This window comes from Typopeltis vanoorti, chromosome 2 (assembly GCF_054136105.1).
Source record: "Typopeltis vanoorti isolate ZY-2024b chromosome 2, IOZ_Tvanoo_1.0, whole genome shotgun sequence".
NCBI classification, from domain to species: Eukaryota; Metazoa; Arthropoda; class Arachnida; order Uropygi; family Thelyphonidae; genus Typopeltis; species Typopeltis vanoorti.
This window is the reverse complement of record NC_143550.1, coordinates 106,891,096-106,963,184: the sequence shown is the minus strand read 5'-3', so window position 1 is coordinate 106,963,184 and position 72,089 is coordinate 106,891,096. Positions and strand designations below refer to the sequence as shown.

Below are 72,089 nucleotides of genomic sequence, written 5' to 3'. Positions count from 1 at the left end.
ACAAGAGATAGAAATGGTTGAAGAGATTAAGCTGGGCTAAAACCCACGTTAACTAGACAGCGGAACAATGGGACAGTGTTATTTGGAGTGATGAGACCAAAATCTCCCTTTTTGGTAGTGATGGCATAAAATACGTAAGGAGAAGAATCGGAGAAGTTTTGCATTACACCTACCGTGAAACACCCACTCAGTGTTATGATCTGGGGGTTGTATGACATCAAAAGCTGTGGGCGGAATTTGCGTGGTTAATGTGAATATAAATGCCCAAAAATACAAATACATAAATGAAATACTTCAGCCCAAACTGAAGCCTTCCGCACGTGATCTTTTCCAAGATAATGAAGCATTTATATTTCAACAGGATTCAGCTCCATGTCATGTTGCTGTTGTGTGCAAAAAGTGGTTTCAAGATAAACACATTTCACTGCTGGAATGACCTTGGAATAGCCCAGACCTTAACTCAATCGAAAATCTGTGGAGCCGACTAAAGAAACTAGTTAGTCAGAAGCAACCCAGCAATAAAACCCAATTAATAGAAACAATAATTGAATCTTGGTTTCACATTATAACAGCTGCAGAACTAAAAAAAATTGGTTCACTCCATGGGAAGGCGTTGTAAAGCCATAGTTAACGCTAAAGGTTACCCAGCTAAGTATTAACTCACATTGGGAGAATTTTTGTATATCTCATTTTTTCTATGTGTTTCACTTTTCTTCTTTATAACTGCTGTTCTAATAAACAAAATCCTTCACAAAAGTTGTTGCATTACATTCTTGATTACATTATCTTTCCATTGATATATAATTTTATGGTATTACTTCAAAAAAAAACTTTTATTATCAGCCAACAAACCTCAGAAATACACTTTTTCCAAAAGGTTTCCACAATTTTGGCCACTAGTGTAGTTTTAAATGGTCAGTAATTCATTATTCCGCTAATCAGACTTCAATCGCACCTCTTACTTCCTGAATGATAACAAGAGCAAGCGTGAATTTCAAGACCAGCATTCTCCCCCTGTAGAGAAGTATCGCCGATTCCATTTTAAAAGTTTTTTGTTTTTAAGTATTAGTGAATTTATTTTGTATGTGATGAAGAACACGAAAAATTTAATAATTATGACATGCTGAAGATATTTCTCTATTTATCAGAATTTTTCATATAAAATTTGTCATGCAAGAATTCAATAATTATTGTTCATTATATTTTTCTTCATTACAGAAAGAAAGAGAGGGAAACTATTTGCATCTATTTTCATTATTAAAAAATTAAAACTTTTCTGTTATCCTAATACTGCGAGAAATTTTGCATTCATCATGGGAACCCACCACACGTTTTACAACTGGCATCGACCCCCACCCAAATAAATGTTAAATTTTTGCAATCGTGTCTTCTAAGAATCATAATATTTGTATGAATTAAAATATTTAGAACTAAGTTTCTTACTAAGATTAATATTCCTAATTAATAATAAAATGAAATTAATATAACTATAATATATTTTATAATTGAAACTTCTCATTAAATTAAAAAATCAATCTCCCTGAGAGATTTAATCCACTTTGGTAATTCAGAATGACGAATTTAATTGTGTATGTGAAGATACGATTCTGATTTGGCATTTGTTTGCGAAGTTTGTTTGCAATATAAAGTTTAGGCATGATTAAGTTCTGCTTTTGGATGATGTTTGTTTTTGACAGTTTCTTCAATTACAAGAGCTGAAGACGATTCAAAGATATTTGGAGAAGCTATTTGAGGAAATAAAAATGTTATCATAGGAAATATAGAAGCTTGCTGATTTCTCGAGATGATGATATAGTGTGCTGCAGTCCTGTCTTAGTAGGTCTTTTGCAGCAGCAGCAGCAGCAGCAGTTGGCCCAAAATTTATTCTTTGTTGAAAGGATTGAGTTATAATCCAGTCTAGGATTCCAGGAAAACCTGTTTAAGATCTTTTCAACAAATAAAACTTCTCATATGGAGATGGCAGAATTTTTCCTCCTGGAAACCTGAATTTTCCATAGTAGACATAAGTCAAATGGCCTTAGTTGCTTCAGATGTAATTCCAATCAAACGGAACAAAACTTGGCCTTATCATACTCCTTCATTTAAAATCAACTGAGCATCTATAATAGAGCAGGAAAATAAACCCTACATCAGTATAATAATATTCCAAATCATAGGGTATATAGAGTCACAAATCAGTTTCTGAAGAGTAAACATAAACTTGCTTATTTTCTATTGTTCAACATTTAAGCGAATAATGCAAAAGTTCAACATTTGTGTGAAAGATTGGAAAAGTATTTAAGAAGATAGTTATGACTCCTTCCATAAAACATAAAACTACAGGTGGTAATGGTCAGTTTTTCTGACTTTTTTTGATCATCCCCAGAATTCATCGTGTTCACTACATCGAAACTATAACTATTACATTGGTGTGGTCCCAGTTTTATTGAGGATCATTAAGTTAATTAACTCTCCTAGATTGGTTTAGGAAAGTTTTGGCCTTAGCATAAGAGTCCATGTCATAAAAGATATGACTCTGCCCAGAAGCCCGTATAATCGAAGTACCAAAAAAAAAAGAAAAAAAAGCGAATATATGGGCAGAGTACTTATCTTTGAAGTAGTTCAAACAAGACAATTCCGATGCCGAAAGTTATATTCTCATACGCTATTAGGGAAATTTCGAACTATTAAGTTTATTTCTATATTTGGCTATAAATTATAGATAGGTTTACACCTTTCATTTCAATGTCTTACTTGTGACAAATTGGAATTTATGACAAATTCGGCTTTATACTCTAGTGTATAATATTTATTAATAAAATTTAATTTAATATTAAAATTTAATATTATTAAATAAAATATTAAATAATAATAATATTCATCAATAATATTTTTAATTTTAGAAAATTTCTTATGCCTGCATATTAAAATGCATGTATTTAATACTGTATATTAAAAACATGGAGTCCAAGTATTAAAATGCTTCGACTGTAGGAGAATAGCAACAAAAACAAAAACAACAATAAATATTCGCATAACACTTAATTCTAATTGTTCGACTTTTTTTATCTCATTACAGATGTGACTGTCCAGAAGATAGAGCTTGCAAATTTCATAGCGAGAAGGCGTCTTCATCTTCACACAAATATACTTGTCGATTGCACGAATATGAAGCGGCAACATTTGGTGATACCGTTTAATGAAGTAACTGACATCTCTGCAGATTGATGTCAGTTATATCATTTTGTGTTTCATGGTAATTTGTTTTAAAGGGGAAAAAAACGACAGTACTGTAATCGTCACTCGATGTTTCACTTCAAGAATAAAGAATAATATAACTGATAACTTTGTAGTATTTATTTAATGTCATTACACTTCCTCATGGGATTAAAAGACCATATAGAAATTTTAAAGTTACATAAATTGATTTTTTTAAGTTGGACCCATATACGAGAGGTTGGCTAGTCAAGCTATAGTACTTTAGTACAGTATATGGGCAGTGAATTGGGAAAGAAGAAACTCGTTCACATTTGATTTCTAAGCCTATATGTTCTATTCCTTGTGAAACACATTAGGGGAAGACTGTTTCACAGTGCTGCAGTAGCAGGGATGAAGGAGGATAAAAAAAACTTGTTCTGTGGGTTTCAATGTGTACTGTGAAAGAATGTTGGGCAGCAGCTGTGCGTGTTCCAATGGGCTTAGTGGGGGAATTATTGATACTGTTTCAGATGAACATTTCCCATGGAAATATTTATAGAATATACAAATTGCAGAGACCAGACGTTTATGTGAAAGGTAGGGGAGTGAGTTGGTAAGAGATCGGTCATTTATCAATCTAATTGTTCTCCTCTGTATTCAGGCTAGCATTTCGAGGGAGATCCACCCCAAATGTGAGAGCGGTATTCGATAGCTAGGCGGACTTGTGATTTGTATAAGGTGAACAGCTGTTTAGAGGTGAAGTAAGGTCTTGAGCGAAAGGGAAATCCTAGTTTTTCCGAAGCTAAGGATGCAATGATTGTGATGTGTTTATGTCAAGAGAGGCCTGATGTCAGGTTAATTACTAGAAGAAAAATCTCATCTTGTCTGGGAATTTGAGTGTTATCAAAATAATACTGGAGGAAATGGTTCTTTTTTGTGAGAAAAAAGGCCAGAACTGGGGTTTATCAGCGTTGAATTTGACGAGGTTATCAGGGTCCCATTGGAAGATGTCTTGGAGGTCGTAATTAAGGGCAGTGGTGGTTGATATTCTGTGGATTGAAGTGAGTTGTGTAGAGGAGAGTTTATCAAATGAAAGGGAAGAGTGCAATGCTGTAATCTGCAAAACTGTGTATTGGGTCGAAGAGAACCAACAGGTTCGAAACAGCTGTCAAGCGGTGAAACCTTTATCAGATTCGCCAACAGAAGGCGAATATATGGACTCATAGGCTGCGTTCACGTCTCTTATGCAGTGCAAGCCAAGGCATCTCCGATAATGAGGACTGTATTCTCAAAAGTTCTCTGGTCCAATTTTCGAAACTTTCAAAGATTCTACATACATACATTAGGCTTTGAAATAATGTTGGATAGTTAACATCCACTATTTCTATACAATATGCATGAATGCTTCAAAATAAATATTAAAAAAAAACTGAAAAAAACTTCGTTAACCGTACCAGGATGACAACCACAAGGATAATTATCCTTGTGGTTGTCATCCTGGTTTATTCACACTGTCACTTTTTGCGGCTTCACATGGCACAAAGTGCCCATGTGACGGTGCTGAAGGAACATATTAAAGAGTAAGTTACAAAGGAAAGCTTATACAATACAGGACTATTGAAAACCACACATTGTCACCGAAAACCATGTTCAACTTCTTTTCTAGCTATATTTTTGGTAATTTTTTTAAATTTAATTTAATTTATTTATTTATTCATTTATTGTTGTATCCAACGAAGACATTTAAGAGGGCAAGCTGTTTAAAGAAAGATTGCAAAATCAGAGAAAACTGACACACATAAGATTTTCACAACTGCATCCCACTTAAGCGGAAATGTTGCTGACTGCCACTATTCTACTGGACCATCAATGATTATTTCACCATGATTGAATAATTATATTTACCGTGTTTAAGATATTGACTATTAAAATTAAATTGACTTACTATAGAATGATTATTAAAATTAACAACGAGATCATATCCTTTTGAAAAATAAATTACATTTAAGGCGCGAGAACCAGGAGAACTATTTTTGGTACCAAGCTAAGTAAAACTAGTTGGGAGGTGGGGGGGGTCTTTGCGAAATATAATCAAATGAAATAACATTGCCGAATAGCCTAAAAGAAGTATTTTTTTAATGTTTTATTCTACTTTTACAATAATGTTGGTGCCATGTAAAAATTATCGACTTGTAATTTGCTTATTTCATATTGCTAGAAGGAAGCACTTAAAAATTGTCTTTATAAGCGGATGTATTAAATAAGCTGAAAGATGAAACAGACAAATTAGAGATTTCTTCAAAAGGCTGTGAAGCCTGAACGGATAATATTAATAGAAGGCGACCTATTTTTCTCTATAGCCACCTAGCAAGAGTATACTAAAAATGTTAAACTTTTTTTTTAAATATATATATATATATAACAAATATATATATATACATTTGTTCCCGACATACCGGTTTAGGCTTCAAAGTTAGCAGTTTTTAATTTTTTGTAAATATTGAAGCAATTGTTTTCAAATGAGAAAGGATATTCCACCACACCTTTAAATGACTCATGCAAAACTGAATGAATTCAATCTAGGGTTTGCACGGCAAAGTACAAATGCAGAAAAGTCCTTCCACATGTTCATCCACAACCGGTAGGTTGTCATTGTGTGTACAGGGCCGCGCCGTGCGGTTGTGCAGATTGTGCACCACACAAGGGTGCTTGAAGATAGGGGCGCCATTTCACACGGGAAATAATAAAAAATATATATAAATTTTCTTATTCTTGAATTATATCGTACTATATAAATTACACAATTACAAATTATAGTTAATGCAATAAAAATGAAATGTTAAATCAGTCAAATTATTATGAATTCTTAATAATCTAACAATATTTTTAACTTGATACATCACCAGTTTTTTATAATGTGTTTGAAGTGAAACGTTATCAGTATTACCACAGAATTTATTTCACAGAGTAAGCATCGACTCAGCGAAAATTTTATAAATATTCTCGATTGTTTATTATATTTTTAGTGTAAATTGTTAGTTTAACACAGACCGTGAATTCATTCTTACGCTGTGCTTTGCCCAGTATCGTCGACAGGATGTAGCATAGAGGCAGCGTGCCTCACGGCATATATTATAGTATTATAGTAATTTGTATTTTGTATTTGTACCTGAATCTGTATTTGTATTTCATGTTTCTGGTGGTGTGGAAGAGAAGGCTTGATGGCTTTAACTCCACCAGAATAAATAAATAAATAAAATTTAAAAAAAAAAGTGTTTCGACAAACTAACAATAGCTTCATATTTATGATCCTTTAAGGGCCCCGGAGGCTTATTCGCTTAGCATTTAACCACTGTACGGTGTGCAGAAGGATTAAACAAGAGTTTTTGAAAATGTCTGTTTACTTACCATTCTTCTGAAAAATTGATAAAAGCACCTTCAGTTCTTTGGTGATCGCTTCTTCATCGCTCATGAGAGTACGGGAGGTGGATAATAATGGGACTGTGCGTGAAGTTATCTATTGGTATGCGAAGGCTTTCTGTAGATGGAGATTTTTAGTTTTCCAGATGAATGTGTAAATTTTATGTGTAAGTTTTCTTTTACTTGATGTAAACTTACATCAAGAAAAAGAAGCGAACTTAACTTCTAGTTAAAGTTCGCTTCTTCAAAGTTCTAGTTCTGCTGTAAATTTTATCCTAGGATGATTAATAGCACGGACGATATATACAGGGTGTTCGGGATAAATTTGACAGTTTCGTAAGGAAAAAGAAAATCTTCTTTGTATCTATTAAATTTAATGAATTGACAAAAAAACATTACAGGCAGAGTTAATTACAATACTATCAACAAGATTTACTCAAAATAACCACCATTAGCATCGATCACAGCTTCAATTCTGCTTCGGAACCTCGAACAAGCTGATGCTACAGTCTCCCTGGGAAGGGCCGCAAAAACTGTTTTAATTTTATCCATTAACTGGGCTTTTGTATTACTGGAAGTGCGATTGGTGTCTTTTTCAACTGCGCCCCATACAAAATAATCCATGGGGTTAAGGTCTGGGGAGTTTGGAGGCCAAACATTTGGACTGGTGAAGTCGTAGAAATTTTCAGACAACCATTTTTGACTTTTCCCAGAGGTGTGGCAAGGGGCCGAATCCTGCTGCCATACATACGGCCTACCATTGGCTACCCTTGTTATCCAGGGCTTGACTACAGTTAGCAACTCCACGAACAAAGCCCGAATTCCAATGCCAGGGTTCTTCAACACCTGTTCCTGCAGATTTGCGAGGAATTCTGCTGTACGAACGCAATCAGATCATCTGCTAGGGATCTTTCTTCTTGCTACATCCTCGTAGTCACCATTGCAAGTCTCTAGTTCATGCCTGATTGTTTTTACTGTATTCAGGGAGCATTGGGCAGCAGTCGTAATATCCTTATTTTGATGGCGGGCACGAATCATCATGATACAAGTTATTCTCTTCCATGATTCAGGTGGGTTCCAGCTATCCATCCTTTCTGACATCTTGTATATGAATGAAGAAGGGTCCAAACTTTTAAATGAAGAGAAGTGTGTGTTAATACATGTAACTTACGGAAAAATATAATTAATTATAAATATGTCAAATTTATCCCGAACACCCTGTATATATATATATATATATATATATTGTCCCTGCTATTAATCATCCTAGGATATAAGTTTAAAAAATGAACAGAAAAATCGGTTCTAATATACTAAAGGTTTACAACTTTTCGTGTACAGAAGACACATGAAACAAACAAACAAACAAAAACAATCGTATCACGTGATAATAATGAAAAGTAAAATATTTATAATTCTGTGCCAAATTTTTTCTCTCCTGAAATAACGTCAAGGAAATATTTACGCATTAAAAGAGTAATCATAGAATTATATTTTGATTTCACTCAACAAAGCCTGAGTAAACTGAAAACTCTCAAAATTTTCAATCCATGTGAGATTTGTTGAGCTCTTTCCAGATAAAATTCATTGATGAAAAGCCTGCATTTTTAGTACGGACAAATTGATCTTCATATCACAAATGGTTTGATACAGCTATAAGACGCAATGCTAAGAACAATTTGGTCTGGTTTCCTCGAGATCCGCAATATTAGTCAATAACTGATGATAAATAAACACAAGTCGAGGGATATATATATAATTATTAAAACATTTTTAAACTATTTTATATAATTGAGAATGATAATATTCAAATTTATTTGATCCTGTTTCCAGAAGATGGCAGCACTTTCAGTCGCACATTATCTGGAGAGATTATAAACAAGGATTATAAACTTAATCAGCTTGCTTTACCATACAAATGTGTGTGAGATAAGACTAATAATAGTAAGGTCAGCAAAGCTTTCTGAAATGCACTATGTACATATTGTGGATATTTTGCTTACATCATTTATTGCATCAGGACATTTAGTACAGTGAAAAGAATGGAGAAGCAACTATTGGCATGTGCTATCTAGAAATTCACGAAATAAAAGCAGTATAAATTTAGAAACGTGTGAAATTAATATTAGAATAAATAAATGCAGAAGAAGTTTACATTATGTTTTCTGAAATTTTTAAATATAATGCAACAAAACACTTTTAATTCTTCTTCTTCTTCTTCCTGTCTGTCAGTTTCTACTTCTGTAAAACATCGTATAATTTGGGAAATGTCATCCCAAACTGCGACATTTTCTCAACAAATTCGAATCTCGTCTAGAATGCAATAAAAATTATAATGACTTTCCGATTGAAAGTAGTTTATCAAGGAAAGATTAGAATTTTCTTGCCTCCACAGCGCAGTTGCGAATCCGGCGCGATATTTGCCATTAGATTAGGAAGACCTGAGCTTGAATCCCATTCTAGGACGTGAAGAATTTTTACAAGAGGGTTTTCAATTAAAGTTGAATTATTCGGTCAAATGAAGATTTGAGATGTTTTTCTTTACTACGAATTTGAGTTCCTCATCCCATAAAACTAGCCAAAAAGAACAAACGCTATTAACAAACATAACACCTCATAGTTGCTTATATAATAACAACCAGACCAAATCCAAATAAAATAAATTTGGACGAATAAGTTTAGTGTATGAAAACGATACTGTTTAGTCAGAAGCAAATGATGTTGTTCTTAATAATGAGCAGTGTAGGTAAGATGATGCACATCGCTACCAATATATTGGATGGATGGATAGAGGAGCATGAGAATGAAGTCCAAGAACTGTTGATAACCTAGATATCGATTCAGAAATAGCGCCAGATGGAATATCAGCACGTATGCTAAAGGAATGTTTAGCTGTCATGTCAATGTCGGCTGAATATTAATGACATATCAGACGACAGCCTTGACATGTTTGGATAGCTTGAGTCTCAGCTCAGGTAAGATCCCACACGAATTGAAAGAATGTATGATATTCCGTTACAAAAGGGTATGCAAAAACCGATATCTCTTACTACTGACCTATCAACATCTCTAGAGTGATGGGAAAGGTTTTAGAGAAGTTGGTAAGAACTCTTATACAGAAATGGGTTTGCAAACAAGATATACTTTGCAATGGAAAGCATGCGATTAGTAAAGGGAAGGCATGTTTTATAATAATGTTACGGCCGAGTTGAATAAAGAGATTGAATACACTATGACACTGCTGGATTTTGCTAAGACATTTGGTAGAATACAACATGAAAAGCTGTTGCATAAACTGGAGAATGTAGGATTGGAATGTAGACTATTGTCTTGGTTAAATGGTTAGATGACAGAACAAGTATCAGAAAGTGGTATACTTGGGATGTAAATCTTCCAGATTTAAGGAGACCAATAGTGTATCACAGGAGTCAGTCCTTGGACCATTGTTGTTCCGTCTGTACATTAGTGATACTGGGAATGGCCTGAGAGGAGATCTCCAACTGTTTGCTGATGATGCACGGATAGAGATGCACAGAGATGCTACTGACATACATATTTACAGGCTGATTTGAATAGACTGGAAGAGAGGGCAAACCATAATGGCTATCAATTCAGTTCTGGTAAGCGCAAACGTTTGCACTTTGACGTGATGAGATTTTCAGGGCATATTATGTAGGTGGGATTATGCTACATGGGCTAGGGATCTTGGAGTTATAGTGGATAGGAAACTGAAGTTTAAAGGTCGCATTGCAAACATCGTAAATACAACTGACAGAATAATTGCGATGTTGAAAGGAACACTAACATGTCAGGATAAAGCATGTTAATTTCCCTTTCATTTTTGTCCCTTTAGGCATTATGGCTGCACCTAACTATTTCGAGCAGATTACGTCTTCTGGGTTCATAGGGAATAAAGACTGTGAAAAGGGTACAAAGAAGATATCGTGATTATGGAATGTACGAGGTCCGACTGAGAGTTTGTGGACTAAAAACACTAGTAAACAGGAGAAAGGAGGAGTTTTTAAACTTCTGAAAAGGTATTATAAGTTATTGACTGATGAAAATTTTCTTTATAACGAAGATGAGAAGGAAAAGGCATTCGCAGAAGTTAAGTTTTTGTGGTTAAGAAATTGGTTACATTTTTCTCTAGCAGAGCAGTGAGTGAATGGAAAGGTTTCCCTGATAAAGAGTGTTGAATGCATCTAGTGTGAGTAAATTTAAGAGATAGTGTGATATCTGGTGTTAGTGATCTCGGATAATAATCAGTGGTTCTAAGGGCCCATGACTTAATCAATCAACCAACCAAATATCCTTGGATTTCGTAACTATAAATCGAGGATGAGGTGGTTAGTCCTATACTTATAAGGTATTCTTTTATCTGTAAATTGCGTGTGTTCTGCTAACCGAATTGTCTGACTGAGGGACGAAAAATCTGAATTCCCGGGAGGTAAACATCTGCTACCTCCTAAGAGATCTACTAATTTATCTCCAGCTGGAAAGCTCTGATAAAGGATCTTCGAATCGTATACGGGATTGAATTCGAACCCGGGACTATTCTACAAAAGGGCTTTGTCTATACCTACTGAGGTATAGAGGCTCTCAATAATAAACACACCTTCTTTTATCCCCTTATAGGAAGTACGCGGTGCCATTTTAGCCGTGTCTAACTTTCTAAGGCTGAGCAGGCAGTTGAATTTCCACCGGTAGGCGATTAGAGAGATAACTGGCCCAGGACCATCACCAAGCGGATTTTGTCTCCCTGAAAAAACCCGCTTGCCTGTGCCAGAGATAGTCTAATTCGGCAACCGGTCGAAGAAAGGCTTAGAAAAAGTTTCTTTAGTTGAATTGAACTTCAGTTTTTTTCGAGAGGCCTAATAATAGTAATAATGATAATAATAATTCCCAAGGGAACAAAATATTTTCGGGGACGGGAAGGTTGCGTGCGGCAGTGATGTTAGGAGCTATTCTGGCGATAGCTTAACTACCAGCAGGGCCAGCTCTAGTCAGACAGGTCTCAGGTCTGAACTGAGAAATCAGACCAACAGTGTTTCGTCACCCATCTTAATGGTGAAAAGCAAGAAGAAATCCACACCGGATCAGTCGACGCCCGGGACATCAAAGACTACATTAGATGTCGGGGCTTCTGAGCATCAGGTGATAAGTGGATTACAGCTTCCTGCCCTGGACCAAAATAATTTTATTTTCTGCAGCAAAATATTTACTGAACTCGAGTTGCAAGTGTTACGTAATAAATCAACAGCTACAATAACAAAAAAAAAAAAAAATCAACAGGCAGTAGTTGCATCTAACTTCGAAATTGAACTTAGTGATAATCACGCTAACGACGCAACTTAGAATATTTGACCGAAATGGAGTTTAACGAAGTTAGCCATAATGTAACATGAACTCCATATGTGATCGTATACAGTATACCAACTTAAAAGCCATTCATACGTCTAGGCTAAAACGTTTGTTCACATTATTTGCATCTAAAACTTCTTAGATGCAAATAATGTGAACAAACAATCAGAACTAAAAGTTTAAAGGAAAGAAATCAGCTTTTATACAGTACAGTACAGCTTATATCATCACAACGAAGCTTGTTTTCAAACCACAGGAGCAAAAGCCAGCGATGAAGCAGTGTGCGCCGTGGAAAATCCTGTTGGAACAAAATGCCAACAAACTTGGATCTGATATGAGCAACTCAAAGTGTCTTAATCAAGGATGGCTGAAAAATAATAGCTTCAAAAACAAACTCATAAACAAACTCATTTGTCCAACAAAACAATTGCTGAAGTTACTGAAGAGCCAAAACAAAGAATTATTGCGACTACAGAAAATTAAAAATATGAACCAAGAATCAACCAGTATGTACAAAATATTCAATTTCGAGTGAGCCAAAGTCACGTCTTTCAATCTCCATGGGGAAATACCAATGCAATCAACCATTTGCCAAATAAAATAAAATAAGAAAAAATAAATAAGAAACACTTGAATTTTGGAAGTCAGTCTGCGACAATCCTATCGAACATAATAAAAATGCCTCATGGATTAAGGAAATAGAATAGAAATGAAACAAAAACAAAATGTCTTTATTACTGGAGCGCATTTGACAAAAATCAATTATATTCGTTCTGGTTAAAGCAACTAACCAGTCCACATAGTCGAATGGCAGAGCAACTTAACTCTATGTTGCAGTCAGGCTCAGTCAAAGACTGGATGAAATCCGGTCAGCATAAGAATGCCGACCCACATGACTATCTTCCTGCAACATGCCTGTTCACTGTGATCATAGTAAACGCCGTATAACCATTATTATCAAATATAATCATTATTATCAAATATAATCATTATTATCAAATTATCAAATTTATCCGATTGAACAAAAGGGCAGTTTTCAAAAATCTAGAGAAACAAAAGACCAGATACGTATCAATAACATTATCCTTCGAAATTCGAAAAGATGAAAAACTAATTGACGGATTTTTCTTTTCTTTTTTTTTACTTTTTTATAATCAACGTGCACATTTTTTTAAACTGCATATATTTTTTATAATCAAAGTACTACAAATTCAAAGAGGTATCGTGCTCGTCTAGAGCAGGGGTCGGCAAACGTTTGAGACGGAATAGCCAAACCTGTCCCTCAGAACAATTTAAAAATTATTCGAGAGCCATGAATAATTTTTTACAAATAAGGAAAATTTAAAATAATATTATCGTAAATTTATAGTAATATATAACAAGTTATAATATTAATTATATATTTATTAAATGAAGAAAAAATCACGCAAAAAATTGCTCTCATTGGTTTTAATCAGTGTGAACAATGAGCTTGCATTTCCTTAGAGAGTTTCTGTATTATCCGGTGTGAAACTAGTCGTTTTTAATTTAAGGCACGATTCCAAGTTGGGCATCAGTAATTTGGCTCCTCAGTTTACATTTAATAAAATTCATGTTAGAAAACGATTGCTCACATAAATATGTAGACCCGAAGATACTGAGAACACCAAATGCAAATTTTTTCAACACTCATGATATGAGTCCGGAAGACTATTCCAAGTATTGAAAATCATTGAATCTGCCTACACGTTCGCTTTCCTCTCTCTGACATCACTTCACGCATCTTAGTGCCACGAAGTTTTGCGAGACCTATAAAACAAATGAAATCATCATTATGTGAACAAAATCATTTAAAAAGTTTATAAATGAAACTATGATAGTTTTAATTTCATTTTTCATTTTACTTCAGAGCCACATCTACGTACCCAAAGAGCCGCCACATGCGGCTCTTTGGGTACTAAATATCGAGATTAGGAAATCGAAGTTGGCTGGCTGTTGCTTAAACAGACCAAAATCATCCCAATTGTTATCGATGCACTTGGTGCAATTTCAAAGAAGCTATCCAACTATTTACAGCAATTAAAAATCAACGAGTTAACCACGTATGATCTACCAAAAACATTTCTTCGAATAGCTCATGTTTTACGACGCTACCTGACAGACTGTTCTTAGATTAAAGATACCAAGAAATTATATACTTGGTTTAATCCTTTATCCAAGTGTAAGCAAACAAAGTTTGTGCCTGAAGTATTTTCATTACTGGGGAAACTCGTATAAGGAAACTAAGACTTCACATGACTTGCCTTAGTAAAAAAACTTCCACAGACTATTCTTAGATTCTTGGGGGTAGAATCTGAATTTCTCTGTATTACCAATCGAATTGTTGTTTAAATGATATCTTGTTTTGACTGTGTATCAATTATGTAAAAAAAAAACAATAATAAATCAACAGTTCATGGTGAAAGTAAGCTAAAGTAGTTCATTTGTGATTAATAGATTCAGGCTCGGTCATAAGACTGAACTCTTAACGGAAATTTAAACATTTGCAATGTTTTGACAAAACTGTGCAACAATTTTGTCAAATTACTCAATTATTGTACGTAGGCCTGGACAGAGATTTTTTTAAGCAATCAAGGGTTCCTGGATGATAACATGTTCTTATCGATATCATGAAAGAAAATTTTGCTAACCCTACAATCCACGAATTTTTTTGTTGAAGTTTTCGTAAGGAATTTTGCGCTGTACACATAAATTTACATTCGCATTTCAAATGAGATAACGTTTTTAAAACTCGATAATTTGATAAATCAATACTCAGGTTTGATAAACTGCTTACTTACTCGTAGAGATAGCGATTTTGTAGAAATTCATTGTCCGTTCATCGTACTCTTGTACAAGCATTACATCTCTGGCGTCATAAAATTGTGGCTAACCCTGCCCTCCTGCAGAGATATCTTTCTGCTCTCCAATTTTTATCTCTGCCTTACACCAATGTCTTAGCTACATAAATGAAAGTCATTCATGGAAATTAAATAAATAAACTCTTTCTCCTTGGTTATGATTTTGTAGCAATTCTAAAGGGAGTTTGACTGTGTTTTGGGAAGCAGTCTTTTACTTTATTTATAATCATTAGACTTCTATGGAGTCGAAAACTCATTGTGAGAAATCCTCATTCTTAAACAAGTGCTCATCAATCTCGTTCACTTCTTCGCACTCAATGTCCTTTGGTTAGACAGGTTTACATTAGAATCCTGTCCAGAATGCGAACCTTTGTAATGGTGTAAGGGTTTTTTCCCTTAATAGATGGTGAGAGAAACCGTTGTAAGTTTTTGAAATGATAATGAGTTACCCTAGGGATGTGGCAGGTTTTTTTTATCCTTTCTGAAACCAGGATTTTGTATCTTCAATACAGGAAAACTGGCTAGGGACATACTACACTGACCTCATATTCTAAGCGACAATACTTTCAAACACCCCGATCCGTCCTCCACACTAATCATACACTGGTGTCCAAAACCAAAGGGTGAACAGTATTTCTGAAGATTACAACCAAAAATTCAGACGAATATTATATCCACAATATGTTTGATGATGTTTATTTTCAATTTCTGCAGATCTTTTTAAAGAAATCGGTAATTCAAACATAGCCATTCATGTTACCGCCACTTAACTGAATATTTAAATATACACTGGTGTCCAAACCCTAAGGACGAATACTATTTCCGAAGAATATTATTATTATTATTATTATTATTCCTGATACCTCCAAGGAGTCCGAAGACTCATCGCGGGAGGACATCTTCAACTGTCTCTACACCTTACCTCTACTACGAATCAACGCCATCTACCGCCCACCTCCAACACCACCACAACTAGTAATTTTTGTCTGTAAATTGCGTGTGTTCTGAAGGGCCGATTTGTATGTATGCGGGATGAAAAACCCGAGTTTCCGGGAGAAAAAACCCTGCTACCTCCGTATGAGATCGGCTAACTCACCATCGATTGAAATCGACCAGATAAAGATTCCTCCCGTCGCGACGAGAATCGAACTTAGGCCTATTCCAATCGAAGGGCGCAATGTACCGTCGTTCTTCCAATTGCGCTACGGAGGCGCTTACAATCACATATTCAGACAAATCAGCTTGTGAAATTTTGTATAACTGGCAATTTCGAATAGAAAGTGAGTACGCATTCAAATTTTTGAATTGTGCACAAAGGAGTCACGTGGTAGCACTCAGCAGAATTAAAGGCAAAAGTCTGCTCTAAGCAGCCTTTTGCCTTTTATCCTACTTGTGTTTGAAGGGTGCTCTTTTTGTGAAAGAATAAAGTTGCAAACTTAGATGTTTTATAAGGTCTCAAAGACACCATCTAGATGATTTCACGCTAGGAAGAAATATTGGAAAGGGTGAAGAAGGCCGCACAATTACAGCGCAATCTCACATAGCGTGGTATCTAGCCTCTGGGCAGCGCTTCAAATGAATGGAATGTGTTCCAGACGTTTGCTAAGAGGTCGCTCTCTCTCTCTCTCTCTACCACGTAGTATGAAGACCGATGTTTGGTTATAACAGGAAACGTAATCGACGAACCACAGGCGGGTCAGCTTTCAAGCAGGCCCCAGTGAAGCACAGGTGCGCAGATATCTCGAGAACCTGTGGCAAGAATCTGCAACAAGTAAGCCTATACACCCGAAAGCCTGTAGTCTGCGTCCTTTTATTCACAGCTCATCGTAGATCACGTTTTTAGTTGTGTTTTACCCATAAAAATTGACATGACACCAATGGGTTGCCTTTAGCTTGTATAACCAATTTCTTTTCATACTCCGATTTAGTTTTCCGTGCATTACTGTTAACTTTTGTGGCCTGCGCTTTACATATTTCATACCCCCTCCATCGCTCTTATTGTCATATTATTCCTTCTTCATCATAGTTTTCTTATGGATCTTTTTCCTAACAAGACTGAACATCTATTTCACTCCATCCTATTTATTCGTCGAACTCTAGGGACACATTCAGATACTGCCTCATAAAAAGCATCTTTTTAAAGCCTCAAGTGGATTGCTCATATTCAACTCATTCAATATCTGATAACATTCGACTGAAGATAGTATTCTCCTGAGTTTGTCGTAATTTTTAGTTTTGTAGTTCAACATGTAACCTGTCCTCACTGGTACATCCATATAGTTAGATACTTCCCAGGATAGCATGACATGATTACTATCATGAGCTGGTAGCAAAGCATTCACATTCTTAATTCAGTCACCTTCTTATGCTATCATGCAATCTATCAGTACTATAGTTTTATTATGAGTTCCTGATTTCACATGCTGCTTGAGAAAGTTGTCTAGCAATGTAACTGAGTGAAAGTGGTGTTTACACTCCTCAGCACTAAACCACCCGAAGATAGACTTAAGTTCAAGTCTAGTAGCCGACCAGAGGAACTTTTTCTAAACTTTTTTTTTCCCCACTGGTTCCTGAGTTAGTTTATCTCTGGCACGGGCAAGAAGTTTTTCGTCCTATAAACTCAAGAAAATCGACCATAGAAACAAACCTATTTCAGACATTAAATATAAATATAATAGGGATCACAAGTAGGGGCACTTGTTGAGCCATCTCTTCACTGTGGGCTGCTTAAATTAGTGATAGCCTTGGGACAGCTATCTCTGATTGGATACCAGTGGAGACTGAACTGCCCACTCAGTCTCCAAAATGCGATATACAGTTGCTTACAGATGATGCAATGTTGGGCAGAACTAGGAGTAGAGAAGATGATGTGGCTTTGGAAAGAGGACTTAAATACTCTTGGCAAATAAGTGGGATTACAAGTTCATTACTGCAAAGCATAAGATTTTAAAATTCATGGGATGTAGCATATAAAATTGGTTGGGATATCTTAGATCAGGTAGAGATATAGCACCTGGTGGTGATGGTAGATACGACATGAAATTGCAGACATATTGCAAAAATTTTGAGGACAGCACAACAGATTGTGTCAATGATGCAGGGACACATGCAGAATATAAGGAGATTATGGTTCCATTGCATAAGGTATGATCAAGCAGTATATGGATTACTACACACATATTTGGTCACTGATTTTCATTTGGACGGAAAAGATATTGGAAATGATACCAAAGACAATTGACTAAGATGGTTTGTGAGTTGTTGAGTATGCAGAAAGATTGAGAAATGATTTGCTGAGTCTGGTGGGATAGATAAGAAGAGAAACGAGGCTATGATTGAGACATAAATTTGTAAATTGTTATTACCAGATTAACATGAGGTTTTCACAGAACAAAAAGAAACAGGGGAAAAAGAGACATCCCAAGAAGCTGTATAATGGAGAGGATGAGCAAGGAGAGAAGGAATAGGTTTTTGCACAGAAAGCAGTAGATAAGTGGAATGCATTGCCTGATGAGACTACCAACAATGAGCCTTTTGATTCCATAGAGGTCAGATGACAAGGATGATAATCTTTCTTTAAATGTTCATAATTATTTTCATTATTTTTTATTTTTACTTTTATGTATAGTACTTTGTTCTTTAATTTCTTTATTCAGCTAATTTAGAATTTTATATGCTGGTAAAACCCAGTTGTGGGTCAGACCACACCTGGATTACTGTGCACAGATTTGGTCTCCCAGATTCCAAGGGGATAAAGAAGCTGTGAAAAGGGTACAAAGAAGAGTTACAAAAATTATATCTGGATTATGGAATTTAAATTATGAGGACAGATTGCGAGTATATGCGTTACAGACTCTGGTTAACAGGAAAAAGAGGGATGATATAAGAGGTGTAATAAACTTTTGAATGGATATTATAGGATAGCGTCTGATGAAATTTTTCATTATATCGAAGGTGGGAAGAGAACTTGGGGCATGCATGGAAGTTAAGTTTGCTCACAGTCAAGAAAGGGGTAAGAGCTAGTTTTTTCTCTCACAGAGCAGTGAGTGAGTGGAAGTGGAAGAGGTAGTCAGTGCATCTAGTGTGAATGAATTGAAGGGAAGGTATGACAGCTGAATTGGGTGATTTATAGCCTCCCTCGAAGAGTCCTTGACTCTCTGGAGGTCTTAGATAATAATATTATTATTATAATATGATGAGGACAGATTGAGAGAATGCAAGTTGCAGAGCTAGGTAGATAGGAAGAGGAGAGGATATGATCGAGATATCAGTTGCTAAGGAGTAATTACCAGATTAATGTGGATGAGATTTTTCATAAAGAGTGGCGAGTGATTGGAATGAACTGCCTGAAAGTGAGGTGAGTGCAGATACAGTGAATGCATGATGAGCTCAATTAGCTTATAATAATAATGGTTATCTTCTCAAGTGCATTCATGAGGATGCCAAGTTGTAAACTCTTACACTATTAGGATTTTTTAAAAATTATATTTAAATAAAATAAATAAATAAAAATTAAGAAATATAGTTGCTAAACACAATTTCTCAAATTGTGGGCATGGGTAGTCCATTTTGGTGCAGGTTGGGACAGTGAAAGAGAATTTCAGCACTTTATTTTAAAATGTATCTGAATGTTCTGAATTTTTAGGTGTTTCCATATAGTAATATAGAAGCTGGAATTATGTTTAATCAGTTAAATATATATATATATATATATATATATATATATATATATAAGATCAGTGTTCAGAAATAGATATTAAAACAAAACAGCCTAGAATTTGAGATTCAGGTAGCAACAAGCAGAATTTTATCTTAAGGTAAAAATTGTCTGATTGGTTTATATGTGGCTGTAAAGTGGAATTTCTTAGTAGACATGAGACATACACTAGGAGTGCTTTTAATCCTATGGAAAGAAGTCATCACTTATCATAGAATTTAGAGAAAAAATATTTTTGGGTTGCAGTCATTGAAAACAGAGGCTTGCTTCATAGAATTTCTTGAAGGAAATTGATGCAAACTCTTGAAAGCAGTGATTTGAAAATACTGTATTTTCTGTGAAGGATGAGGAGCTGATATATATATATATATATATATAAAGATCAGAAAAAATATATTTACAGTAAAGAGATGTGGAAAGAGAGCTTTCTGCTTATCACTAGACACAAAACGGCAACCATTGTTCATAGCACGTAGTTTTAATTTTGTTGTAACTGGTTATTCAATTTGTTTTATTCATCTACACTGAGAATGATGTGTGACAAACAAGCTGAAATATCTGTAATTTAACTATTTTTAGTAAACTATCTTTAGGTTACCCATTGGTTTCTTTATTTCAAGGCATTTTCGACAATTATCTCTCTATCAAAAGATCCTAAACAACCTAGTGAACTCTGAACATTTCTTATTACGTTTATTATTATTATTCTTATTTTTAATTCCTTTTATGTAATCAATAATAGATTTAAGGCTTCTTGCTTATATGCATTTATATGCATCTTCATATGTATAAAACTAACTTGCTATTCTCAAATTATTAAATAGGACTAAGTCAATTTATGTCAGTCCATTTTTATTTTGATATGGTTCACCATTAACTGCAATATAATCATTAACTGGTAATAAACCAATTATAGATTATATAAGGAGGTTCCTCAGATTTTTCTATTTGTTTTCAACACTACCAAGTGTTGCATGTGATGGAGAACAAACTTTCTAATTTTGATCTTCATCATAATTATCTCATCATCATCATCAATTTCCTGATATGTACTCTTAAGGGGAGTGTAGAGGCTACCATGACAGTGTTACATGATTCAATTTATTATTCTTAATTTTCTAACACATCTTTTTTCCAAATTAATCTCTTGCTTATTAGCACTCCAATATTGTTGTATTAATATTAATATTGTTGCCGAGTGGTTAGCATATCCATTCTTCAGCCAAAAGATAGCGGGTTCGAATCCTGCCATGGGCATGGATGTTTCTCTGTGAAAGTACTGGCGGTGGTCGGCAGAAGATGGTATTGGCGCAGATGATGAAGTAGTTGCAATTGGTGGAGACGGAGATTTGTAGAGTAGGTACTCTCCCTGGAGGTGTTATGTAATAATAATAATATTTCAGTCTTCTAAAACATTTCTGATGAATCAATCTACGTAAATCTTGGTCTTTCTCTGAGTCAAATTGGCATAAAACACTTGTTCTGCTAACCTTTCCTCTGCCATTTAGTTTAAGTGGCCAAGCCATCATATATTAGCCCTGTTCACGCATATTCTTGAATACTAACAATGGCAAGTTCTTTGATGAACAACAAATATTTCTGTGGTTTAAGAAATCATCATTTAATTTCCAGTATCGAGACGTTATATTTCTAAACATAAAACACCTTTATTAAAATATATAATCCAACGAGTGTCATAAATCATCAGACACATCATCCGGGTACAATACTTGTATAAAAAGACAAGTTCCTTCCTAATATCTATGTTTTTGTAATATGATTTTGCCATCTGTTCACTGTCCTAATCTTTATCAGAACTCTCATAACTGTGCTCTCTAGTCATTGATCAAGAGCTTTATTTCTACTCAACTCTCAGATTCATAATTTAAACTAGTTTGAACACCTTATATACTGCTAGTTAGTGTCTTGTCAAATTTCTCTCTTATTCCACAAATTTATTCAACTGCCTTCCAACCTAAATTTATAGCCAAGGGCCGTTGCAAGATTAGATCGTGCCCTGAAGTAAACAATTAAATATCGTCCCTGATAAAAATATAAGGAAATCTCCAATTGCTATTTTGTTTTTATTACAAGAGAAACATTAATGCAACATGATTACATAATATTAATTAAATGATGGGATATCGCACAATAAAACTGTACATTTATAAACTCTTCTAAATTTAAATTATAAGCTATGTCCGCCTCTATCGATATAGTTGGTAGACCAACCAATCTTTCTTGGATCATTGCTGTTTGCAAATAACTTTTAATCAGTTTAAGTTTGAAAAACTTCTCTCCGCACTTGCTAACATGAATCGTTAGCGTAGCGACACGCCTACCGCAATATTGCTGAACGAGCGCCCTCATTAAACCGCGCCGTGAGACAGGCTGCCTCTATGCTACACCCTGGTGACGGTACTATAGCTGAAATATTTTACTTGTTCTAAGGTTTTCTGCTGAGAATGCAGCTGAAATTTTATATGTTCCTGCCAATTTTCATGGTTTTGGTCTTTTTATTGCTGATTTTCATGACAAATTTGTTAATCTTTTATTCAATTTAGTTAGAGAATCCTGGATACTTGTATTGGATGTGTTCAGGAGTACGACATCATCTGCATAAAGCAACAGTATTAAGTGCGATGTATATCCATAATATCAGGTATAATGCTAATTTCTTTCATAATGTGATCCATAATGATGATGAATAAGCAGCCTTTTCTTACACCTGATTTTATACCAAACTATTTTTCCTTCAATTCTAATGCTGGCTTACAACAGAAATGTAGCTATGTATTGCTCTGCATAATGTTTCATCTATACCACATAATTGTAGTGTTTTCTTCTCTGGGCATATTGTCATATGCTTTTTCCAAATCTACAAAAAATTAAGCACAGATCCTTCTTATATTCTCATAATTTCTCAACTATTTGTTGTAAAGTGAAAATCTAATTTTGACAACACCTATTTGGGATGAACCCAATTTATTCATCTGCAAGTTTCGCTTCCACGATTTTTCTTCACCTTTTCTCAAGTATGCTTGCATATACCTGAAGCACAGAGAAATTTCTCTGTAATTCTGAAATAGTTTTACTCCCCTTTTTATAGATGGGAACTATGAGAACTTCACTCCATTTATCTGGAATTCAAACTTCTGAATTATTGTATGTAGCAACTGCAAAACTTTATCTCCATGTTTGAGTATTTCTGGGCGAATATCATCTACTTCAGCTGCCTTTCCATATTTCAGGCTTTTGATAGCTTTTTTTTAAAGTATAGATATGTACTCCTGTTTGCATCCTTTTTGAATATTTTCAACTACTGCTCTGTCATTTGTTTTGTTTAATAGTCTTTTAAAGTAATTACTCCAGACATCTAGAATACTTTTTTTCAGTTTTCAAGTTACCTTCATTGTTAATTCCGATTACAGTATTACCTTAATTTCTAAGCATTTTCAATAGCCTCTAGAACATTTAGCCTCCTGATATTTATCTTCAATATATTTAGCTACTTTTACACATAGATTAGCTCTCTTACATTTTTCTCCATATTCTTTTAGGTCACCTGCTGCAGTGGCATTGCTAGAGCTTTTCGGTCCGTGAATTTTCCGCCCCTCTTAATACACACCAAAAATACTGTAAAAAGTCAAAACGACGTATAGGATCAAGTTAAAAGTGCGCCCTAGACGGACCCTCTGTTTTCCCCCCCACACACACACACACCCGCTACACCACTGATCTGCCAACTTATTTGATAGGTACGTTTGGCATGCTTTCCTCTTTTACAGAACTGCTTCTTTAACTTATTGTGCCCACCATGAGGTTCTTATTTTTACAGACAACTTCACCACTTATCTCCCTAGCTGAATCAATCAATATCTTCTTCAGAGTTTGCCACTGAGGCTTCAAGGTTTGGTTCTTGTTTTCAAACTGCTTCAAATTTTCTTCAATAACGTTTGTATAGTTTACTTGTAAAAGCTGCCTAAATTTTAATTCTTTTGAAAACTTTCTTACATATCTTTTCAAAGTGATATTAATTTTTATACTATTTAAAACTAAGTGATGCTCACTTCCAATTTCAAATCTTCTGTATCCTAAATCAGCATTAAGATATCACTATCAACAATAACATAGTCAATAAGCCCTTTCTTATTTCTTCTCTGCACATGAACTTGTGTATATCTTTATGTTGGAACATTGTGTCAGTAATGACTAGTCAGCACCCTGCGTAGAAATCCAGCAAGTACTTATTATTAGGTACTTGCTGGGTATTATTAGTATTATTAATGACATGTCTGCACTAAGCTAATTCTGTTAATCTAATTTTTAGGTAGTTATATATGTGTGTGTGTGTGTGTGTGTGTGTGTGTGTGTGTGTGTGAGAGAGAGAGAGAGAGATTTACTACAACTGGATATTACTGTATTTTATGAAATCTTTCATTGTAAACTATTTAATATGTATTTCTTAAAATAGCATACTGAAAAGTTTACTTAAATAGTAATGCTTGCCTTTCAAACTAAAGATAAATGGAAGTTTCAGTCCAAAACCCAATTTTCTCTTAAAACTCAACCACATCAAAAAGTATCCTTTGCAGTTATTATACTATGATTATTAGCTACATACTTCTGAGAAATAAATACCTGTCTGTCAGCTATTCTGATGATAGGTAATTAACTCCTAGTAAATGCAAACTAAGGGCTTCAGTTCTATCCATGTATTGACTTCATTAAATATAATTTTTATTATCTTAAACCACTTAAAGCACTGTAAACTAGATATTGAAAGTTTATTTTTCACTTGGTTAGACTATTTAGTTTAATCCTTTATCCAAGTTTGAGCAAACAAAGTTTGTGCCTGAGAATATTATTATCACTGTAAGCTAGCATCAATACACTGGTTACATGAGCTGTGCAGAAAATATCCTGACAGTACACATAGGAATTCAAAAGGCAGTATCTGACCCAAGGAATGCGCATGCCATGCAAATAAATAGAGTTATGAGATAAATGGATAAACAGCGAAATCAAGCTAGTTATGTTGGAAAAGAAAATATTATGGAGTTAAAATACAGTGGTGATCAGATCCATGAAGAGTATAAAGTACAGGCTAAGAAGTTCACCAGCGCAGTAAAGAAAGAACAGGTCCAGTATGAGAGGAGAGTGGCTAGTCAGAATGACTTAATTTCTCCACTAATTTCAAGCAAGAGGAAGAATAATTATGGAAGGTCACTTATGGAATAATTATGGAAGGTCACTTTGCTGTGGTCACTGGTGGTAACACAGTGACCACAGCAAAGGATATAGTCAAATTATGAATGAGCACTACAATAGTGTATATATCATACTGGTGTAAATGACCCTGTGCAATATGTTGAAGGTAAAGAATCAGAGGTGCATCAGATGTTGATTGTTAGATGTTAATAAGGCTGTCTGAATGGATGACATATCGCAGCATATTTTTACGGAATGCGCAAAACAGTTTAGCTCTGTCCTATATTTAATGAAATTCGTGCAGCAAATAAGGCTCCTGAGGAGTGGAAAAAAGGTAAAATAGTACAACACTACAAGCACAGTTTTAGAACAGAAGTTTCTAATTTAAAGACCAGTCTGCATAATTGCAATTGTAGTCAAAGTGGCAGGCAGATTGATTAGGTGTTGAATCCAGAATTGGGTTGATGTCCATAGAAATCTTTATGATGATCAGCATGAATTGGTAAAGGATAAGTCCTGCTTTAACAACTTGCTTGCATTTTATGATAAGATTAACGAGTGTGTTGGATAAAGGAGATTCATGGACTTTGAAAAACTTTTGATAGATCACCTCATGATTATTTAAAGTTACCTCATGATTAGCTGGTGTACAATTTGAATCCAATAAGAACCATCCAATCCAAACCATCAAACCGCATATTGGTTAGATTTAGAGATTTGTAACCAGTGATATGTCCTAGCATTCTGTTCTTCAGCCCCTACTGTTTAACTACATGTTTGTAAATGATATTTCTTATGGACTGACTGGGGAACTTCAGTTGTTTACTGATGATACAAAGTTGGAGAGAATTAGAAGGAACATTGCTGATGTTAATTCCTTTCATGAAGATTTTAAGACTTTTTTGTTTGGACAAATGACTGGGAGTTTAGTTTTAATAGAAGGAGAAGAGGTAATATGATACAGGCATTTAAATTAGTGAAGCGATTTTATCAGATTTATACACAGGAGAAGTGTAGGTGAATGGAACACATTATTGGAATATATTGTTAATGCAGGGATGTTAAGGATTTTAAGATTCAGTATGATAAATGTTGTTAGTTGAATAAACCTCCCACAGTGAGTCTGCTGACTCCATGCAGGGTGTGATAATGATAATTTTATTATTATATGGGCACTTCCATGGAATCTGAAGACTCATTGTGGGAGACCCAATCTATCATAACTTTCCTTGAACCCATTAATAGACAAATCACTCACAACTGACTCTGGCAATCCATTCCACTCATTCACAACTCTCCAAGCAAAAATTCTAGTGCTCACACCTCTACTAACTGCACCTTTATTCAACTTCTAGGGATGACCATTTTTTTCTGGTCCCTCTAGCCAATGTTGAAATATTTACCCTGCATCAATCCTATAAAACCCTTTAAGCAACTTAAATGTTTCTATCACATCCCCTGGTTTTCTCCTATCAACCAAATTCTACAATTCACACACCTTCAATCTATCTTCACAAGGAATATTCCACAGGTCAGTCACCATCTTGGTCACTTGTCTCTGAATCCTCTCCAATGCTTCCTCATCCCCAAGAAACCCAGGGGGCCCAGAATTAAGCACAGCAATCCAGATGTGGGCGTATCAAGGCCTTATAAAGAGGAATAACAACTTCCTTATCTCTACATGTTAATGTGTTCTTCAATAGCCAAGTAATATTATGGACTACCTTAGCAACTTTACCAATATGTCCTCTAAATTTTAACTGTCTACAACCACCCCTAAATCTCTAACTTCATCTATTTCCTGGAGTACAGTGCCAATGATATGATACACGGGTTATAATCTGTTTGTCCCAAAATGCATAACTTTACATTTATCCACATTAAACTGACATCCGTTATCTTTTGCCCATACTGACAGCAGCTTATTTAAATCATCCTGCAAGTTCTCTACATCACCTTGAATAACTATTTCTCTACCTAATTTTTATCATCAACAAACAACTGAATATTTCCTTTCAGGTTATGTCCCATATAATTTATGTACAAATTAACCAGCAATAGTCCCAGCACTGAACCTTGTGGAGCACCACTAGCCACCTGTTTTTGCATCGATTCTGCCCCTCCATATACCGCTTTTTGATATTTGTCCAGCAGCACCCTCTTATTCACTTAACCAGTGTCCATCCCCATTTGTTCTAATTTGTGTAACAGAGTTCCATGCGGTATTCTGTCAAATGCCTTTGCAAAATCATCGTGTAGCCATTTTCTTGAATCCAATTCAGCTGTTACTCTATTATAAAAAGTTAGTAAATTACTGAGGCATGACCAACCTTCACAAAACCATGTTGACCCTCATACAGTATCATATTTTTATCTACCCATTCTTGAATTCTCTTTTTGACCAATTTTTCTAGTACTTTTACCACTATACATGAGATACTGCTTGGTCTATAATTTGCTACTGCAGTCTTAGAACCTCCCTATTTATGCAAGGGAATTATTTTGCCCTCTTTCCATGCCCTTGCATGTTCTTGCAAAACCCTAGCTGATATCCCATCTAATCCCACAGCTGTATTTACATTGAGATTCTGCAATATCCTAAGAACCTCCAATTCATCCACTTCTGTTCCCACATCAGTGTCTATCACATATGTTAAAGCAGTATCCTCACTAGGATGATATAGTGGTCACTTAGTAACTCAATTATTTTATCCGTTTCTGTCTCCTCATGACCATCATGACTCATTAAGGTTAATCTTGCATTGACATTTTTCCTCTTATTTGCCACATAAAAGAACTCTTTGGAATTTCCTTTGGCCTGCTTGGTTAGATTCTTCTTATAATCTGATTTGCCGTTCTTGTCGTGCCTCTCTAGCACGAGTCTTGCATTGTTCATGAGTTTACTGGTCACTTTTTTCTTTATATACCCTCCATAGTATTTTCTTCTGCAGATTTTCAGAAGAAAATCTGCAGCTCATGCTTAATGATATTACTCATCCATCTAACTCCTATCTGATTAACCCTCCTTACCTTCGGTATACAATTTAATATTGCTTCCTCTAGATGACCCTAACTATATCCCATGCACTACTAACATCCTTATCCCGGTATTTTATGCCTTGGCACAGACTTAGCTGCTTTCTTAGCTTTTCATAATCACCTGCCTTGTAGTTCCACATATACCCCTTCTTGACAGAATATTACTCATGTTTTAATAATAAACAAGTAACGGCTACAGAAATGTTATATGCGCTGATTGCCATATATGCAAAAATAAAATAAAACAATGAAAACATCAAACAGTAGCAATACTTTATTAATCTATAAAGTGTAAAGTATTCATATACACAATATATATCTGTATATGTACATATAATTTGATAAATCATTAAAATGACTATTTTCATCTTAAAAATAAAATAGCAAAATATAATTCATGGTTTAAAACAAAAGGTTTCTTTTATAATGAGATTTCAATATCTCAAATATGTATAAAGTTTACTCAAAGATTGATAAAACATCTTTGAAAAAACACTTGAGGAATTATTTTTAAAAAAATGCATAATCAATTCCTCACAACAAACTTCCATAAAACAATATTACATGTATAAAAATAATTGGACCATGTCTAGATTAAGGCAAAATGCAATCCACTTCTATCTCAATACTTATAATAAAACTCAAAACTTCACAGTGGGAAAAACTCTGAATAAGTATTGTATATCTAATAATGCATAAAAACTACTATTAGAGCATTTGATCACCACTGAAAAAAAAAAAAAAACTATAAAATGAATGTAGACTTTCATATTGATCTGAAACCTGCACAGATCATCTAAATTGTACAGCTGATAGACTAATCATAATTTCATGATAATCAATTTGAACATAGTGTATATTAAAGTTTACATATTTTAAAACCAGAATTTCTAATATAAAATATTTAAACTTGAAGTCATTTAAATATAAAAGTCACATATTCTAAATTTCATTTAACAGGCACTTTAATTACTGCCATGACAAGTCTTATATAAATCTTTTTGAAAGAGCAAACTGTGGTTATTATGGCATATATAATAATATCAATTAAAATGTGCAACTGGTGTGTTTCAGCATACACATTGTTCGTGAGTTAAAAAAAAAAAGCAATTTTACAATGGGCATTTCATATTATCTATAAAATGCCCATTGCAAAAAATTGCTTGCACAAAGCTTCAAATGCAAAGCATTTTAAATATGTATATAAGATAGTATAGGAATAGCAAAGTCAATAATTCTAGAGTGCCTGCCTAAACATCATTATACTTAACATTTAGGATGGAATATAAATAAAGAATGGCCATTGCTGTAAGTCTCAATTTGGGTGTTACAGAATGTGATTACTATGGGAAAAAAGAGGGTGGGAATCAAGGCAGAGATAAATAGAATCTTTGGCTATAGGGAGAGGAGAGTAAGGTCAGGAGAGGGGGAAAATTTTCAAATAGAATTGGGGGGGGGGTTAATTCCAGAAATAATAGCAGACACACTCTTTCATATCTCATTGACTATGCTATTCCTAAAAGTGTTTACTTGCAGAGCATGTTGATCACTAAAAGTACTCCCACATAAAACATGAGATGGTACAAAAATAATTCAAGCATATTATTTATGCATTACAGAAGCATCTAGTAAAAAAGATTAACAATAATTTTCTACAGCTATACATGAACATAGATCAGATCTTAATGTTCAACAATGAAAATCAACATTGTATTTATATTTTTATTTACAAAAATACAAACAAATGTAAATATTTCTACAAGTTAGTTACATCTCTAAAAATCTCAACTTCCTGAGAATAGTTGTGATTGAACAATGTTCTATATTACAATTCTATCATTCCATACAATATGGTGAACTATAATCATTATCAACTTGTGATAATAAATGTACCATCATTCCTCACCATTATTTCCTGCCTATTTTTTAATTGATCTTTCTATATATGATAAATCTTAATAAGTGTACTAAACCTTTGTTGAAATAAAGAACAAACTGCCTCTTTGAACATAAAAAAGAGAATTAATAAAGCAGTACTGTTAGAAGTTATAATTATATAATTTTTCTCCGCTTAGTTCATAAACACAGTTCATGGTGATCAGATTAGAGTCCATTTCTGTTTATGTAACTGACTGACTTATATCCATAAAAACGAATTCTATGTTTATCAATTTTTAAGTAATGTAGAGGGGAAAAAAGCCAGATTATTAACATAGGAAACAGAATAATTACATAGATCTGAATTTTACTTCAAAAAAAAATAAAATTCAAAAAATCTCAATATTTTTTTTTTAAAAGATATTCTTGAAAAATATAATTGGATATATTTTTAGTGACATTAAATATAAAACTGCTACTTATATTGTATAATAAAACATTGTACATCATCAATCTAAATTCAGATTTATGTTTCTTCATAAATGAAAGCTACTAGAACTACAAAGATAAAAGGAATTCTGTCAAATAAGTTCTAGTTATGAAACAAAAAAAAAAAAAGGAAAAAATATATAACTACATGGTCTTTAATCATTGAGTTTAGAGAAATAATATTAATGTCATTTATAAAGTTTAAGTTGTATTTCAGATCAGAAGATTATCTCTCTGGAAATAACAGAGGCGTATGACAAGTGATGTCATAAACCATATTTCAACAATCTTTAAGCAGAAATGTATTATATACAAAGTATTTACAGGAAATAAAAATTAAAATAAAAAACATTTGGATCATAATTTCACTATAATCTCATATACAATCTGTAAACAAGTGCATTTAATTACAAGTGGTGCTTAATATAAAATATTGAAAGTTACTTAACAAATACGCAAAAGTTAAATGAACTATAAGATCTATACTAGTACTGGAGAGTGAATTTTCAAAGAGTACTCCTACCTAAATGATACTTATTTTACATAGTACAATTAGTATTCTATGTTAATTATAACTGCAATCAGCTATTATACAGAGTTTGGTTATCTGTTCTTTGTGCTACCGTATGAACATTAGAAAATAACAGTAGCTGACCTACTGAATATATCATCAACAGAACTTCCAACATAAAAAAATATTCAGCATCTGTCAACAACTGAAGAAAAGATTAAATATTGCATAGTAATACAATGTAACCAATAATATGAAAGGCCATATGAAACAAATTATATAAAATTTCAAACATCAAGGAATCAAGAGATGGGGATACAATTCAGTTCATAACCTCAAAAGTGAAATTTTCTCCTGGCATTTTACTGTTTCATTTTTGGGAGATATGTCATAATTTTTCGAAGTTCATTATCACATTAAATATCATTTATGATCCACTTCAATTGAAGTCAGTCAATATTCTGAATATAAAATCTCAACAGAGATGACATAAAAAATGTATTATTCTTCCAAACTTCCATAAATATAAAAATTAAAGAAATAAAAATAAAGGAAAATCAGGAGTAGTATCTCAAAATCGGCCATGCTTGAAAAAAAATAATAATAACACAACTACCCCAACTTCCAAGAATTAGGAAGATTTGTACATTTCTTCCAAGAATTAGGTAGATTTGTACAAAAAAAAAAAAAGGCTGCTTTTATCAATAGTTTGTCTTTGTAACCAATGTGCATTGTTATTAAATAATTGCAAACCTCATTGTTAAAGTTTTAATTAACTGCCAACTTTTCAAATGTGAAAGTTAAATAAATTAAAATAATTTAAACTAGCATATCAGAGTTAATTACTAACAATTAGTTGAAACTAATTTCAGTGAATAGAACAAACTGACAAAAGCTGAATTTAGTATTCTTCAGTTTGCATAAATAATGATATAAGGAATGAGTATGTCAATTTTTGTTTATTCCTGGTTAAACATTAACTGAGATTTGCATCTTATAAAAATGAATGAAACTGATTTAAAGTTAAAATCACTTCTTTGCCTACAATATAATATTAGAATGCAGTTTTGATTTTATTTATCCTTACAAATGTAGCATATAATGTAAATTTATGCTACAGAAATAGATGTGTATGCTGAAAACACATTAATCCTCCCCCCCACACATTATCTTTCAAATATTTTGAAGGGCAAGTTTTTCTTGTTCATACAAATGGCGAAATTTACGTAATTCATTCCAGAACACAAGACTTAACACAGTATGAGGGCCCAATCGCAAAAGATTAGCTGTACAACCTTTATAAAAACCTATTAGTCCTTCTGTTTGAAAAATTTTTAATAAACAGTCCGTCATACCAACATACAGAAGTCCTCTTCCCTGGGCATCCACTCCCTGGTTATAAAGGCGTGTAGAAATTACATCAAATGGAGTCATACAGGCCACAACAATCACTCCACTAAGCATGCTAGCTGCTAACGCATTAAGCCAGCTATCATGAGGAAATATCTGTAATAAAAGTTTTAATATAATTTTATAATACTGTAATTTTTGAATTTTTATGGAGTAGGATAAGATGAACTATAAAGTAGTAGAATAAGGTTATTTATATATGATATTAATGTGAAAATATTAGTAATTAGTCACTAAAATGATTATTACATGGCATTCCATGTAATAATCATTAGAGAATCTGGGGTAAATTTTTTCCTATGCATTGGAGAGTGCAGATAAAATGAATTGTGTTTGTTGCAAGAAACTATTTGTAGTGCCCAGTGATGGATTTGCATTACTGATATCCTGTAACATATTTACAAGAGAAGAGGTGATGATGGCTGTTATATTTGAATATGGGTTTGGCATATTCTGGTCATGGATTGCTTTTTTGGGGGCAGGCCATGTCAGCATATGTTCTTGTTTGGAGTTGAAGATTTATTTTCTTAAGGGGCTCAATTGATGGTGGGTGAACACCTGTCATCTTGTTCAAACTAATAGGAGCCTGATGAACTTGAGCTTCTGGGGCTCTCGTTTCTGATAGTGAGGTAGATTGACTGATTAATTCAGTTTGCCTGTTTTTTGGGTGGCAAATGCACCCTCTGTAATTTGCAGGGTGGGGGCCACCACAATTAGTACACTCAGCCGGGGTGGTTTTTGGCTTGGAGCAGGTATGTGTGGGGTGGGTGTCACCACATTTTAAACATCTGTATTGAGCTTTGCACAACTTCTGGGCATGACCAAATTTTTGGCATCTATGGCACTGCCCAGAAGAGGCCCTCTTCCTAAGTGGCTCCGGTGAGACCTTAAGTCCACAGATTGTCTTCAAGTTATAAATATCTTTATAGATATTGTGTATTTCTACCAATACTAGAGGCATAGGGGTCTTGTTAGATCTGTACATTCTACTGACCTTTATGGGAGGCAGATCTTGCATGTTGGTCAGGAGCTATTTCAGCTGTTTCAATGTCTTCAGATACTCCTCGGAGTACCACTTTAAAATTTTTCTCCAAGGTAAGTGTGAAGGTATGGTATTGTATACCTCTTACATCCAACTCCTTGGTTAAATTTCTATAGTCAGTCACTGTAGTGGACTGAATTTTGATGCCCTCCTCTGTGTTCTTGGCAGTGGAGTAATTTATCTGCAGGTTGGCCATGGTGGTTCTTAAGGCTGTCCATCTCTGCTTTTCCCTAAGAATGACTGGAGGCACCTTTTCATTGGTGGAGGCAGAGGAATCTGTGTTGGAGGCATCTTCATCCATGCCATTTTCGTTTGCTGACTCCGAGGTGAGAGTTTTGCGTTTTTTACGCGCATGCCTCTCTCCTTGATCGGAATGAGTAGAGTCAGAGATTACTAGGTTTAATTTTTCCTCCATTTGAGGAGCGTCTTCATTTTGATCTTCATCAGTCTCAGGTAAAGAGTAAAGATTTAGGAAGCTGGGCCATTCAAGCTCGAACTTCTTAAGGAGTTTCTTTATGAAGCTGAAAGCCAGTCCTTTATCTAGAGAGTCTATAATGATATCAGGATCTATCATGTTTGATGACCATTCGAGCTTAAATTTACTTTGTAGTTTATTTACACGTATAAGTGCTGGCTCTTCATCCAGTGAATCTGTGAAGGCATCCAAATCTAACACATTCATCATTGACGATTTGCGTATAAACGCAAGTAAATGGATCTGAAATAGATATGCTAACAATGGAGATTCTAACGGCTGTTAGGCCTAACGAATCGTCCTCGTTGCAATTACAGTCCACTTACCTTTGCTGATGTTCTTAAATACAGTATAATCTGCAGTTTAATGACTTTAAACACGTCTCTGCTAGTAAATCTAGCTGCTACACTACAAAACCAAAGTTTCTCATCATAATAACTATTAAAATCACTGATCACATATATAAATACTTGGCAACCGCCATCACGCACCAGCGCCACCCTCTTTTTTTCTGAGGTCTCCTCAGTGAGTAGCTAGACCCTAAATACCAAGGCTTTAGTAATACAGAGCCTTATCAACTTTACCTATACAAGTTGCAACAAGGTGTTTTTATTTTGAATAAGAATCTCTGGAGGAGATATAGATGTAAATAAATTTTTTTACCTTGGGTAATGTATATTAGGGTTACCAAGTAATTTTATAAACTTGGCTATTTTACTGCTAATCCCAAGTAAGCAAACAGTTAAGTCTGCGCCTGAACGCAGTTCAAGTCTAAAGGTGGTGCAACTTGTATAGGTAAAGTTGATAAGGCTGTGTATTACTAAAACCTTGGTATTTAGGGTCTAGCTACTCACTGAGGAGACCTTAAAAAAGGTTGAAACCGGTCTGGGTAGTGACCCCACCCATAATGTATTGCAGTATACATCTCTTAGTGAGATGAGCTTTACATTATGGAAAATACTAAGAATAGTGATCAGAGCTTTACCCACCTTTACAATGAGTTGCCCTGGTGTTGCACCACCTTTAGACTTAAACTACGTTCCGGCACAAACTTAACTGTTTGCTTACTTGGGATTAGGAGTAAAAAAACCAAGTTTATAAAATTACTTGGTAACCCTAATATATATATATATATATATATATTATCGTTCATATTTACTCAGTAGATAATGTTATAAAAAATTAGTTTGAATGACTCTATACCGAGAATTAAAAAGAAAAGGTTTAATGTTAAGATACTACTAGTTTCGTTGAATAAATCAACTTCTTCAGGTATCACAGGTAAAGAATTATATAAAATAACAGAGACATCATAAAATTACATCAACAGATCCAGTATAAAACACAATAGTACATTTTAAAACAGAAATGAGTGGTGGAGTTCCAATTGAAGTTGACTACGTGCGTGAGCTGTCACGAGTGTGCCACTGGCAATGTGTGCATCAGAAAGATTGTAGCTAAGGCTGTTGTTAACATGGGATGAATCGAGCAATATTTCTCTAGATTCAATAATCTTTCTTTCGAGTTCATCATAACACATGGATATTAGACCACCAACACCATAGACTGGCTGCAAACTTCTAATATCCATGTGTATTATGATGAACTCGAAAGAAAGATTATTGAATCTAGAGAAATATTGCTTGATTAGACTTTTTTTTTTTTTTTTTTTTTTTAAATCTGCTATTGATTCTAAAATGAGTCTTTGAAGTTTATATTTACTGTGATTTGGGGTTGCTTAAGGGTCAAAGCCAAATACTGGGAGTAGACCTCCACATTGCCTTTCAGGAATGCAGAGAACTGACTGGGGCTTCTGATCTGATGTCCAATCCTCACCTTCATGTGGTGCACCCCATTAGTAGGTATCTACTGGGTGCAGAGGAATTGTCCAAAAAGTGGACAATTCCTCTGCAGTCATTAACAGCAAGCACCCCCCCCCTCTTTCCACATTACTATCCTTTCGGAAGATTATACATCCATCCATTTCTATTCCCAACACCACATCCTTCTCAAACAATGAAGTTTCACTTATTCCAATTATCTTTGGGCATACTGACTTAATCAATGCAATTATATATTATATGCAATCCCATCATGTGCATTTTTGGTTTAAGCCATAAATGCACATGATGGTACAACATAATGAGATTTCATGCTGGCTCAGGCATTGCCCAGTTAAACAAGGTTCCTGCTGGTTTCTTCAGGAAACCAACAGCATTGAATTGAAGATAGGAACTATGAATACAAGGAGTATTGATGGAAAGGAAATCGAACTTGCAGAAGAATTGGAAAAGTACCACATGGACATAATTGCCATTAATGAAACAAAGAAGACAAAAAAGAGGTGAGATCTTACTAAATAATAAGTATAGGATGTTATATTCAGGAAATAATGATCAAGGAAAAAAAAGGAGTAGCAATAAGGACAAGGCCAGGATTTGGGAGTGTTGGTGGATAGGGAATTGAAGTTTAGGGGACACATCGCAAAAGTGGCAAAATCAGCTCATCAAATCACTTGGTTGCTGAAAAACACTTTAACAAGCAGAGACAAACAGGTTATTGTTCCTGTTTGTCTTTCTGTTTGTATTGAGCCTTGATAAGACCCCACTAGACTACTGTGCCCAGATATGGGTGCCAGGGTTTCTGCTCAATGGGGAGGAGGTGGAGAGGATCCAGAGATGAGTGACCAAGATAATAGCAGGACTATGGAATGAACCTTTTTCGTCTATCAACCAATTTCTGGGATGCAGAAATTGGTTAATAGGTGAAAAAGGGGGTGATATGATTGAGACATTCAAATTACTGAAGGGTTTCTACAAGATTAATTCAGAAGATATTTTTGAGAATAGGACTGGTAGTGGGAGGACTAGGGGGCCATCCATGGAAGCTTGGTAAGTGTGTGGTTAGCAAGGGTGTTAGAGCTAGGATTTTTACTTGGAGAGTGGTAAATGAGTGGAATAAGCTGCCAGAGTCTGTTGTGGGTGCCATGACTGTAAATGAGTTCAAGGTGAAGTATGATAGATACTGTGTGAATGTTGAATAGTTGTTCTTGACATGATGTTGGGCTTCCCTCAATGACTCTAAGGACTCCTTGGAGCTGCCCACAACAACAACAACAATAATAATGTCTCATACTAATGAAAAAAGTATGGCAATATAAAACCACAATAGGCTATGGCTGTTATGACGAACCTGTCATGTCAGCCACGACAGGTTCGTCGTGTATAAGCGAACACGACGCTTATACACGAATATCACACTGTTCACGACTGACTGTGGATGAGATCCTCTTGTATTTGTATGAAAATAATGAAGTATCAAGAACCTTCGAGATGTATCTAGAAGGCACTAGACAGCCTACTCGAAGGAACTACTGCTTCAGCCATCTACCTGCGACGTTAGTACTAGTACTTAAATACTGCTTGTTGCTGGTAGATGGCTGAAGAAGCATGTCTATTTAATATTTATTTTTATAGGATTTTACGTAGAGTATCAAATGCACTGCGTTCCTCATGAATCTGGAATGCATCTTACAATTCTAAATACCGCAGTATAGTTTAGTAGCCCACGGGTTTTATTGAAATGATTTTTTATTTAATCGCGTTTTAATGTTAAGTACTTATTTTTTTAAAGTGGCCAGCGGGTCATGCGTTGAAGACCCCTGATCTAGGTGGATAATAGCAGATCTTCCAGTCTAGCCATAATATAAACTGCAAGAACAAGGAATTTGGTTCTTGCAACTGGAAAACAGAGAATAGTCTATTCTCATATGTGTTATTATTATTTATAATTTTAACATTGCATTCCTGAAGATGTCTCTGTGACAGATGAAATAAAATACTGAAACAATTAAACCTGTTGCTGAATTATTTCTCTTTGTGTTGTAGTTATTCCATTAAATTTTATCATGAATGATTATATGTATTATTCAGCTGTTTTGCAGAAGAAAATTCTCCTGTTACATTTGTTTTGTCATGTATAAAAATAGGAGAAAACTAGTCTCATAATTTCCATCAAAGGAGATGATTTGTACCCAAGGCTTTCCAGCCAGAGGCCAAATGTTGGGACATCCTTACACTTATGTTCCAGAGATACACACACACACACTGCTAAGAAATTACGAACAATCTGCATGAGTGAGAGAGAGAGAACAGTTATGACAGTTTTAGACAAAGTGTTCCCAAATTCATATGTTTTGTTTCCATATTCCATAAAACCACAAAGCAATCAAGTATGTATGCTTGGATACTGATTATCACTCATGTTAAAGTTTATTGAAGAAAATGCATGTCTATAGATAATATTTACTAAATTTATTTAGCTAATAATTTATTAAGGCAATATTTTGCCTTAGTCACCAATTCATGGGTAGAAAGAAATACAACTAAGCATCTATACTCAAGGCATAAACATCTATTATTGGTAGGAAAGTAAACATAGACTGCGTATGAAAGGCAGGATCATATGATCATAAATGACACCCTGTTTTTGGTGTGGTGATGGAATCTTGCTGAAAATTTCCCTTTAGACCATAAACTCAATAATGTATTTCCATTTCTATAGAATGTTCTTCACTAAGCCATCCTCAATCTGATATCGGTGGAGCAAAAAAATTCATTCCTCCTTCCCATTACTGTCTCCACTAATAAATCCAAATACTAACTTTGACTGAATTAATTAAATATTTCTTGCTGGAATGAAGATTCACAACACATTCTGTCTAAAACTTATCATGACTCTCTAGGCCTTCATTTTTCAACTGTTATGCCAAAAAACAAAATCTGACTTTCAAAGAGGCAAAATGTCAAATGAAAACCAAGTCTTCTGGTCCAATGCTAAAGCTATTTTCAGCATAACTTCTGCAATCCCAATTCTCTCACAGCCAAAGTATACTTGTAACTTCCCATCAAAGGCTTGCTGGCTGACTTGCAAACATCATTGTTCTCTTCCAATTTCTGTACAAATGACAAAAGCAAATCACCTCCCACTCCACAAAGAAGAACTCACTTCCTAGTGGTTAGGAAGTGAGTTCTGTTTATGCCTCCTTCTGGCATAAATAGAGGAATCCTGAACTTCAGAGGCCTAAAAAGTCTTACAACCCTGATGATATACCCCAACTATGCTCTAGAATTATTAAAGCCAGTCGTATATCATCTTTCGAATTTTTCATATATATCAAATGACATCTAACCTAGAGTACATGAGTAAAACTATAATCTCTCTCTCACATGCACGCACGCACACACACGCACACACACGCACACACACACACACACAGATAGACAGACAAAAGTCAGCAATTAGCAATTAACTGTCAGTTTTATTTCTTTTAATAATGAAAGGCTGTTCCTATAGCTATAAAATCACACATGGAACTTTTTTAACTACTTCAGTCTTCCAATAAGCTGAGTAATGGTTTCATGCCAGGCAGTATGTCATCTACCACTTAGAGTCATTCATAAAATGCCTAGGATGGGATCTGAATCCACAGTATGTTGGTTGGAGAGTACCCTAACCACTAGGCCAACTATATTGGCAAAGCAGATCATTACGCAGATCATTGGAATGATGCGGAGGACACTGACGTGTAGAAGTAGGGAGATTCTTATTCCATTGTATAAGGCTTTGATTAGGCCACACATGGACTATTGTGCCCAGATTTGGTCACCAGGTTTTCAGAAGATGTTGGAAAGGGTCCAAAGGCGACTGACTAAGGTAGTTTCTGACCTCTGGAATGTTGAGTATGAGGAAAGATTGAGAAGATGTAATTTGCAGAGTCTGGTGGAGAGAAGGAAGAGGGGAGATATGATAGAGACCTACAAGTTGGTAAGGGATTGTTATAAGATCAATGGTGGAGAAGTTCTACAGAGAATAGTGGAAGATCAGGGGAGAACCAGAGGTCATCCCTGGAAACTGTATAAAGAGGGTGTGAGTAGGGGAGTGAGAGGCAGGTTTTTTTCGTGCAGAGTTGTGAATGATTGGAATGCCTTGCCTGAGAGTGTGGTGTCTGCAAAGAGTTTGAGTGTGATAAAAGGACCTCCCAGATGAGTTTGACTCCACGAGGTCTTGGGAAATAATAATAATAATAATAAAAATAATATTACACTTAACCCTAGTTCACTTGAAAATAATGGAGAAGATTATAAAGTCAACTTCGTTATCATTTGGAGAATAATTAATTCTTTAATAATGAATTAGTAATCACTAGTACAGATTCTTCCACTCTTGATCCATAACAGATCTCCTAGTCAACATTACTCACCTTATGATATGACAGAAATTTTCATATCAAAGGTTTTTCACAAACTTCAGCAGTCACACCACAATTCCAGGAATTTGATGGCATAGAGAAGGAATTAGCAAACTATCATCTTACTGCCTTTCCCCCCATCCTTTATTAAATGCCCCCCCCCCCCAAAAAAAAAAAAAACTTAATCAATACTGATGACGATACTCTTTGACTGGAAAGACTTGAGTTCAAATCCTATCCAGGATGCAAAGAATATTTACATGGACTTTCAACTGAAGGCTAATTAGCTGGCCTCATATGGAGTTGGCAGGTTCCCATTCTCCAGAAACTCAGGTTTTTGAGCCATAATTCCAAAACATCCATAATAAAGATGGATATAAATCTTTTATAATGTGCCACTGGTTTCATCTCTGCTTGTTTAAGAGAGAGAGAGAGAGTATGGTACTTTTAACATAACACTGGACTCTTCTAAATATAAATGCATTTATTAGCTCTCTCTCACTAACCACAAATTCTAGCCACAATTTTAATGATGACATTATGCACCATTTCTCTTCTTCATTAGACAAACTTGAAGCACTCAAACATTCTAAGTTTCGAGTTCCAGTATTGTATAACTAATGCCTTTAACAATGATCTTGCCATATGAAGTCAGCTAATTAACCTTCAGCTAAAAGTCCATGTAAATATTCTTTGCATCCTGGACAGAATTTGAACTCAAGTCTTTCCAGTCAAAGAGTATCATCATCAGTATTGATTGAGCTAGGGGGGGGGGGGGGGAGTCATTTAATAAAAGATGGAAATAAAAGGCAGTAAGATGAAAGTTTCTAATTACTTCTTTATGCCATCAAATTCTCTATAGTAAGACAAGGACAATCCTGTGAACTTTAATGAAAAACACCATCTTCTCTTATTCTCACACATCATAGTTTATTTCATTTCCCTTTACTTTTGATAATACTCAAAAGTAAAGGGAAATGAAATCCATATCCAAGGCTAATTTACACTACTGCTCTTCACAAGCACACATCTACCTTCCTCCTTTTCTGTTCAGGACGTTACACACCTCTACAGCAGTTAACATTACGTAATCCCTGATCTGCATAATTTTAGAATATTGTTCTCACATTTGAGCTGATGTGCCAAATTTTTTTCTAAATGTGCAATATGTCATCCAAAAAAAAAAAGGAAACTCAATTTAATAGATACATTTATCACTGGCAGACCCAGTCTATTTTTTCAAAGATGTCTATATCTGCCTTGTGCCTTTCATAGGTATTGACTTCCAAGCAGTTGAAAGTTAATATCCATACATAGTTGCACTTCAAACTTATCCAACCAAATTCTTATTCTCTTCTTTCATTTCATCTACTACTTCTCTTCAGAATAGCATTCCTCATATTGTCTTTGCAAAAGAGTTCCAGATAAGTATAGTTCGCTCACCGTGTTTGTAGGTTCTCCTTGGCGTTTCGCCAAGAATAGTCGATTCATGCTGAAGGGGAGAAAGAAATGAAGGATGTAAGAATTGGTCGCCAATATGCAAAATCACATGCTTTCTTGTCTGTCGCTGTACTATAATAGCTTGATTTTTGTTGTCGCTTTTTTTGCATTATTTTTTTATTATTAATTTGTATGATGGATCCAGTACAGTCAACAAGTTCTGTTGTTAAATGTTTCAGTAGTTCTTGCAAAATAATATTGAATAATGTGCTGACATTCTGTGAAAAAGAATCGTTAAAAGGTAGTCTCCTTGTTCCCCTTTCCCAAGTCATAAAACGTGCAAGTGCAATTGTGGGCGTATCAGAGTCGATTGTTAAAAGAATTCGCAGGGAATCAAAAGGTGAAGGTAAGCCAAAATTTAAATCTCCTAAAAAAAAGCGCCAGAGAAAGAAAACCATCGAAACCATAGCTTTGAATAATTTTGATGTAGACGTTATAAGAAGAACTATTCACGAATTTTACGTGGTTGAGAAAAGAGCGCCAACTGTTCCGAAACTGATTCCTGTGCTTAAAGAAAAAATATTAATTTTCCTTGGAAAAGAAACTTTAAGGAAAATACTTAATGAAATCGGATTTTCTTTTCAAAAGCTCCAGAATAAAAGAAAACTTATCATGGAGCGAAGTGACATTCTTTTATCCAGAACGCAGTATTTGAGAGCAATACGACGTTTCAGGAAGGAGAAAAGACCGATTGTGTATCTAGATGAAACTTGGATTGATAGTAATTTAACTTATGGAAAATGTTGGCAGTCTTAAGAAGAATGTGGATTCAGATGACTATGAAGATTAAAAGGATTTGATAATGGTATTTTTTTTCCAACCTTTTTTTTTGCATGGGTTTGTTAAAAGAGTCACAACAAGTCATAAATAATTAATCAGTTTAGGACAATGAAGTGTCTCAGTTTTCTCAACTGTAAGTTTAGAATATCTAAGTTCATTTGAAAAAAATTTCTGTTTTTCTGTATAATTATTTTAATTTTATAGAAAACTTTCTTAAAAATAAATTTCGTTAAATTTTTGTTTTATGCTATACTTTTTTTAATTTTGTTAATACTCTACGTACATTTTTCCAACTGTTATACAAGCAAAATAGTTACACTTTAAAAAACTACAATGTTCATAAAAGAAAAGCTAAATTTTCCGATCTGTAATAATAAACAAACTCATCCCAGAAGACGGATTGATTACCCTATTATCGGAATGGATTCTCCTTTTTGGGTCATGCGCAGAAGTGTCGAAGGGTCTCTAATTGGTGGGCGAACTTTAATCACATCAACCATTTCATTCCCTCTCCATACCATTCCCATAATGAATAGCAATATACAAATCCTAAAGGAACCATGCTTGGAATTATAAGATACTGAGACAAATGATGTGAAGTCAAGAACATTTATACACAAGCAGCCTAGTTGCGAAGATGGTTCAAACTTTATTTGCTTACACTTGGGGAAAGGATTAAACAAAAATATAATTCCTTGGAAAGTATAATTTACTTTATAACCAAGTAAAAAATTTTCTATAGTCTAACATTCCTTCAGCCATAATGGCTTTATTAGTTTCCTTGAAAACGGAAACTTTAATACAGTTTCTGCTACTGCTTACTACTAGATGCACTGGAGGCATAAGTCCATATATTTCTTTTTAATAGCTCTTCAGATTGTTATTATTATGGGTCTCTCTCTCTCTCTCTCTCTCCAAGGAGTCATAAGATTCACTGCAGAAAACCCACACTAATGAATATTCACACAACACATATCAAACCTTTACTTAAATTCATTCATTCTGTCAATACACTCTCAACTACCTATGGCAATCCATTCCAATTATTCACTACTTTCCAAGCAAAAAATCTAGTTCAACATACCCTTCCAAAGTTTCCAGGAGTAATCTCCAGAAAAAACAGTGCCTCCAAAATCTGTTCCACTAAAGCTTTCCTTACAGCTGAGCATAGTCCAACATCAAGACTACAGTAATGCCATTATTATTCCCTATATTATTATTATTACATCTACCATGGAGTCGGCAGTCTCATTGTGGGTGGTTCATTCAAACTGATAACATATTTATCATACTGAATCTTAAAATTCTTAACACTTCTTGCATTAACAACATAATCTGGTAATGTTTTCCATTCAATGACAATTCTCCATGTAAAAAATCTACCACTCACACCCAGTGGAGTATTTAGGTATAGGCCGTGTAGGCCCAGGCCAGCAAATTTTGAGGGACAGCAGAAATTTCCAGGCTCTCATTTTTTAGTTATAACATGTTCCTTATATGCTGCATCTACTCACAAGTAGAGAAATATTTTTCTTTTCCTCATTGTAAGTGTAGTCTGCAAGCATATTGGTATGTAATCAGATTCTGCATAACTATACAGACTGAGACATGTGCACAGAAAGCTACTGTATTGTTGTTGGTAACTTGACAACAACAATAGGGATTAGTGAATTGGATCACTTTCTTGCTGAGCACATTGTCAAAATTGGGAAAAAAAAAGGAAAAAGTTTCATTTCCTATCTTTCCTTTGCCACACATGAGGAATTTATTAAAATAACGGGCGAGAAAATAATCAAATTTATTGTGGAAGAACTTAAAATAGCGTAGTACTATTCCATATGTGTTGACTCAACACCAGACGTCTCATGTTGATTAGCAGTCCTTCATTGTACGATATGTGAAAGAACACTGGAGCATTTCTTGCGTTTCATTCCTAACGTAAGTCGCAAATCTGAAGAGTTACAAGAGGCGGTATTGACTTCACTAAATAAGCTTGGAATTGATGTAGCAAATTGCAGAGGGCAGGCATATGATAATGCTAGTAACATGTCAGGCAAGTACACAGGAATGCAAGCAAGAATTCTTGAAATAAATCCATTGGCAGAATTCATACCGTACGCTGGATATTCTCTGTCTCAAATTGGTACTTGCACTGCTGAATCCTGTCTCCATACTCTTCTGCATTTTTTGATGTCCTTCAGAAACTGTATGTATTTTTCACATCATCAACACATCGGTGGAGTGTTCTATGAAAGCACCTGGAAACTTTGCAAACATAATCAAACGTCCTTCACCTACTCATAGGTCAGCTTGTGACAATGCCTGTCGGAGTCTTTGTGAGGGATGAACGAAAATGATTTCCACTTTGTCCGAAATTGAAAATGATGCCAACGAGGAGAGAGTTACGTGATGTGAAGCAAGTAGGATTCTATAGTCACTGGAGATTGAGATCATGACCCCTGCCCATAGGCAGGTCAGAGGGGTGGCAAATACCTAAATACACCACTGTATGAGCACTCTTCACCACACTCTTACATAATTTCCACAGATGGTGGAAATAATGTAATCCAATAAAATCCTCTCGCTAAATTAAACATCACTACCACATCACCTCTTTTCCTCCTATCCAAAAAACTTTGCAATTCTAATTTTTTCAACATCTCTCATGTGGTCTGACCAGTGCTTTATACAGTGGCACAATCAATTCCTTATCACAACGTTAGAGCACTTCTTATCATAACAGTACTACAATGTGCAGCCATTGCAACGCTTCAGTCTACTGTTAACCATCACTCTCAAAATCCGATTAATTTCCTGCAATACAGCACCATCCAAGTCAAAAGTCTATTCAAATCTTCCTGAAGGGAGCGAATATCAGCATTGATATTTATAATTCTCTTCAACTTTGCATCATCAGCAAACAACTGAACATGATATATAATTTATAAACAAGTTAAATGGCAGGGCTCAAGAACCCTGGGGCATGCCACTGGTTATTCTTCTTTTTTTTTGAGACACTGCTCCATCATACACAACTTGTCATTCAGAGAGCCAATCTCTGATTCATCTAACCAATATACCATCTATTCCCATCCTCTGCACCAACTTATCATGTGGTAATCCATCAAATGCAATTGCAAAGTCCATGAATATCACTGTACATGAATCTCCCTTATCCAACACTCGTTACTTTATCATTAAATGCAAGAAATTGCTAAAACAAGATCTACCCTTCACAAATCCATGCTGACAATCATAAAGGATGCTATGTCCATCAACCCAATCCTGCATTCTATTCCTAACCAAACTCTCCAACAACCTCACTACAACTGCAGTTCTAACTGGTCAATAATCGGATAAATCTGACCTAGAACCGTGTTTATGGAGTGGTACTATTTTGACTTTCTTTCCACTCCTTAAGAACCCTACCCACTGCAAGACTTTCATAATACAACCAGGTAGAGAGTGTAGTTAACTGTTGTGCACATTCCTTAAGAATGCATGGTGATATGTCATCCATTCCCACAGCCTTATTAACATCTGAACTAATCAACACCTGATACACCTCTTATTCTATCACTTCCAATTATCCTGATACTTGCCTTCCTTCTATGTATTGTATGACATAGTTTACGACAGAATGATATACAGTGATCATGTGCTTGTTCAATAATTCCACTATATCCTTTGCAACTATTATTCTGCTGCCATGACTATCCACTACTGTCAACCTAGCATAAGTATTCTTTCTGTTTCTTGCCAAATAGCAGAAAAATTCCTTTGGGTTAACCTTTGCCTGATCAGCCAATCTCCTCGCACACTGCACCTTTTATTTCTTTACCATGCTCGTAACCTTCCTAGCTTGCAATTTGTACTCTTCATGGATATGATCACCAACTGTTTTGTACCTTCTCAATAGCTTTTCTTTTTCTCATTATTAAGAAAGAGACTTCCAGGAAGTCAGGGAGGTAGACCAATTACTACTACATGCACCACACCAGCCATCATATTTCTTCTTGCATTCATTCATACTACTTGCAGACACCATATCCAATGGCAATCCATTCCAATTGGGCAACACGCTATGAACGAAAAATTCAGATCTCATCCATCTCTTGATGGTATTCATTCTCAGCTCTTCCAAGAATGCCCTCTCGTCCTTTCTCCACCCTCCATAAAATGAAAAATTCCATCAACTGAAACCCTCTTTAACACTTTCAGAAGTTTGTAAATTTCAATAATATCACCCTTCTTTCTCCTGTTGGCTAGTGTCTGCAGTCTACAAATTCTCAATCTGTCTTCATAATCAGTATTCCAAAATCCTGGAATACTGATTAGCATTTTTAACACTCTCTCTTCACTGTGTCAGAATCACCACAGAAACAAAGAGACCAGACCAGTGCCAATAGTCCAAGCAAGGTCTTATCAGGTCCTTGTAAAGAGATAAAATGGCATCCTTATCTTTACACGACAAAGCTTGTTTCACCATCGCAATTATCCTCTGAGTTATTATTATTATACGGGTGCCTCCACAGAGCCCAAAGACTCATCAAAGGAGATCCAAACTATCCACACAATCTATCATACCTTTCCTGAACCCATTAACAGACAAAGCACTCACAACAGACTCAGGCAACCCATTCCATTCATTCACAACTCTCCAAGCAAAAAAATCTAGTCCTCACACTGCTACTAACTCACCTTTATTCAACTCCCAGGATGACCCCTTGTTTGGCGACTCCAATCAAGTGCTGAAACATTTCTAAAAATCTTTAAGAAACTTAAATGTTTATATCATATTCACTCTTTTTCTCCTACCAACCAACTTCTGCAATCAACACACCCTCAATTTATCTTCATAGGAAAAATTCCACAAAGCACTCACCATCTTGGTCACTTGCCTCTAAATCTTCTCCACTGCTCAATATACTGTTATTTTAATACTCCTTGCTATATGGCCCTTGAAGTTAAACTTCCTTGAGCTTAAATATAATATAATACTGGATATCTAATCCCAATAAAGTGCATGACTTTACACTTACTAACATTTAACTGACAGCCATTTTCCCATGTCCACATTTTCAGCCTATTCAAATCATTCTTCATGTACTGCATATCAGCCACATTCCTGATTATCCTGCCTATCTTTGCATCATCAGCAAATAGCTGTATGCCACATGTCAAATCCTTCCCAGTGTCATTAAGGACTGATCACCGTTGTACACTCACGCCCTACTATATACCACTTTTTGATATCGGTTAGTCAGACATCCATGCTAATATTTTATAATGCAAACCCATATTCTCAAATTTTTGCAACAGTATTCCATTCTGTATTCTCTCAAAAGCCTTAGCAAAATTCAAAAGTATTATGTCGTATACATTCCCCTTGTCTAACTTAGTAGTAACATTATTACAGAATGTGAGCAAGTTGCTAAAACATTACCCCTTAGAAACCCATGCTGTTTGTAGCCAAGTAGAGATTCTCTGTCAACCCATTTCTGTATGCTATACCTAACCAACTTTTCCAAAATCATCACCACCACTCCTTAGATAACTGTTTGGTTAATAGTTGATATGTTCAGTCTTTGCACTACATTTGAGCAATGAGATTACCATACATTCTTTCCACTCCTGTGGAATCTTCCCTGTTCTGAGACTCAAATTATATAGCCTGGTTATAGGAATAGGCAGTTCAGCTGAACACTCTTTTAGCACTGATGGGAACTGATATCCCCATCAGTTCCTATTGCTGAATTCTTATTCCATTTGTGCAACAGCTCCAATATCTCATCATCATACACTTGCGATTTTTCATTCAGTGAAGAGGTAGCAGTGAGCGTAATGTTCCATACACCAGATTTATAACTTTTAACAAACTGGGCACTCATTTGTTGAACAAATCCATCCATCATCCTCACTATCATTTGCATTCAGTAGAGTTATTCTTTCATATTCATTATTTCTTTCACTTGCAGAGCCAATTTCTTTTCATACTCAGATTTAGCTTTCTATATAACAGTTGTGACTTCTTGTGTGTTGTTTATAATTGTGATGTCCTACTTGTATGGGTAGGAGGTCTAAGAGTTACTTTTTTAAAATCTTAGGAAGATTCACGTAACCATTTTAAGATTTGGTTAGTTTTAAGCATCTGTTGCTGAATCATTTCCATTTAACTCCATGAAAAGTGTCCAAAGATCTGGTCAGCTAAATCTGACAGAGTATAACGAGATATATCTCTTGTGTTCTTCAGAACAGATAGTAGGTTGAACAGGAAGAAATACAGTAGTATTTCTTCTTGTTCAACCATAAAAGAACAGATTGCAAAAAATCACCTTGTAAAACAGACCAGAGAGAGTTGAACTTCAGGAGAGTGGACAGGAGCAGCTAGCCTTCAAATAGGATTTAAAATGGAGTGAACTGTAGAATCAAATGTATAAACATAATGCAAGAAGAAATTAGAGTTTTAGAAAGCACAAGAGCAGACTATGAAGAAAACATTGATCAATTCAGCCAGGGAGATGTGCAGTGAAGTTGTTTACAAGGAGAGAAAAACCTAGAATTCCATCAAGATTTAGGAAGTTAAAGACACTCTTCTTTTCTATGACCCTCTTTAACTTCCGGAGTCTTGATGAAGGTCAAGCAGATGAAAGCTCCCAGCAAGTAAATCAGCATGTTCTCTGAGAGAATACAGAGAAAAATGTAACAGAGCAAAGTAACTTATAAAAGTAGCTAAACAAAAGTCATAAAACCATGGAAAGAACAGAAGACATACGTGGAAGGTGACAAAACATTCAGGATGCTATTGAAAAAGCTTTGAAATATAGTAAAATGTTCTGTAAAAGGAAACAGAGATATGACACAAAAATTGAAGATAAGGATATTCCAGATGTCTGGAATAATTACTTTGAAAGACTACTAAATGAACCAAGAGGTAACAATACAGTGCAAGAAAATATTCAAGAAAATTGCATTCAGGAGTGTATATATATATATATATATATATATTAATACTTAAGATAGAAAAGCCATTGAAAATACCTAAAATGTGGAAAGGCAGCTTGAACAGGTGATATCTGATCAAAAATGCTCAAATATGGAGGTACAGTTTTACAGAAACTACAGTGCATAATTTAGAGGCATGCCCCAACGGTTGAACAGATGATTGGAGTACAGCACTCATAGTAAAACAGAACTAAAAGTGAATGTAAGAATTATAGGGTATCTATCTACTGAGTGTTCTATTCATCAAACAAATAATGCAATTCATCAAAACATATAAAGTTGACCATCTATTGATTCATACGGAACAAAACAAACTGGCTTTCCTACTCCAAGCTATGTACTTCTATCAAAGATGGAGGACAAAACTTGACTTCCATTGACAACAGGATAACAACGTTCCGTACTCTATTTCTCCTTAATACCCTACAACAGGAAATATCACACAAATGCACCACTGAATATATTTTTACTTCTACCACTACAGGTCTCTACAACAGGAAATATCACACAAATGCACCACTGAATATATTTTTACTTCTACCACTACAGGTCTCTCTCTCTCTCCACAACCTTAAGAATGACAACAGCACACATGCCAGAGAATCTAACAAACTCCTACAAAGATGCCATTTGAAGATGGAAGAAGCTAAACCTCCAGCACACAGTGAAGACAGCATCCCTTCCTGAAATCTTCATGGAACCCATCTTCCACAACACGATGGAAAGAAACCCGATCACTCAGAAAGAGATTTTCTTTCCTCTATGGAGCTGGCGAGGCGTGAGGAACTTGGGTGACATTCTTTCTCTGAGCCTCACCTGGCGCTTTCCAAAAAAGCTCAAAAACCTAGAAAACGGGAATCAGGTTGAGCAGATACACAATGTAAAGACTGTTTTTCAAGCCATTATGCCTGATAGCATAACGGAAGAGGGGGTTTAGCACTCCCAACTCAGAAGATCTGGTGCCTATCTTTCTGATAAGAACTAATAATTCATGGGAGAAAGTTACACCCAGTAACACCAAATCTACAGCACTCTAACACAACAGTCGAACCAAAGCACTTTACTGAAAAATCCTGTACCATATCATCAAACATTATTTCAATGGGACCTACCATATCACACACAAGAGCCATCAGACCTGACGCAGACATTCAGTGGAGAATGTCTACGTCAGGAGAATGTGGCATAATGTATTACCCACTCCAACTATATTGCGAAAATTTAACTCAGATGTTTCAGATAACTGCCTGTTCTGCGACCAATTAGGAACAGTCCGGCATATCTACTTAGAATGTCCAGTCAACACCAAATTAATCAGTTTGTCTTGGAAAACAGCAGCTCTCACCTATGGTAGTCATACAGAAGAGGGGTATTTCAATCTCGTCCATGCAGAGTCAAATAATCATTCATTCTGCAATTACCTTTTCATCACTGCGAAAGCAGTAATATACAGCTTCTACCTCAGACATACAAGACCAGACAGCACAGCAACTTCACAGAGAGAGAGAGAGGCAGCTGACCAACTCCTTACAGCCTTCAAACAAAAGGTGAGAAGTCAGATCCTACACGAGCATCACCACTTTTCCACCGACTGGAATCCACGGAATCAACTCCTGGCTGAGCAGGGCAACTGCATCATAGTACACTTTCCAGCATAGAAGTGACATCATCCCCCCCCCCCAAGGAAAGGGAAAAGAAAGACTTCTTGTGTTTAACAGTGCGAATATTAATCAGCTGTCAACCTCATATAAATAGATAATATTGTCCTATAGTAACTGTTATGTTCTTACACATACATGTCAGATTTTATGTTCTTATACAGTATCATGTCAAAATAACTGTTGATGGCTGTAATTTAAAAGGAAAATAAAAATGTAATTCACCTTATAACTGATATTTCGATGTAACATACCTCAACAAGAGTATGAGCATGTAACCACTCTGCCTGACTGCAGAGAACCAAAAACCAGTTAATCCTGTACATAAGATTGTTATGTTTACAATAAAAAATAAAAATAAAATACTGAGTGTTCTAGGTATAATTTATGCAGCATACTTGAGGCTATGAGAAACAGTGGAAGAGAAACCAGGAGAACAAGTTGAGTTCTAGTCAAATAAAGGATTGTTGTAATCAGGATCAGATTTTCACTTTTAGACAGTGTAAAAAATCATGGAAATATTAGAAGAATGTGTATTTAAAAGGCTTATGGCATATGCTAAAAGAAAAGCAGTTCAAAACTACAATTATATGTAAATAAGACATTATATCAATCAGTACACAGTTTATACTAAACTGTAAGTCTAAGTCAGCAGTTAAAAATTGAAGGAGGTATAGGAAGATGGCTTGATGTAAAAACCCCAGGTGCTAAACCTAGTTCACCAAGTATTTAGCATGTCTGCTATCCAAACAGACTGGGAGGTTTGAATCTCACTGGGGTGGGATTTTGTAACTGATAAATACAATACAAAAACAAGAGATGAAGATATTCTGAACATTTGGAGTAATTAAGGAAATAAGCTCAACAGAAGTAGAAAATTGTCATTCAAGAGAAATGCAATCAGGGAAGCATATCTACCCGAGTGTACAAAACCCATCGGAAACTTAAAATATAGAATATCAGCTGAAGTAGAAGACATCTCACTAGAAATACTCAAAGATAAAGGACAGTTTTATTCAGAAAGCATTGATTAGAAAGATGAATTTCAGATGACTGTGTACAGTGCTCTATTTAAAAAAAAGGAAATAAAAGAATGTGAAAATTATAGAAAAATTTTTTACTATTCCAATGGTAAGGTTTACATGCTGGTTATCCATAATGGCATACTTAAGGAAATCAACAATGTATACTATATATTAATTAGAATAAACTTTTAATTAATACTCCTAATATTTCAGCAGAGTCAAACTGCCATCATCAGGAAACAATGAACAAACATATTGTATGTGCATGCAGGCACTACATAGGGTAAGTAAGACTGAAGCAGAAGTCCCTAGTGGGCTGGGAAGGGTATTCTTGGTCGTTGGGCTTTACAGAATGAGTGCTTCCCGGATCTGAGGCGGTTTGATACAACCAAATGATTGAGGGTTGGGTAGTTCCTTATGACTGAAGCAGGTCGAAAGTTCACGTTCCAGGCATAATTTATGTAAACATACTTCAGAAGAGGCTAGGAAAAATTGTGGAAGAGAGAGACCTGACAAAGAACAACCTGAATTCAAGTTAAAAAGTGGTTGTCACAATAAGATTTTTACTTTAAGACAAAGTCTGGAAATAACAGAAACATAACAAGGATCTGTAAGTTTTGAATATATGAAAAAGCAATAACTATACTTTGGAATTCTGGGAAAGCCATGGCTATAAAGGTGTTTTCATTGTACCTTTATTCTTGCATAGTTGTTATTTTAGAATGATCAGACAATTTAAAGTTTCAAAGCAGCAACATTGTTTACTTATCTGGTATAACATATCATCTTCTCATTAATATGCTAGATTCGATGGCCTGTTACAAACAAGCAAAATAGCAATCTAATTAATGTTTTAATACGGTGGTTAAAACCAACATATCATACCCACTGTATCCAACCATTGCATGGGCTCTCTGACCAGCTAGTTTTGCAGAACCAAAATACTACCTACATAAGTGACCAATTAATTAGCTCATTTTTCAATGAAAAGTCCTTATTAAGGTTCCTTACATCCTAGCCAACATTCAAATTCAAGTCTTCCTAACCAAGGGACATAACAGCTGTCAAGTGAGCTAAACACTTTTGGTATACAATAATGATGGGATTTACTATCCTTTCTTTTTGGGTTCATCTTCATAATGTATTTAAATACCTATTAGATTCATTTTGTACTTCTAACTATCCATATGAAAGTTATTCTGGTCTTACATGGACTGGACAAGGTATTGCCTTATAGAAACTTGGGTTTATCAACTAGCTAAGCAGGAAAAACCAGTGAAAAGAATCAAAGCAATTTACAGCACATAATGCACTGGCTCCATTGCCATAATTCTAAACAACAAAAGCAAGTTATTCAGGGACACAGCCTGGACATGAATTACTGAAATTTAGTATTGTTATCATTCCAAAAAATCTGCCCAAAATCCAACCAAACTTTTGTTTTAATCAGAACATTTGCAGTAGCACAAAAGTTCACCATTCTTTGAAAATGCAAATTTGTCTGCCCTCTAACCAATAAGCAGTGGGTTCTAGTAAGTTTTTAATTGGTTAGACATAGTGGTGAACTATAAGGGGCTCAAGCGAGCCCTTTGTTAAATTTTTCTCAAACTTGTGAGCCCCTTGTTCTTATTGTTTACTTTTTTATTTTTTCAAAAAAATTTTTTTTATTAAAACATATTAAGTGACAAACACATACGGTAAATTAACAAAAATTAGTCTATTCGGCAGTGTATAGATTATCTGGAATTATTGTTTTCAACTCCTCTATAACGAATGCACCCAAGTTTGAAAATAAAATAAGTGCATGCCCTATCTTTACCCTTCTCTCTTCTGATAGCTAATCGTATGATAAAACCAGTAGCCAAATCAAATGTTATTGCCTTTTTTTTTATAACATTTACATTACAAACATTATCTGTTCAAAAAAAATCAGCTAACACCGTTCATTCTGTATAGGGATTAGGCAAGGATTATAAAAGATTTCATTCTTATTATATTTTGATAGTTATAAAATGTTTATCTTATGTAAGATAAATTAACAGTTGATTTTGTGCAAATATTTCATGTTAAATCATGAAATATTTGTTTAAAAATGATACCCTTTAGAGGTTGATTGTCCTCTCATACTTTTTGATTGGAATTTGTACACAAGCTATATCAATAAAAGTTTTTGTGTGAATTATGGCTTATTTTTTTCTTTTTTGCTCGAAGATGTGAGCCCTTTGTTAAAATTTCCATGGCTCACCACTGGTCAGACAGTCAATTATACTTGACAAGAAATTATATTTGTCTTTTAATTCTTTATCCATATGTGAGCAAAGAAGTTTTTTATATTAAAAAACAAATAAGAAAATGTTTTCCAAATAAGTATCATAACAGTTCACCAAGTTAATATGCATTGTATTATGCATCTGCAACAGAAGAGCCTGTGCAGCTCAGTGGATTAAGAGCCTGTGTAGCTCAGTGGATGTATCCTTTGCACACCACAGCACTTAAACGTACAAAGGAAGACTTCCTTTCGAATCTAGTCGGTGACTAGAGGAAATTTTTCTAAGCCTTTTTTCGACCGGTTCCCGAGTTAGTCGATCTCTGGCATGGCCAAGCGGGTTTTTCATCCCGTAAACTCAAGAAAATCGCCATAGAACCCACATTATTTTAGACATTAAATATATTGTGTTAGGGACCACGAGATGGTGGCACTTGTTGAGCCATCTCTCTTCACTGCGTGCTGCTTAATTACTGCCAGTCACCAAGCAATTATCACATGGGCCAGCTATCTCTCATTGGATACCAGTGGAGATTGAACTGCCCACTTAGTCTCCAAAAACGTAGATAGGGCTAAAACGGCCTCGCCTAATCCCTATACAGGAATAAAAGGCGTTAGCTGATTTTTTTTGAACAGATAATGTTTGTAATGTAAATGTTATAAAAAAAAAGGCAATAAGTTATTATAATACAGTAGACTCTCGACTAACTGGCCTATGTGGCGGTAGGGCAGGCCAGATAACACAAAAGCCGGATAGGCCAGAGTTCTAGGCCTATCTTTTCACACAAATGTGAAAAGGTAGGCCTAAGATGAAAGAGTCAAAACTCAGTTTTTCATTTTTGAAAAAGTCCTTGATAGATGACTGCTTCACCCTTTTAGCCCTCTTCCGCGATGCAATGTCCCTCCACTTATGCAATCAGATGATATCAGCTGGCATCGCTTCCTCCTGCTCACTAATGTACTGCAGCACTGCCTCAATCTTCTTGAACCCTTCCGAATGTGGGATGAGATTTTTCCTGTCATCTAAGGATGCCTCCTCTTCTTCTTCCTCCTGTCACCATTTCCACAATATCATTGTCAGTTATTTCATCAACTTTGTCGTTTGACATCCATTCTGTAATGTCCTCTGCATTGACATCATCACAGCTCGTTATATTTTTGAGCAAAGAAACAAGTTTATCGTTTTCATCTTCCACTTCAGTTTCACACGGGTTCAAGGTTGAAATGTCCGCCTTCATGGTCGAAAAGAATTTTCCAAGCTTTACAAGTGATATGTTTCGAATCTCTTCCCATGCTTCGGCCAACCACCTTATGACATCTAGCAAGTCAATCTTTTTCAGAGTGGTTGTGCAGTCTTCATTATTATCAATCGCTGATATCAACACACTGAGAAGACGCCACCGATACTTTTTCTTTAGCATTTCAAGGACGCATCCATCAGCTGACAAACAGCAGTCACATTGGGTGGTAAAAATAAAGCTTTGATGTCTCCATCTGTGAGTTCGTCATTGGCAGGATGCGAAGGTGTGTTGTCAAGAAGTAGCACAGCTTTTCTTGGCAAATTGTTGTCTTTCAAATGTTTTTCTACAGTTGGTACGAATTCATTTCGGTACCATGCTTTAAAGATTTCTGAATTCATCCATGCTTTCTTTTGATGTGTGTAATATAGGGGTAGTGATTCCTGATTTTTCAGTTTTTTAAAAGCTCTAGGTTTCTTTGATTTTCCTATTAACGTAAGCCTAAGCTTGTGGTTGCCGGTTGCATTACTGCAAGCCAAGATGGTAACTCATTCCTTGCTTTTTTTGTATCCTGGTGCAGTGGCTTCTTTTTTTGATGCAAGCGTTTTTGTAGTGAGCATCTTATAATTTAAACCGGTCTCATCGCAGTTGTACAACTGCTCCCCAGAAATTCCCTCCTTTTCAATAAGCTTAAAAAGATAGTCTTTGAACAAACAAAGGTACAGCCTCTTTATCAGTGGATAAAGCCTCCCCACTTATGGTAATCTGGCGAATATTGAATCGTTTTTTACACCGATCTAACCATCCATCGCTGGCATTAAATTCTGAATCTTCTCCTTCTACATGTATTTGTCGCCTAAATTGCAATGCTTTTTCCTGCAATATCGGCCCAGTAACAGGCAAGCCTTTTCCTCTTAAGTGTTCATGCCACAAAAATAAAGCTTCCTCAACTTCTTTATGCTTACCTTTCAGCATCGATTTTCTTACTTTCATTCCACTTCCACTAGCTTGGGCAGCACACCATTTTTCAATTTCTGATCGATTTTTCTTCCAGTCTCCAACTGTACTTTCCTGACTCCTACCTCCAAAGCAATAGTTTTTGTCGTTGCCCCAAAGTGTAGTCACTTTATAATGCGTATTTCTTCTTCATAGTCACTACAACCTTTTTTCATTTATCACCCATTTCGTAATCTTTAATAAAAAAACAATGAAGCACACCAAACAACAATTTACTAACGTAACCAGGAACAGTGGCAAACGTATTCTGCACTTGTGGACATCCGATACACAACTGACGAAGCAGGGAAATCTGCACTCTGCATGTCTCAACTTGTGTTATGCATACGGCACGTAGGAGGATCGTATCAGACGCCCACTTGCAACGCCTTGGCAAAGTAAATTACAGTACGTATTCCTCATTTTATCACAGAGAAGTATTATAATTCTCTGTGATAAAATCCGAGCTCCGGATAGTCGAGAGTCTACTGCATTACCAAATTTATTAGCATACAGGATGGATTTATTATGAAAATATATGGTAACAAAATTTGTTATCAAGAAAAGTTGCTGTTTAATATTTAGCCTGCTCAGTCTCCTCTCCACAATCTTCTTTAAACTAGAACAGTTCATTTCTGTTAAAATAATTAATTCTGTTATAACAGAATAAAAAATTGAAAGGTAATGGCTTGTATGTAGATGAAAAATTAAGTAGTAGAGATGGTAGGTATTGTGGAGTGACTGCCTATGATGAGTCCTTGGAGGTTTACAAGGACTCATCAAGGACATCCACTGAATGAAATAATTTAAAGCAATAAATCAACTTACATTTGTTTTCTCCATAAAAGCTTTTGCTTTAGAAAATGTAGACAATTGTGCAGCAGAACCACAAGTTACTCTTACCATTGCTGCACTAACACCACGCCAGAGTGCTAAAGGGCCATGTTGAGCACAAACAGAACGAAGAGCTTCTGTCATGGTATGGTGCTGGTGTTGATAACCAACTGCAAGAGTGCCTGTTGACTTGGCCTGAAGTTGTGTCTTAACCTGCATTAAAAAAGTATGATGCCACTTTAGTATCTATATATTAACAATTTGACATATGGTATTTAACATGCTTACCAAAATTAAGTCCAAAAGAAACTAAATTATAATCAATGTTATTTTGAATAGTAGTAAATATTATATATTAAAACTGATTCCTTAGAGACAAATACCATGTCAAAAAAAATAATAATAATTATATATATGTATGTATACCAGTTACACTGCACTAGTAACTACTCTCACATTTGCAATATATGCTATCCATGTGAATGCATTAAAGGAAGGACAATGCAAGTTAAATATTCAAGTCAACTACAGAGTGAATTCAGGCAGCTCACAGGAAATGAATTAAATTAAATGATAGCCTGGGATGCATGACTGAGGGCAGTAGCCACATTATTAAAAACACATATCAAATCCTTTTCTGAAAATTGGTAATGTAAACTGTTTGCACACATGGTATTCTAAAAGTTGTAAATATTAACATTATTACAATGTGACATCTCCAAGGGTATCCCACAAAATCTACTGTTTCTGCTACTTAATTCCTCTTCAACACACACATAATGCCATCTATTGCCAGTCAATAGCATATTTTGTCTGTAAATTGAATGTATTCCCCTGCTACCTCACCTTCAATTGAAAAAACACATATAAAGATTCCTCTTACTGAATAAGAATCAAACTAAGGTCTTTTTCAACTGCTCTTTTGCTAACAGTCTTTTGGTTAAGGTCTAAGGTCTCTTGCAAAAGCTTTTGATAGACTGCCACACATCAAGCTGTGAAATAAGTTGAAACAGATTGGACTGGATAACACTCTTCTGAGTTCGACGGTGACTGGCTGCCATATAGGTATCAGAAAGTTGCATACGGAGGTGCAGTATCCTGAACGAGGAAGATCACTAGTGATGCTCTGCAGGAAACACCACTAGTTTTGTTCAATTTGTATATTAGTGATATTGAGATGGTGATATGCAGCTGTTTGCAGATGATGCAAAATTGGGCACAGCAATGAAGAGTCATGTGGATGTTATGGCCTTATAAGCTATAACAACTTGAACAGATTGCACGAATGGACAGGTGAGTGGAACTATCAGTTCAATGTTGCAAAGTGTAGGTTTTGAAAGTTGGTATGCAAAGGGATGCAAAGTATACACTTAGTGGGGAAACTTTAAAGGAGGTAGAGGAAATGACAGATTTGGACAAGGACCTGAAATTTAGGAACTAAATTGCACAAGTTGTGAAGATGTCACAGTGGATAATGGCAACAATGCAGACCTAACATGCAGAAATAAAGAGGTTATGATGCCATTGTATAAGGCCTTATATGGATTATTGTGCACAGATTTTGTGGTGACAAGGATATGTTAGAAAGATCCAAAAGATTCACAAAAGTGGTCAATGGCCTTTGGATGTGGAGCACGAGGACAGATTAAGAGAAGGTAAATCACAGAGCCTCGTGAGGAGGAGGAGAGATGATTGAGACAAAAGTTAGTCAGGAGTTGTTATCAGGTTGACATGGAAGAGATTTTTCATAAAATGGGAAGGGGGGGGGGGAAATAGAACAAGAGGTCATCCATAGAAACTGTATAAGGAGGGTGTGAGCAAAGGATTGAGGAGAAGGTTCTTTACATGGAGAGTGGTTGGTGAGTGGAATGCATTGCCTAAGAATGTAGACACATTGAATCAGTTTAAGGCATGGTTGGATGAACTGTGTGTGGGGGGGGGGGGATGTGTACCTTCCCCAATCAGTCTCTGACTTCATGGGGGTTGGATGTTAATTAATAATAATAATAATAACAACTGAAGGTTGCAATGCCCCATAATTCTTTACATTATGGAGGTGCAGTATTTATTGATTGCTCACACAATGCTTTTTTTTTTCTTTTTTTTTTCACTGTGTTGTACTTTTGTTAGTTTAAGTTCTATTTATTCATCCAGTTATATATGAAAACTGAAAATTTTATTATTAATATCTCTTTCCCCTTCAAAGATATGTGGCATCATAAATTATTTCAAGTCAAGCAAGCACACTGCCTTGAGACTACCAAAATTATACTCTGATGATATTATGATTATTACATATGGGCATCTTCAAGGAATCCATGGGCTCACTGAGGGAGGCCTTAAACACTTTACCAAGCACTAACCATCATTCACAGAATACCTGTCATTCTTCACTTTGTGAACTCATTTACAACAAAGTACTCATGACTCTTGACAATCCATTCCATGTGCACTACACTCCAAAATATTCTAATCATTATGCCTTGATAACCACAGTTTGCTCAATTTTCAGAAATAATCCCTCATCACACATTCCCTCTCTGCGCACTGAATTTCCTCTACATCAATCCCATAAAAACCTTTAAGTAACTTATATCATATTTCTCCTATTTTTACATCTCCCCCTTTTCCACCTATTAACCAATTTTTGCAACCCACAGAATTGCCATCATCTTGGTCACTCACCTCTGGATCCTCTACCTGGAACCTGACTTTACCTCAAAAATTCCCAGGTGATTACATGAATGCAGAGCTATATCAAAGCCTTATAAAGAAGTATAATAACTTCCTGTTTGCAAGTGTGTTCTTCAATAATTAGGTAACCGCATGAACTATTTTAGTCACTTTTTCATTATGCTCTCTGAACTTTAACTTGCAGTCCATCAGAATCCCCAAATCCCTTATTGCATCAATTTTCTGCAGCTAGTTGCATTAATATAATACATAGCTAGGGATTTTTTCATCCAAAAATGCATAACCTATTTTGAATAGCCTATCTACTGTTATGATGCTTTCTTTTGGGGGGGAGAGCAGGTTTCTAAGGTGCATGCTATACTGTATTTATTTTAATAATTTGTTCTATGCATACTTGTATTTCCATACTTTCCTCAATTATACTGCTTGGAGCAACTATTTTAGTACAACCTTTAAATTCCACTGTTTTACTTATTGTATCAATAATTACTAATCACAAGTTCACTGCAATTTTGTCATGTGCAAAAAGTAATGTGCTTATTGTTTCTTCTCTTATTTTAATTTCTTCTCTATGTCAAATATTCCATTGTTCCATTATTTCATTGAAATAGTATTACATCACACCTCCTTGGATTCCCAGGGCTCAGAATGTATGATCATTCCACTACACAAGGATACTACAAAGACTGATGTATCTAACTATGAACTATCAGCATGCTGTGAGTGGTAGTGAAGATTTTGGAAAAGTTGTAAGAGATCACATAAAGAAATGGGTTGGCAGAGAATCTATACTCTGCAATGAATAGCATGGACTAATAGAAGGTCATGTTTCAGTAACTTGCTCACATTTTATAATAATGTTATGACTGAGTTATACAAGAGAAGACATGATATTTTGGACTTTACTAAGGATTTGGAGGATACAGGATAGAAGATTATTGCAAAAGTATATTATTATTATTGCACCTTCCATGGAGTCACTCATCGTGGGAGGTACATTCAACTGACAACATATTTATCATGCTGAATCTTAAAATCCTCAACACTCCTTGCATTAACAACATGTTCTGGTAATGCATTCCATTCACTGACAGTTCTCCATGTAAAAAATCTACTCCTCATCCCTTTTCACCACACTCTTACATAACTTCCAGATGACCTCTGGTTTTTCCCCTCTTGCCTTCTCCTCTTTTTTATAATCTCATCTGGATTAATCCATAAAATCCTCTCGCTAACTTAAATGCCTCTATCATATCAGTTCTTTTTCTCCTATCCACCAAACTCTGCAATCTACATTTTTTCAACGTCTTTCCATAGCCAGCACTCCAAAGTCCTGATATAGACTTAGTCACTTGCCTCTGGTCCCTCTCCAATGTCTCCGCATCACACTGAAAACCAGGTGACTAGTTATGAACATAATTGTCCAAGTTTGGTCAGACCAGTAGTTTATAGAGTGATAAAACTACTTCCTCGTCCCAACAGTTAGAGTACTTCTTATCATAGCAGCATTATGATGTGCAGCTTTTGCAACTAGCAATATGCCCTTTAAACTTCATTCTACTCTCAACCATCAACACCCAAATCTCTAATCTCATCCACTTCCTGCAGTATGGCACCATCAATATAGTATGGCATCGTTGCATTATAGCACACATCGATGGTGCCATACTGCAACTTGCACTTACTGATATTAAAACTACAATTCCACTCCTTTGTCCAAGTAAAAAGTCTATTTAAATCTTCCTGAATGGGAATTAACATCAGCAGTGCTACTTATAATTCTTCCTAACTTTGCATCATCAGCAAAAAACTGAAGATCTCCAGTCAGTCCACATGATAAATCATTTACAAACAATTAAATAGCAGAAGTCCAAAAACAGAATTCTATGGCACATCACCCTCCTTTTTTGAGATACTGCTCCATCATACACAACCTGCTGGTATCATTTAGAGAGCCAATGTTCGATCCATCTAACCAATATACTATCGATTCCCATCCTCTGCAGCTTATACACCAACTCATCATGTGAAAAACTATCAAACGCTTTTGCAAAGTCCAAGAATATCACAGTATATGATTCTTCCTTATCTAAAATACTTGTTCCCTTATCATAAAATGCAAGTATTGCTAAAACAAAACTTACCCTTTACTAATCCATGAACACCATCATAAAGAATGTCACCATCAAACCAATACTGCATTCTATTCCTAACCAATCTCTCTCTCTCTCTCTCTAACACCTTGACCACAACCACAGTTATACACTGGTCTATAATTGGAGACTTCTATCCTAAACCCATGCTTGTGGAGTGGTACTATTTTGCATTCTTTCCACTCCTTAGGAACCCTACCCACTGCAAGACTTTCATTAAATAACCAGGTCAAGGGCATAGCCAACTGTGGTGTACATTCCTTAAGAATATGTGGAGATATGTCATCCATTCCCACAGTCTTATTAACATCTAACCCAAACAACACCTGATTCTTTCACTCCCAATTCTCCTAATACTTGCCTACCTTCTATATATTGCACCGCATCATTTACACCAGTATGATATACACTGATAAAGTGCTTGTTCGATAATTCCACTATATCTTTTGCAAGTGTTATTCTTCTGCAATGACTATCTACCAGTGTCTACCTACCATAATTATTCTTCCTGTTGCCATATAGCAGAAAAATTCCCTTCAGTTAACCTTGGTCTGACCACCCAATCTCCTCTCATACTGCACTTTATATTCTTCATGGATCGGATCACCACCAACTGTCTTGTACCTTCTCCATAGCATTTTCTTTTCCAGCACAGCTTGCATGATTTCACTGTTCATCCATTTGTCTCCTCTTCTATTTACTTGCTTAATCTTGGTATGTAGTTATACATTGCTTTTGCCAGATACTGCCTTGTGAGTTTCCATGCATTGTCAACATCTTTTCTGCTCAGCTCATGTACCCAATGTACTGATGCTGACTGACTACAGAGCTTCCTATAATGACCCACTTCATGCTTTTTTTTTAATTCTATAAAAAAAATAAAGCTGCTAACATCTTTATTCCCAAAAGGGAGTAGGCAAGGCCATTTAATGTTAACAGACTTTCAGGACTACTGCACACCCAGTCAAACCTAGACAACTGGCACAATGTCCCCACTCCTCCTCATGTTTTACTCCATTGTTAGGTAATCAACTAGAAACCAAACAAATGATAATGAGCGGCCAATCTACGACTTCTCATCAACTGAACTGTAATCTGTACTGGCTTGATTCATACACAAATAGACTACTTCAACATAATCAAATTTCATACAATCTGAAATATCACAAACTTAAACAATTCTGACTTTTTCCATCACGGAACTAGGACAAACAGTGAAAACTCAGTCAGTGGAGATAAACACCATTAATGTAAGAAGCATCAATGGAAAAGAAGTGGAGCTAGTTGAGGAAATAATAGCTATACTGTGTTATTTCAACTGATGTAACCAAAAAAAAAGTCAGCTAATGCCTTTTTATTCACGTATAGCGAGTAGGTGAGGCCATTTTAGCCCTATCTAACTTTTGGAGACTGCGTGGGCAGTTCAATCTTCACTGGTACCCAATCAGAGATAGCTGGCCCAAGGCTATCACTAATTAAGCAGCACACAGTGAAGAGGCAGCTCAACAAGTGCCGCCATCTCGTGGTCCCTAACACAATATATTTAATGTCTGAAATAGTGTGGGTTCTACAGTCGATTTCCTTGAGTTTACGGGATGAAAAACCCAAGTTTCTGGGAGAAAAAAACCCGCTTGCCCATGCTAGAGATCGACTAACTTGGGAACCGGTTTGAAACACCAAGTCTTCCTTCGTTAAACACTGTGGTGTGCAAATGCCACATCCACTGAGCAACACAGGCCTGATGTAACCAAAGCAAAGAAATTATTAAAAGAACATGCAAGACCACAGTAATAACTTTTAATTAATAAAGGTACAGATATTTCATACTAAAACTAATAGTACATCTTCAGTGTCACACAAACAGTTATAGGAATGGAATGGAAAAAAAAAACAAATAAATAAAAATAAAAATAAAATAAAAAAAGCAAAGAAAACAAAAACAGGTAAGATGTTAAACAACAACTTGTTATAAACAGGTAACGGTAATTATGATAGGAAGGAGTAGTTAAGAGTAATATTCAACACACTAAACATGATCTGAAGTAACAGCCAATTTCAATTAGTGATGTGGGGATATATTTCAAAATGGAAAACTAAGTCACATTGTCCTATTATTCCCAATTTGAATTTTGGTTCAACAAAAGGTTCTACTAAGGAAGAAGTAGAGGTGTTTATTTTTTTTTTTTTAATCATTCAATAGGATATTTGGGAAAACCTAAAGCTAATAATAATCATAAGTACCTACTAAATTTCTGTTCAGACATTAATCATTACTGCCCATTTTTGAACATAAAGATGAAAAAATTCACATGAAAGAATGGAATGCATTAAATTACAGTTTAATGATCCAGTATTTCACTTTTGTCATTATACAAATCATGAATCATCAAAAGAAAATATATATATATATATATAAAGAGAGAGAGAGAGAGAGAGAGAACTGTCACATGCACTCAGGCAGTATGAAATAAAGTGGAGAGGATTAGCACTTTAAGATACTCTTCTTAGGACTTTAGCTAGAATAAAGTCCTAAGAAAGATATCTTTTATGGGTAATCGGAAGCCTAGATTGTTGAATGAAAGGTCTACAAATTATGGCTTTCTACATCCTGGGAAGTGTCATAAAACCAGATGGGAGAGAAAAATTTTATTAAGTTAGTATTGATAATGATGCCTGTAGACTGGTTGAAGATACCAGAGTATACAGAAGGTTTGAAACTGATCACAACCCAATTTTAAGGGAGAAAAGATGAGTACCACACTGAAAATAAAAATGTTTGTGAAAGTTTATCACTTTACCAATGGCACAGATAAATATGAACTTATGTATCTTCAGATGCTGAACATGCAGTCCAGGAAAGGAAGAAACTGTAATGAAAGTTTCTAGCAAGGCACATGTTAAATAGCTAAAACATAAGTAATGAGAAGACTTCTGGAAGAATATAAAAAATAAATATGAAAAAAGAAAGCTACAGAGGCTATTAACGCTCCCCCCATAGAAATGGAAGAAAGAGTATGGTACACGGAATATGATATGATAAAGTGACATAAAAACTGAACATAAGGATATTCTGGATGTCTGGAGAAATTATGAATAATTATTAAATGAAATAAGCAACAGCAGAACACCAGATAAAATATGAAGGTGGGATGCAAACATGAATACATGTCAATACTAAGGTTCTTATAAGAAAAACAGAAAAACCTGTTGGAAATATGAAATACAGAAAGGCAGCTGATGTTAATGACATGTGACTAGAAATGTTTTCTAAGATAAATAAAAGTTATCAGGACTTGAATATCATTTTAAAAGAATGGCTCAAGAAACACAGGAATACAAGGATCTATATTTAAATAAGCTGGCAAAATGGGCAAAAGGTAATGGATGTCAGTTCAATGTGAAAAAGTGTAAAGTTATGCATTTTGGGATTAAAAGATTATCAGCTGTGTACTACATTGATGGAAAGGTACTCCAAGAGACTGATGAGGCTAGGGACTTGGGGATGTTGGTGGATAGGGAGATGAAGTTCAGAGGACACATTGCAAAGGTGTCCAAGATTGCACATAGGATTACTTGCTTATTGAAGAACACATTAACATCCAGAGATAAAGGGGTTATTATTACCCTTTATAAGGCATTCATACTTCCACATTTCGATTACTGTACTCAAGTCTGGTCACCTGGCTTCCTTGGAGATGAGGAGGTTATGGAGAGGGGAGAGTGACTAAGTTGGTGAGTGATGTAAAAAATGCTCCCTACATTTATAGATTGAGAGCTTGTGGATTGCAGAGGTTGGTTGATAGGCAGAGAAAGAGGGGATATGATAGAAACATTTAAATTACTAAAAGGTTCTTATAAGATTGATACAGGGGAAATATTTCAGCTGTGTGATAGTGATGGAAGAACAAGAGGTCATCCCTGGAAATTAAGGAAAAGTGTGGTTAACAAGGGTGTGAGAACTAAATTTTTTGCCTGGAGGGTGGTGAATGAGTGGAATGCATTGCCTGACTCAGTTTTGAGTTCTTCGTCTGTAAACGAATTCAAGAAGAGATATGATAGATATTGTTTTGATAGCTTGGGTCTCCCGCGATGAGTCTGCTGACTCCATGGAGATACCTGTAATAATAATAATAATATATTTAAGTTTATTAGATCTGGACAGAGCATAACAAATAGATGCAGGAAACGTTGTTCATTCCAAAACAACAATTAAATGTAAATGAAAATTAATAAAATTTATTTAGCTAATTAGCCTATTAAGGCAATATTTCATCTTCGTCACCAAGGTATCTGGCATGTTAAAAGAAATACTAAGCACATGCATGCAGATAAACAGACTGAGTGTGAAACATGAAACTCTAAAACTCTAATTGGTGCACTTTATGGGTGCAGTTGATGGAATCTTGCTACGGTCTCAACATGATGGTCTCCCAGATTTTTGGAAAAAAGAGGCAACCAAATTTGTTAAGATGTGGGGAATGCTGCAGTGCAGTAACAGATTGTAAACACAGTCTTTCTTTTTTATTTGTGTTTCTATATAAAAGGAAGGTCTTCCTCCCTATCCATGATCCAGTGAAATAATCTAATTAGCTAAATAAGTTTGTTTAGCTTATTATTATCTCCAGTCATGTGTTTTTTCCATTAAATGTGGACACAAGTCCTGAAGATTTATAGATTTATTTGAGTATATTATCTTCTATGTTTTCTCTGACAAACATCAACATGAATGATAATAAATGACTAAACATCCATAACAGATAAGAAGTCTTCAAGACTAACTAAACTGAATAATTGCTGTAACAGATTATGACAATCAGCAATAAAAAGACAAAAACTATAAAAATAGGCAGGAAGATTGAAAACATTAACTTGATTCTCAATAGAGAACTTATAAAAGAAGTATAATATTTTGGCTATTCAGGATTTTAGGAACGATAGTGAATGAAAGTCACATAAAGTCACAAGTTCATTTATGGACTTGTGACTAAAAACAGATATGAAATTCTGAGGCGTGAAAAGAGGGAATCAATATCAAAAGCATATTTTATTATTCTTATCTGAGACCTCCAGGGAGTCAAGGACTCATCAAGGGAGGCTATAAACCACCAAAACCAGTTGTCATACCTACCCTTAAATTCATTCACAACTCACTACCCCTAAAGGCAAACTATTCCATTCAATAACTGCTCTGTGAGAGAAAAATCTCACTCTTACTCATTTTTTTTACCATGAACAAACTTAACTTCTATGGATGTCCCCATGTTTCCTCCTACCTTCCATATAACAAAAAATTTCATCAAACGATATCCTTTAACACCTATTCAAAAGTTTATAGGCTTCTATCATATCACCCCCTTTTTCTCCTGCTAACCAGTATGCAATCCATCCTCATAATCAAAATCCCATAATCTGGATATAATCTTTGTAACTGTTCTTTGCATCCTTTTCACAGCTTCTATATTCCCTTCAAACCCAAGAGACCAAATCTGTGCATAATAACCTAGGTGTGGTCTTATCAAGGCCTTATAAAGAGGCAAAATGACTTTCTGATCCTTACGTGTCAAGGTTATTAAAAGATCCCTTGGCTCATCAGTTTCTTATAGCATAACCCTGCTAATATAACATGCCGCTGGAAATCTCATCACACCAAAATGCATAACTTTACACTCACTTACGTTACACTGACAGCCATTTTCGTTTGCACAAATTTCCAGTCTATTCAAATCATTTTATAAGTGCTGGATATCAGCAGCATCCCTGATTGTCTTGTCTATCTTTGCATCATCAACAAACAATTACATATCTCCTGTCAGACCCTTCCTAACATCAATGTATAGATGGAACAACAATTGCCCAAGGACTGACCCTAAGGTACACCACTGGCTACCTTCAATCTGACAGATTTACACCCACTGTATACCACTTTTCGATATCTGTTTGTAAGCCATCTACTGATCCAAGTGAAGAGTTTATATTCCAATCTATATTCTCTAGTTTATACAACAGCCTTTCATGTGGTATCCTATCGAATGCCTTAGCAAAATCCAACATTATCTTAGTGTATTCATTCCCTTTATCTAACTCGGTCAAAACATTTTTATAAAATATGAGTAATTGTTAAAACATGACCTTCCTTAAGTAAACCCATGCTAGTCATTGCAGAGTATAGCTTGTTTATCTACCCATTTCTGTTAAAAATTTTGCATACATATTAAAAATTAAGATCATAAAGGAACTCAACATGAATAGTATTCAAGAATGGGTGAGCATAGCTAACCTAAGGTTGTCACTTAAACAAAATGAGAAAAAAAGAAATTTAGAAAAATAGACATATTATGCCAGGATATCTGGAAAAAGACCCAGAGAAGGCCAAAATCTAAAAAGACTGATTGCATCAGTCTTTTTAGATTTCAGTTTTCTAGTGCCTTAGAAAACTGAAAAATATTGAGGAACTGACAAATAAAAGAAGCAATAAGGAGCACACTGACAAGTAAGGATAAGGAGATGGTGATACCACACTGGTCAGACCTAACATGGAATACTAGATCACCTAGTTTCCATTGTGATGTAGAAACACTAGCGAGGATCCAGAGATGAACACTAGCGAGGATCCAGAGATGAATGATCAAAGTGATTTGAGGACCCTGGAATGCTGGTGATGCAGAGCAGTTGAGGGGAATGTAGATCACAGTATTTTGCAGAAAGGAGTTTCAGAGGTGATATGATAGACACATTGCTAGTTACGTTGGTCTCCTCCAATGAGACTGCTAACTCCATGAAGGTTACTATAATAATGTACACTTAATTATGTAGCACTATCATAGTATCCTATATACCCCCAAGCGAGTGTATTTATCAATAAATGATGACCATACTCAAGTTGGCGAAATTAACAATAATAATAATAATAACAAAAACCTAAAATAACAATAACTTGGACATTTTTTAAAAAATTCCCAATATCCTCTTCTCTCTGAAATGAATCTTCAATAAGCCTATGTAGGAACAATCCAAATTAATCTATTTTACTTTATAAAATGGCTGCTTTAAACAGCATGGGCTAATTCTTTGACCAATTTCTAACTGCAGTAACTGTGCATTTTAGTGATTAGTCATTTACTTTTTATTATGACTTTTTTTTTATAATTATCAAAATATTCTTTGTCTTGTTTTAAACCTATACTCTTTTATTTGGTTTCCAGTCTCTTCCTAATTTTATTGCTCTTTTTAGATCCATTCTATTAATATGGTTATTCATTCTGATCTTCTCTTTTTTACATCTATTTGTTTATGGGATTCATTCTTCATAAATCTTTTCCTTTTTTTTATTGTATCAAAGTTTATTATCCATTTTTTAAAGAGTTTTCACTTTGTATGCAGTGTTTATCTGTTGTATTTTTGATGTTTCTATTCCTATTTCACATGTATAAGTTAACACAGTTCACACTACTGATTTATATATTCTAACTTCTGTTAGATCTTTATTTTTTCATATAGGTAAATTTAAATAGCCTGATATTTTATTAGCCTTTAAGGATTTTGCTTTTACTACATGTGTCATATATTTGCTGTTCACAGCTATTCTTGAATACTTAAATTTCATTACTTGGTCCAATATTTTTTCCATTTAGTTATAATTTACTCTTATTGGCAAATCTTTGCAATTATCAATGCTTTTGATTCCTCTGTTGATATTTTCATGTTAACACTGCTGTTTATCTGTTGGAGTTTAAATAACTGCTTTTGGAAATCTTCATTTCGTCCATAATTATGTTAAATAAACATGGGCTTTAACGAATCGCATTATTTGATTATTTTCATTATAAGGATTTTAGGCGTATTTGTGCATTATTTGATTATTTTCATTATAAGAATTTTAGATGGATTTGTGTTTACCTTATTATACACGATTATTTGTTTATATACAATACCTTTGATCATTTTAATAATTTGCAGTGGCACATTTCTTGGTGCAAGTACTTTCAGGACATCCCATAATCTGATTCGACCGAAAACCTTCTCTAACTTAATAAAAATCAAAATTTATCTTCGGTAATTCTGAGTGTACACATCATATCATAGCGTAACCCTGATTTTATATTTACATTTTTCATGAAACGCCCACGAGATTAGCAACGTGCGTTTATTGACTTTTCGTCCCTGCACTTCTTTAATACTATCAGAATACGATAAGCCTTTGCCTTTCGAAACCTTATTATCATCTAAAAATGTAATGTACATCGAAACCATATTCGGGCTATTAAACATTAAACAAAAACTACCAATTCGTTTTAGTCGATCATTCATAAGAATCAGATCAGATAAAATGGCAATGACAGCATGGGCTTTTCGATATGAAAAGAATATATATATATATATATATATATATATATATATATATATATATATATATATAATTTTTATTTATTTTTTTTTTTTTCCTCCTCATGTCGAAAATATCCAAACCATCACTGGTTATAACCCAGTATGTACAGATCTAATCTAGTACTAGAACAGTAATTAAGAGATCGAAATGAAATAATTAGTTCAGTTCTTACCATGTAAAATGGGCTACCGACAATAGCACCAACACAACCTGCAAATGCTCCTGCACTCACACTTCTCCAAAAGCTGACCTCTCCGTATTTGGTATGGGTAACACCGCATTTTTCCAAATAATCAAACGTCCCCAGACGCACGCCATTCATACACAGCTGATACCAAAGTGCTGGAACAAGCCCCTTTTGCAAAGCAAGAAGACCATCTGACTTAGCTACAGCGTAAAATGCATGAAAGGCATTGCGGTAATAAACAGCATAATGCCCCCGACTTCGAAGTTCACCTTGCAGTTGCAATCGTGTTTTCACTACCTCCAATGGATTAGTGATGACTCCCGCACAGCAGGCAGCAACACCACCGACCACAAACTCCATAGGGAAATCACACGGAAATTATATACGTGCCTTAAGGGTCATTGAAAGCAAAATGCTTTCAAAACCTCTGAATACAGGAGCAAACTTGTGCTGCACCTGACCGAACGTAAACTTTTACAGTTGCCATAAACAACATGTTATATTACAGCGCCCTCTATTGAGTACAAAAATCTAATCAAACCTTGATATATTCAACCTTGACCACATTATAACCACCAGAGAGGTTTCGCAATACTTGGGTTCTTCTAATGTAAAAAGTTACCTGCGTTACCACTTTTACGGTAAATTGGTATTTCAATCAATTTCCTAGAAAATACATTCGAAAATTGTCCTTAAGAAACGATTGCGGTATTTCCCCAGTGTGATGCACGTAACTGTCATTAATAACGTTAAACTGATTAGCAAGCCCATATCTGTTAAAAAATAATAATAATAATAGTGGAATAGACTATAATACAAGTACAAACATCTTATGGAATATTGCTATCAGTAAAGAATTCTTATTCATAATTCCTACCGGAATTAATTATTTAGTAACTAAGATCTTAGAGCCAATTAGTGCTAACTGACACATTCGTTTAATATGCATATAATTTATCATATGTGTGTGTGTGTGTGTGTGTGTGTGTGTGTGTGTGTGTGTGTGTGTGTGTGTGTGTGTGTGTGTGTGTGTGTGTGTGTGTGTGTGTGTGTGTGTGTGTGTGTGTGTGTGTGTGTGATACTGGATATATGACACAAGGGACTCCAAGTGGATACTGGGCAGATTTTTGTGTTAATATTATTATTATTATGATACTACCAGATAATATTATGAAACATTCAGGCTTATCAGAAAGTCGAGGAGTGATAGATAGCAGTTCAGTGGAATAGCTCGTTGAAGTGCCTGTACAGCTGTGGTACGTCATATCCACCTTCTGGAAAGCATGAAGGATTTTAAGGAAGATTTTTGGTGTACTACCCCAAATATTAGAACAGTCTTCTAAGGTTAGGGAGATTGGAGAACTGAATTTGGAAGCCACATAGGTGAAAAATATCGTTGTGCTTGAGGGAAAAATAGACGTCAAGTTTTAAGAGCAGAGGCAATTTGCAGATGATGTATTTGTGCCAAGAAAGGAAAGAGTCAAATA

The 72,089-nt window shown here is 35.2% G+C and overlaps 1 protein-coding gene across 1 annotated transcript; it reads right to left on the bottom strand.

Moving 5' to 3' along the window:
- Window positions 1–28,143: 28,143 nt before the first annotated feature.
- On the bottom strand, window positions 28,144–71,062 carry LOC150109313 (solute carrier family 25 member 35-like). The gene is made up of 3 exons (XM_090407329.1): window positions 70,588–71,062; window positions 57,177–57,395; window positions 28,144–32,209 (listed from the first exon to the last, which is right to left on the bottom strand). The coding sequence occupies exons 1-3, from the start codon at window positions 70,960–70,962 to the stop codon at window positions 31,877–31,879; spliced, it is 927 nt and encodes a 308-aa protein (XP_090263455.1). The 5' UTR covers window positions 70,963–71,062; the 3' UTR covers window positions 28,144–31,876.
- Between the last annotated feature and the right edge of the window lie 1,027 nt (window positions 71,063–72,089).

Coding starts and splice junctions, on each gene's coding strand:
- LOC150109313 (XM_090407329.1), bottom strand. CDS start 70,962: ATGGAGTTTGTGGTCGGTGGTGTTGCTGCCTGCTGTGCGGGAGTCATC. Junction 57,396..70,587: donor TCGGTAGCCCATTTTACATG/GTAAGAACTGAA, acceptor TTTTTAATGCAG/GTTAAGACACAACTTCAGGC. Junction 32,210..57,176: donor CTTTTATGGAGAAAACAAAT/GTAAGTTGATTT, acceptor CTTTTATTACAG/ATATTTCCTCATGATAGCTG.